Source organism: Colias philodice, chromosome 30, assembly GCF_061535455.1.
Source record: "Colias philodice isolate Cphi_HAF_F1 chromosome 30, ilColPhil1 Martin Lab GWU primary, whole genome shotgun sequence".
NCBI lineage: Eukaryota > Metazoa > Arthropoda > Insecta > Lepidoptera > Pieridae > Colias > Colias philodice.
In genome coordinates, this window is record NC_143115.1 from 5,625,764 (window position 1) to 5,697,500 (window position 71,737).

At 39.1% G+C, this 71,737-nt stretch overlaps 1 protein-coding gene across 1 annotated transcript; it reads right to left on the bottom strand.

Annotated features, from left to right (window-relative positions):
- Positions 1-6,529: 6,529 nt before the first annotated feature.
- Positions 6,530-41,138, bottom strand: LOC149475561 (choline/ethanolamine kinase). The gene is made up of 11 exons (XM_089713237.1): positions 41,014-41,138; positions 27,615-27,736; positions 15,972-16,131; positions 15,389-15,541; positions 12,960-13,145; positions 12,179-12,308; positions 11,556-11,641; positions 11,367-11,480; positions 9,351-9,431; positions 8,818-9,003; positions 6,530-8,436 (listed from the first exon to the last, which is right to left on the bottom strand). The coding sequence occupies exons 1-11, from the start codon at positions 41,020-41,022 to the stop codon at positions 8,326-8,328; spliced, it is 1,338 nt and encodes a 445-aa protein (XP_089569363.1). The 5' UTR covers positions 41,023-41,138; the 3' UTR covers positions 6,530-8,325.
- Positions 41,139-71,737: the final 30,599 nt, after the last annotated feature.

Here is a 71,737-nt window from a genome sequence, read left to right on the forward strand (position 1 = left end):
CTGCTACATAAAAATATGCTAGGGTTGCAACAAATGGGAAATAAAACAATTGTGATTATTACTATTATGACGTAATCATTTATTCATATTATGTACATTCAAAACAATTGCGATTATTAAATCTGATGTAATTATTTTTTCATAAATATATAATTATTATTAATTACATAATATATTGCACTGTGAAATATTTACGTATTACTTTATTCAGTCTTTTATAAAATTTAAGTGACGCATTCGCATTGGGATCAACAATCCGATAAGAAAAGAATGGAGACAACATATACATAGCTTTGATTTCAATTCTACAGATACAAAATATATTACAATCTATCTAAAATGATACAACGGATGTTTCCTGCGTTTTCTCGTCAAAATACCGAAACAACGTAATTATTGTATAGTGTTGGGCGTGAAAGTAAAAAAAAACAAATGAAAAGTGTTTTCCATATGATTATTTATTAAATTTACGCGATTAAGAATAATTTCAACGATACAATTTAGTAACCGAGAATTCAGAGAAGGTTTAAAGAAAATACCTGCCTGATCATTTTATCAAACTCTAAAAGAATTATGTTTATTTCGCATCACTCGGTTTATTAGTTTGGTAATAATTATTAAAGGTAGTTACAACCCTAGCCATTGAGTCGAACGGTAGGCAACACAATATCGACTTTGTGCGGGTACATATGGTACATTTCTTCTTGCTGTGAAGCGTAATTATTATTATTAAGATTTTTTAGGCTATTTATAGCGTAGTAATTTTCACTTTTGCATGGAAGTGATGTATCTGCTAGTATCTAATCTGTACTGAAAACATCTGGCAATAACCGTTAGAGTGGGAACCGAAAAGAGCCCTCTCAGGTATAAAACCTAGACTATTTGAATGCTAGTAACTATATAAAATAAAAATACTATAGGCTAGAGTGAGAATAATATTGATATATATGGAAAAAAATAGCTACAGAGATAGTACTGTATGCATAGATCTGACCATGTAGAAGCTAGTTTTTGTTGTCTGCTGAAGTCTGTACGCAATGAAAATGTCTGCCGTTTCGAAAATAAGTTTTTAAGACCCTAATAAATAAAATATATGAATGGCAGATCTGGTCAAATACTTTCAAAATTGTATTTTTTTCAGCACTTTCATAAGTGTCTGCCAGAATGTTATCCGCGTGATAATGGTCTGCCATTGTTATTTTCCGATAGTAATAATAATCTATTTTCAAATATCAAAATGGCAGACGTGGTCAAATGGTTTCAAAGTTCGCCAAAAATTTCCACCTGTCTTACCTGAGCGCGCGCCCCGTCCACCACTCTGGGCTTAGTGACTCCTCATCTCATGTATAGTAGGTATAGGGGAATCAACACACAAAAATCCAGGTCTGGTCAAATACATACAGGTAGCTTTGCGCTAGCTCTCTAGCTAACATGTTTGGTTTTATATTTTATATTCACTTTGGTATAACAACAATTATTTTCGATACGAAATCGCGAAAATAACAAAATAATTGTAATAAAGAGATATGAAAATATACCACATATCCCTCTAAATTTACTCTTTTATGCAATAAAGTCAAACTCATCCATATTTTTACGAAGGTTAATTTTAACCGACAAAACATATATTTAGTTTTATATTTGATTTAATTTTTATTGTGATCTATAATTTAAATAAAGCCATGCTGTTATATTATTATGTTACTGTTTGATCATACAGTGTAAAAACTAAAATATACAAAGTCGAAAGTAGGTATATAATTAATTTTAATATTAAAGCTGTGAGTGATTCATTGTACATAATAGACAATAAATATATTATGTATAAAATCTTTAATTTGGCGCTATATATAGCCCAAATTAAAGGTATACCTCCTATACAATCTTTGTGTTATTTTATGTTTAAAACTTTAAAAACAACATAATTTTAATATTCTCTTATTGAGTATTCTTTTATTTCTCATCACATTTATTTTTTGTTTAAAAATTATTAATTGTTGCCATTTTATATTTTTAACTCATTACAATGTGTAATTATTTTTATTTTATGGTTATTTTTATTGTACACCCATTGTTCATATTATAACATTAGTAGCCATTAATTTTGATGTTTCGATCTCTCTGTCTGTTTTTCTAAAAGCACTTAAAATATTCATCATTGACATTTAGTTTTATAGCATTCAAACCTGTGATTCAAACGCTTTAGAAATGTTTTGGGGTGTCCCTTATAAAACCGAATGAGTAAAATAAATCCAATTGCTCTGACACGTCAACACGTGTGCTCGGCACACGCCTTTTTTTATTGTTGTAACTTTAAATTTATGCTAACAATAATTTTCCTTTACGTGTGCTGACGTTACTTTTTAGCAAATTTCAAGCTATTTATTTATTTATCTTTGACTTCCATTTCATGAAATGCGACCATTTCGTGAAATGATCAATTATTTGTAATCATTTCATGAAATGAGCGAATCTAAGATATTATGGCCACGACAAATCCATTCCAACCATCCCCGTAAGGCCGTAACATACAAGGACAGATATAAGTAGGGATATATCCATACATCTTCCGGAAAAGGCATCTTGAAAATTTGCGTTGAATTTTCTCTAAATTAACGTGTAATTTTTTTCATGTGGGCTCCACACGATAGCATTATTCGAGCTTACTTACTACGTACAAATGCATAATAAAGGCTAAATAAATCCGAGAGCTTTATATGCATTCTGACGTATTTATCATTTATATGCTCATTACAACTTAAGAAGACTCTCTAGCTACAATCTTACCCGAAACTTTATATATCTATAAAGATGTGGGGATTTACTTACTCCTAGTAAAAGGTCATTACATTTTGCCTCATTAACATCTAAACGGTTAATTTACTCCATTCGCAGACGCTATTTATATCGTTTTGTAATGTAATACAATCCTCAATACTTCCTATAGCCATGTATAATTTTAGATCGTCGGCAAACATAAGACACTGGGAAGAACTAATAACATCTGGAAGATCGTTGATCATTACCAGAAATTGAGTAGGACCGAGGGTACTGCCTTGACTGATACCAGAATTGATTGCATATGGATCTGAACGATAACTACCTACCATGTTTTACAAATGTCCACGGGAAGTACTCTGTTGCTTTTAATTTCCTTGCTTATGTTGAAATTTGCGAAAATATACAGTAAATGGCTGTATCATTTGATTGCGTTGGTTTATAAGAGTGATTTTTTCACAGCTTTATAAGCAGCTATTAATGGGACTTGACTGACTGACGGACAACAAAGTGATACTATAAGGGTTCCGTTTTTTCCCTTTAGGGTTCGCAATCCTTAAAAGCTATTGTTTTTTTACAGGGAGTGTCAGGGTAATTCTGTCGTAGTATAGATGATAATATTATTATAAATGAAACATCATTAGGTAATTTAAAACAATTTATTATATTCCATAACTTATACAAAAGTCGCGTCTCACAAACTATCACAAACATAAGTACTCTGTACAGTCACTTCTCAACACTATTAGACTACAGGCCCGTGTTGAAAAAATTATGGGTCATTTGACCCACCAGGTGACCTATCTAGAACGATATAAGAGCATAAAATAATAAAATTCAGCACTATGACGTCACTTGTAAGCTGTCCACCTGAGTGCAGATGAGAATTCGAAGGTTCAGGTAGAGATTTTCTCCCCTTGTCTCCATGATTTTTGTACGGCGTTGCGGAATAATTGATAAAAAGTAGTATAGAAATAGTATGACACAGATGCCGTACAAAATCAAATGACCAAATTTACCCCGGCAACTGTCGAAAAATAAAAATAAATTCCGACTTTGTGGACCACCATTTTTGTACGGCATCTGTGTCATACTATTTCTATACTGCTTTTAAGCCATTATTCCGCAACGCCGTACAAAAATCATGGAGACAAGGGGAGAAAATCTCTACCTGAACTTTCGAATTCTCATCTGCACTCAGGTGGACAGCTTACGAGTGACGTCATAGTGCTGAATCTTATTATTTTATGCTCTTATATCATTCTAGATAGGTCAGGTGGTGGGTCAAAATATGACCCATAATTTTTTCAACATGGGCCTGTAGTCTATATATTTATTACTTCATCATGATTTACAAGTACATATTATATTATGTATAAATTATTGCATTAAAAGTAAAATTTCAAAATGTAGGTAGGTACGTATTCTTTACTAAATAAAATAAATAATAATTCATCCATCTAGTAACAAAATTAAGAGACAGACAATTATTATTTTAATAAAAATGTATAGATTGTCTAATCTAAAAATGAACGCCCCTCCACTGTGTTTACGCTCACATTCAAAGTACGTGTATAGACGCAATACACACAAATTGGTCTGCCTCATTGGTCGTTCAGTCCTCCAGTCCCATCCATGCCCGAACGACAGGACCAGTTGGCCAACTAGTGCATAAATGACGCGATGCACGACAGAACGGACGTGTCATTCCGTACATAGCGCGCTCTCCCCGCCATACAATGCTAGGCACCTGAACTGATCGCCCGATTAGTTGACAAATCAGTGCGCGAGTGTCAAAGTTTGCAGTAGAATCGACGCGCGCACACATATAAAGTGGTTCAATAATTATTTGTCCTCACACATTGAAACAATTAAGTTTAGTGGAGGGGCGTTCATTTTTAGATTAGACAATCTCTACTATGATTATGGTTGAAAAAATAATCTTAAGTAGGTATAAAATATTGCAGAATATCAAAACATACACGATTATATTGTTACAATTTTAACATATAGGTATATTTTATATTCAAAAATAATTCGCCATTTCAATAAGGGGTATTACTCAGAGATTGAGAAATAACCTTTTTTTAATTAAAAATACTATTAACTATTGGGACTACTATTAAGTATTGGGATTCTATAGTTATTATTACATTTTTCCACACACAAACGACAACTTTTGGAAACACATTCTCGACGAAAATTTACGAATAGAGTATTGTCACTAAACTTAAAAAATATTTAATTCATAATATAGGAAAACTCTAATTAGGTAATAATAATAATCTAACGTAGGGTTGACACACCAATTGGAACAAAAATCACTATAAATATAATGACATAATAATTTAATATAAAATACTATATTCTCGTACATTGTAAAATATGTAAACAAATATATTAAGCACAAATTGACAACCCTCTTTGGAAAACCAACACCATTCTTAAATAAATAGCTGCTTCTAAATAAGTACTAATGACTAAAATGCGGACGCAAATATAAACAAATTTAAGCCAAATAAAAAAAAAATATAACGCCTTTTTATAAGTCTAAATAATTTGATGTTCATTGAAACAAAATATGTTTTTAATTTGTCAAGTATTATTATTGTAGAGATATATTTTTCTTCTAATTAATGCGGTTATTTTTTAATATTATCGTAATATTGGGATGTTGGCGCCAATAATTTTAAAATGGCCGCACGACATGATGCGAGCGAGATAGCATGCGACCTACCGCCTACGTGCAAGCGAGACGAATGCAGGCCTCTGAATTTTAACGTTTTTGGCGCTAGTCTAGGTTTGTAATTGAAAATTTTCATTCGATTATAATAAATGCTGCTAATTGAAATTATGGCTAATCCGCAAAATATGTTTATCATATTGTACCGTAGCTTATATAATCTATTTTTCCAAGCAGGTTAGCTATTAAGGGATATTAAAAATTTGAACAAACTATTAAAAAAGCGAATAACTATATACCTATAATCATGGACGTATAAAAAAAGACAGACGGTATATCGCCTAAACATTGAGTGAAGCCTAGTAATGGCGGCGAAACATCCATGTGTGTGTGCCATGTTGCCATGGCAACAGCTGTCCTGTTGACAATGGCGGCTGTATTTTTTTCTATAAATTTTGCCGTAATAATTTTGTCATTAAAACATAAAAGAAATAACTTGCTTCCCTGTGGAATGTAATCCTTGTGTTTTTTTATTTAAAATTGTACTGTTGCGACACCATTTAACCACGCAAGACGGCATTTTAAATATTTTTTGTGAAACAGTGACGCAGTTAATCAGTCGGTAGTTCACGACGTAATGGCGGCCGACTAGCTTACTATGGTGAGAGTGTGTGCGTGTTTATTGTCTTTACACGATCGCTAGCTTACTATGGTGGCTTCACGTTGTTTGTTCGTAATACGGCGTCCGTCTTTTTTTATACGTCCATGCCTATAATATTACAATTACTATTTAGTTACCTAACTATCTTCACTCGACTTTTTGGCAAACATTTCATTTTCAATAAATAATCGAGATTACACAACAAATAGAATTTGCGGAAGCTATTCGAGGTCTAAATGTTTTTACGAGAAATCTATGGTTTATAAAATTGATGTCTTCAATAATTTCAAGGTATATTCCTTCATACAGAGTGAAATGTCGTAAGATATAAGTAGTGTGTATAGCGAGAGATAAAATAATAAGCAATAGACTATACTTCTGGACGCATAGATAAACTTGATCGTTGAACTTGGACAAAATAAATTGTCTATGGTCTTTACTTGCCTACATTATTGTATACTTTTTGTATGAAGTAAATATGCGTCCAGCGTAAAAAATGATTTGTAGATCAACCGTATTTAGTTCTACCTAACTACTTTACGTCATCTATTATTAATTCCACCCAAAGGCACTCATTTCTCTCCCGCGTATAAAGGTTAAAAACAGTCGTTCCAAAATCATGCCTTCCCGCTCTATCCAAGGCGCTTATACATAAGCGAGAGCGAGACAAATAGACAATCACAAGGAATGTTTGTGCGAATACTGAAGCAGTGAGATTTTAACACGAGTTCTCACACAAAACTCGATCGAGATATTTTTACATTTATTATTTTAACGTTACATATACGAGCTTAATTTCTTTCCCAGACTCTTCCATATTGGTCACTTACAACATTTTTTTTTAATAAAAAAAAAATTGTCGAAATCAGCTCCCTGAGTCAGAAATAACACACCAAAAAATATAAAGTCTACTAGAGAACCTACTTTTTTCCAAAGCTTTTAAAAATGTCCATTGATTTCGAAGTGACATTGCAAACACATTATACTGTCTGTCGAATAATTATGAATATTATGTACAAGGTGTTATATAACATAACAACTTACATATTTTACTATTTACAGTATATCTCTCTTATTGGAGATATAGCCGTCTCTGTCTAACTCCCAACGCTAGAGCGAGACGAATGTACAAAATTACGAAAAGCTCTGATGTGCCGTCCTTGTCTATCGTATGGAGTTAGACAGAGACAGCTGTAAGGCGATTGACTTGTTACAAATCTATTTGAACAAACAGCACAAGGAAGTTTTTATTTTTGTGATTTTTTTTGTATTTTATTTTTATACAGATGCGTGAGGAATTTACGTATTAAAATTTTAAAACGATAAATTTTTATAGTCCGTGAAATTTATTTACAAATAAATACAACCAGTAGTATTTTGTCTGTTTGGCAGTAATTGGAAAAAAAAGAGTGATAAAAAACTTTCAATAATCACTGATAAGTGATAACTAATTTTTGTCAAAAAATGACAAATGAAACACACTGTATATCGTGTGAGTACAGACAATATCCGACTCTCGTGACCAAAACATAATGCTCAAAATTATTGCTTGACTATAACATAATCTATTTTTTTTTATATTTTTTAAATGCGTCAAAAGCAGTTCACCAATTCACTGACTTCGAAAGAACACAAAATGATATAAATAATTTTAAATCACATTAAATAATTTTCAATAGTTCAATTAATACTGAAACCAACAAATTATGTTTATCATATATAGATAATATTTGGTTTTGTAATAATATTTTAGGTACATCGAGGAACAGACAGATTTCTATACATAGTTGAGACAAAAATACTTAACACAGTATACTATGTACACAGCACAGTACAGTGCACTATATACAGTATAGTATATTACACTATAGAGTTCAATACTACATAACAATGTAATCTACTACAGTGGCATATAGTGCAGCATACTACAGCACATTGAACTGCTCTGTTCATTATATTATAGCACAGTACAGTACAATATACAGTACAGTATCTCACACTATGCAAAGGTGCTTACCTTATACACCGCAGAACACCATACAGTACAGTAAGTAACACTAGAGTACGTCGCACTGCAGTACCTCCCACTATACAGAACATTACCCTATACATCGTAGTACAGTACATACACTACGCTGCAGTACACTACAGTACACTACACTATACAGTACAGTACACACCGCAGTGCTCAGTCGCTCGCGGCTCAAATGTCCACTTCGCAGATTTTCCTCTTCTGCGGGAAACCGTACTTGTCCTTCTTGATCAGCTCCTGTTTTAGACGCAAGTACGTTTCCAGGCGCGATAGACCGTATTCCTGGAAAAATTAACATGACGAGATTAATAAATAAACGGTCTTCTTTCGGTAAAACAAAGTCAAATAAACATAACTTAACCCATTGAGCCCCGAACGGCCCGATCGGTCCACGACACAATAGATTTTCTATTGTGTGTGGTTCCGGGGCCTGAGTTAATAAAGGGTATATCTAGTTGTTTGGGAAAGAAATTACAACACTCAACATAATAATAATGAATATGTATATGAATAAGAGGCAAATTCGCTTCAAAACACAAAAAAATGCAACATAAATTTTCGCAACATGACTGTTTCACGCCAGTTATTTATCTATGACAAAATACCCAAAATCTTTTTTATTATATTATTTTTTTAAATTATTTATTGATATGTATGGCTCACCCAATAACCGAAGGGTATCTGGCTCTTGCTGGCGTTGACGATGGACCACAGGCTCCAGAACAGATGGCTGGCGAGCGCAAACGCGTCGATCTCGTCTAACAGCCGGTTGATCTCGTCGATGCTGTCCGCGCCCGCGCCTTGCGCGTCGCCGACCACGTGCTTCAGGTACTCCTTGATGAAGATCTCCTGCGGTCGCCATGGCAACGCGTCAATATACATACGTCACAAACTAACCCACAGCCGCTCCTGGAGGTGCGCGGTCACCATGGCAACGCGAGTCAATGTACTAAATTATCAACACAATGCAAAGAGCCGTAATGAAGAGATTCTACGGTCACTCCAAAGTCATTTTGTGATAGAACCTACCAATTTAGTAACAAAGAAAAAAATTAATTTCACTTCGAGTTCACCTGCATATTTGTAACTTCAATATTATTTTTTAGTCTAATTTGACCGGACTATAACTATTAATTTATAACGTAATTACGTAAACATATCAATATCATTAACCAAATAAATTACGAAAAACTCACTTTTTGCTCGAGCGTGGGCGCGTTCTCGTAGTTCTCGTAGTAGAACGGGTGCTCCGGGTTCGTGTAGTCGTAGCACCACTCCTGCAAGCCATTCAGTGTTTATACATTATATCAAATATTATCTTGCTCATATATGGCTAGTTAGGTGTTAGGTTACAATATTTTTTCATATATTATACTGTCATTTTAAATCGCGTACAATATTTTTTTTTTACAAATTCATTAATTTGTCTTAATTTATATATATTTACAGCACACTGTGTGCACTGCACTACAGTATAGGTCTACCAGAATCTGATGGCATATTTATATTTAAAAAATTAAAGATTTTCATGTGGCAACTTTATTTGACAACTATCAAATTGGTTGTCAAATTATTTGTGTTGATGATTAATTTTTAGGATTTTGTCTTCAAAATCTTCGAAATGTCGATAAAACCGCTGCGATCACAAGCAAAAGGTGTTGTTGTGAAAAATATTCGATGAAGAAGGGTCAAACACATCACAATTTTCAATTTTAATGTGCGTGAAAGATTTTATTGCTAAGTTGGACTTACCCGTTTTGATACTTTAAATTAAAATTGTTATTTTTATTTTTTATAATATTGTTTGTTGATTATATTATAAAAATTATATAAAATATAATTTTATGAAAACTTATAACAGGAGTTTCCAATTTGGCTATTTGTCAAATCCAAGGTGTTCAAGTCAATTTTATAATGTGTTAATACTAACGAAAATAAACATGATTTTATTTTATTATTGTTTTATCTAATATATATTATAAAGGCGAAAGTTTGTAAGTATGTATGGATGTATGGATGTATGGATGTTTGTTACTCTTTCACGTAAAAACTACTAAACCGATTACAATGAAATTTAGCACACATATAGAGGGTAACTTGGATTAACACATAGGATAGTTTTTATCCCGGAAATCCCACGGGAACGGGAACTATGCGGGTTTTCCTTTGCAAACGCGGGCGAAGCCGCGGGCGGAAATCTAGTTTTATATAATTATAAACAATCGTTAAATAATTTAAATAAGTTTTTATCTGCATTATCATTACATCCATATTTTCACATGCCATAATGATATATATTCAAATATAGGTATGTGTAAATACATAATATTATGTACATATTACCTTTAGAAAAGTAATATACGTATATTATACACTAGATTTCCGCCCGCGGCTTCACCCGCGTTTTCAAAGGAAAACCCGCATAGTTCCCGTTCCCGTGGGATTTCCGGGATAAAACCTATCCTATGTGTTAATCCAAGTTACCCTCTATATGTGTGCTTAATTTCATTGTAATCGGTTCAGTAGTTTTTACGTGAAAGAGTAACAAACATCCATACATCCATACATCCTTACAAACTTTCGCCTTTATATTTTACTAGATTTCCGCCCGCGGCTTCGCCCGCGTTTTCTAAGGAAAACCCGCATAGTTCCCGTTCCCGTAGGATTTCCGGGATAAATCCTATCCTATGTGTTAATCCAAGTTACCCTCTACATGTGTGCTAAATTTCATTGTAATCGGTTCAGTAGTTTTTACGTGAAAGAGTAACAAACATCCATACATCCATACATCCATACAAACTTTCGCCTTTATAATAGTATATTAAGATGTAATAAGTACCTACATAATATTACGTGGATATCTCATTATTAAATACAGTATTATCCACTTATGTAATATAACTAATGATATTGAGGACAAAATAAAAAATACGCAGTATCAAGATCGTTCAGTCCATTTTCCCTAGGGTTGCACACTCAAAATTTTGATTTCCCTAATTGCCATCAGATTCTGGTTTACCTATACAATATACTACAGCTCACTACACTTAAAAAAATACGCTGTCATTGTGATACACTGCATAGAACAATTAATATGGATTAAGTTGATGTACTATCCGACTAAATTACCTAGACTCAATACAAAACTTATTAAATAACACAATTAATTAAAAATACAAATATTTATCAACAAATTCACGATTTCCACTAACCTGCAAGTGATTAGCAATATCGAAGGCCCTATAATTGTACGCGCAGTACTCAAAGTCGATGAGCACTAGTCTCGGCTCGCCCAGCTCAGCGGAGGACACCGAGGCCGAGTCCGCCTCCTTGTACGCGTACTCCCCCCCCACCCCCTCCCCGTCCTCTCCCTCCCCCTCCTCCCCGACCCCCGCGCCGACCCCCCCGACCCCCTCCACCCCGGAGCTCTCCACACCGGACCCCTCGCCGCCCGTTTCTACTTCGTCTTCAAAGATGAGGATGTTTCCTGGAATTGAATATAACATAATTAGGTAATGAAATATGATTTACATATTGAAAACTTGTAAGTAAAAATTGCTTTTTATATGCGAATGTAATAGAGACTATTCAAATGCGGAAATTGTAAAAACCTAATAGCAGAAATACAGTTAATAGCGCGCAATGACAACGACGCAATTGCAAATTGAATTTTAGAAATATTTACAATCTGTCGCGCGTTTGTGCGTTATATGCAAATGCGTGGTGTGTTTGTTTATGTTTTTATTAGCGCTTGTGCGCGTATGCGTGTCTATGTGTCATGTATTCGCATGTGTATCTGTGCGTACGTGCGTGTGGCGCATATTTGCCTTTTCAATGGGTATCTACATTTGTGCGTGTGTGTCCGCATGTGGATCTGTGTGCGTGTGTGTTATGTATCCGCATGTTATTTGCGTGTATGTGTGTGTATGTCTGTGCGTGCGAGTGTTATATGCGTATGTGTGAGTTGTGTCCGCATGTGTATCTATTGGCGTGCATGTGTACATGTGTGTGTGTCTGTGCGTACCCTCCTGCATGTCGTTGTGGCAGAAGACGACGGGCGAGGCGAGTGCAGCGGTGAGCCGCTTGAGCCACTCGATCTCCGCCTCCCACTGCACCGCGCGCAAGCGTTCCGCCACCTGACGCTCTTCGTCACGCTGCAAATAATAAATAAATAAATAATAAATAAATATTATAGGACATTATTACACAAATCGACCTAGTCCCACAGTAAGCTCAATTAAGGCTTGTGTTGTGGGTACTAGGCGACGATAAATATAATATTTAATAAATACATATATAGATAATAACACCCAAATCCAAGAACAAATATTTGTTCTTGGGTCTGGGTGGAAACAACACTTACAGCTTATATAAAGCTCTACGTCGAGTTCTAAACATAGCCCTAAACTTAATTCGATTTCACACCCGCCAAGTATTTAGTTTAACACGCAAGAATCTGTTAATTTCACACGCGTCAGTCAACTGGAATCACACACGTCAGTCAGTTAATTCTTCATGCGTTAGTAGCCGGCTTTCACAGGAGTCGCTTAGTTACTTATAAACGTCAGTCATTTAGTTTTGCACGCGTTTCATATGCATCAGTCACCCAGTTTTACATACGACATTCAAACCCGTGTCCATCAACTTGTTTCACACGCGTCAGTCAGCTAGTTTCACAAAATATAAATTTCACACACGCTAGTCATCCAATATCACACGCGACAGTCACCATGTATTACACACATCAGTCAACATGTTTTCCACCGTTAGCCATGTTGGTCAGGTTAGTCCCGTGAGTGACTCACCATGTCGTGGGGCAAGGCAGCCAGGCGCTCCTCCTTGACGGTGCGCAGCCACTTGGCCATGGTCTTCCACAGCCAGTTGGGCTCCTTGGACAGCGGCACGTCCATCGAGTGTATGGCGGCCATCTTCTCCGCGATCTTCATCGACATCGCCGGCTCCGACAGCTCCTTTGTGAGCAGCGGCCGCGCCTGGAGGTTTATACCGACTCATTTTATATGTAGATAAATAAGTTTTTTTTTTTGTAAATTTCTATTTATTACAGTCTGTTATTAATTGCTTACAATTTATATTTATGTAAAAGTATAAAAAAGCTACTTAAACAATTTATTCCAGTCAATGTTTCCCGAGCTAGGTTACTGGGTTACTAGGAAAGAGCTTGCCTCTACAATGAATTCACGATTGGCTTCTTAGCAAGCACGTAATTATAAATTAAAATTGGTCATTTATTTAAATGTATTATGCACGTAATATATGCGGACTAAGAGCGTATACGCACTATGCGGGTAGCCGCATTGCGGGTAGCCGTCCGGCGGACCGCAAGCACAATTATGTACGTAATATTCATTTCTATGCGCACTGTGCGGTCTGCGGTAGCCGCATCGCAGTGCGCATAGAAATGAATATTACGTACATAATTGTGCTTGCGGTCAGCCGGACGGCTACCCGCAATGCGGCTACCCGCATAGTGCGTATACGCTCTAAGGCTCGTAGATAGTGGTCCTTCGAGCCGGATCTGTAAGCGAACCTGTGATGTAGCAGTGTTACCGGTATGTACTGCTCGATGCGTCCGCCGGAGAACACGCCGTGCAGCTTGGGCCCGAGGCGCCGCTCCGACAGCAGCGTGAAGATCACCGACTCCGTCACGTGTGATGTAGCAGTGTTACCGGTATGTACTGCTCGATGCGTCCGCCGGAGAACACGCCGTGCAGCTTGGGCCCGAGGCGCCGCTCCGACAGCAGCGTGAAGATCACCGACTCCGTCACGTGTGATGTAGCAGTGTTACCGGTATGTACTGCTCGATGCGTCCGCCGGAGAACACGCCGTGCAGCTTGGGCCCGAGGCGCCGCTCCGACAGCAGCGTGAAGATCACCGACTCCGTCACGTGTGATGTAGCAGTGTTACCGGTATGTACTGCTCGATGCGTCCGCCGGAGAACACGCCGTGCAGCTTGGGCCCGAGGCGCCGCTCCGACAGCAGCGTGAAGATCACCGACTCCGTCACGTGTGATGTAGCAGTGTTACCGGTATGTACTGCTCGATGCGTCCGCCGGAGAACACGCCGTGCAGCTTGGGCCCGAGGCGCCGCTCCGACAGCAGCGTGAAGATCACCGACTCCGTCACGTGTGATGTAGCAGTGTTACCGGTATGTACTGCTCGATGCGTCCGCCGGAGAACACGCCGTGCAGCTTGGGCCCGAGGCGCCGCTCCGACAGCAGCGTGAAGATCACCGACTCCGTCACGTGTGATGTAGCAGTGTTACCGGTATGTACTGCTCGATGCGTCCGCCGGAGAACACGCCGTGCAGCTTGGGCCCGAGGCGCCGCTCCGACAGCAGCGTGAAGATCACCGACTCCGTCACGTGTGATGTAGCAGTGTTACCGGTATGTACTGCTCGATGCGTCCGCCGGAGAACACGCCGTGCAGCTTGGGCCCGAGGCGCCGCTCCGACAGCAGCGTGAAGATCACCGACTCCGTCACGTGTGATGTAGCAGTGTTACCGGTATGTACTGCTCGATGCGTCCGCCGGAGAACACGCCGTGCAGCTTGGGCCCGAGGCGCCGCTCCGACAGCAGCGTGAAGATCACCGACTCCGTCACGTGTGATGTAGCAGTGTTACCGGTATGTACTGCTCGATGCGTCCGCCGGAGAACACGCCGTGCAGCTTGGGCCCGAGGCGCCGCTCCGACAGCAGCGTGAAGATCACCGACTCCGTCACGTGTGATGTAGCAGTGTTACCGGTATGTACTGCTCGATGCGTCCGCCGGAGAACACGCCGTGCAGCTTGGGCCCGAGGCGCCGCTCCGACAGCAGCGTGAAGATCACCGACTCCGTCACGTGTGATGTAGCAGTGTTACCGGTATGTACTGCTCGATGCGTCCGCCGGAGAACACGCCGTGCAGCTTGGGCCCGAGGCGCCGCTCCGACAGCAGCGTGAAGATCACCGACTCCGTCACGTGTGATGTAGCAGTGTTACCGGTATGTACTGCTCGATGCGTCCGCCGGAGAACACGCCGTGCAGCTTGGGCCCGAGGCGCCGCTCCGACAGCAGCGTGAAGATCACCGACTCCGTCACGTGTGATGTAGCAGTGTTACCGGTATGTACTGCTCGATGCGTCCGCCGGAGAACACGCCGTGCAGCTTGGGCCCGAGGCGCCGCTCCGACAGCAGCGTGAAGATCACCGACTCCGTCACGTGTGATGTAGCAGTGTTACCGGTATGTACTGCTCGATGCGTCCGCCGGAGAACACGCCGTGCAGCTTGGGCCCGAGGCGCCGCTCCGACAGCAGCGTGAAGATCACCGACTCCGTCACGATGGCGTCCATCGCTCGCTCGCCGTGCACCTGCCCGTAGATGCGCAGTAAAACCTGCACATAAACATTCATCAAATTATACAAATTTAGAAATTCAAAAGCTCGCTCAACTAATCTTCTACTTATAAAAGTGAATCCCCATTTCACTTGGTCACGACATCACGCGTGAACGACTGGACGGATTTCGATAATTCTTATTTTGATGTGTTCGTTATTGTCAGGAGAAGGATCTTATGAAAGAGAATATCAAGAAATTTGTGCCAAAAACTTAAGAAAATGCGCAAACATAGCGGCCATATAAATTTCAAGCGTTCCACAATTTGCGCGAAGACAGGACAGCGTCAGTCGGGTCGGCTAGTATAGTATAATAAAACTCATTAAAGTTTATTCTATTTTATTCTCCTTTGCCAACCCTATTAAAATAGTTAAGTTAGAAGCTTAGTCTCTGTTCGTTCCCATATTAGAGTTTCCTCTTATAGCATACCTTCTTGGGCTCATCTAGTGAGAAGGAGTGCGCGCTGAGCATCTGCTTCTTGAGCTTGTGGTCCTGCTCGGCGTCCGGCGAGCTCTCGCGCCGGAAGCCGCCCAGCTTGGCCGGGTCCGACGGCAGCGCCACGTAGTACAGGAAGTTGGAGAGCCCACCGCTGGAGTACGACCAAATAGTGTGTTAGTAGGAATGTGCACAAAATGAAAAGTTCAGGAGTGAAAGTTCGCAAATTCCGTGTATGACATAGTGATTTTGAAGCTAAACAAGTATGATATTTTTGCTTAATTGTTACACGTAAAATATTTAGTTTTTAAATTACAAATAGGGTGTAGGACACATCGAAATTCGAATGCAATAATATTTTCCTACATTGACTGGGACAACAAACATACGAAATGAACCTTTCTATTTACCACAAAAATTCTGCTCTGCATTTAATTATAACCAGAGTAAAACCGTTTCATCATAATATGGACATCTAAAATTTGAAGATTTATTTCAGTCGTTTTCCAGACAATTTTACAGTAGTTAAGTTCTAAGTGATAACTATTTTCCTTAAATTGTGAGCCCAAACTATGCGTGCGAGTGGCAAAATAATTGCCACCTACAAAAAAGAACTTGACTGCTACGGATTGCTGCCTCCAGCTTTTAAGTGTTCAATCACGAGTAAATCTCATACATTCTATTGTATCTACTTACAATCACAAAAAGCAAGATCGATTTTGTATAGAAATGCTCAACAAAGTAGTAAAAAACCGGCCAAGTGCGAGTCGGACTCGCGCACCGAGGGTTCCGTACAAATAAGTTTAAAATTATTAAAAAAAAATATAATATTATGTGATGTAACTAAAAATTTATGGTTTTCGTAATTTTTCTTTATCTATGCTATAAGACGTTGCTTCGTACCAAATTTCAAGATTCTGAGTTCACGGGAAGCACCCTGTAGGTTTTGATTCCCTTGCAAGTGTCGAAAATTTGCGGCATAAACGGCTGTATCTTTTGATTGCGTTGGCTTAGAAGTTTGATTTTTTCACAGCTTCAAGGGACAGTAGACCTGAGCAATTGATATAAATTTCAGCTTCATACCTCCACGCGTTCCTGAGAAAAAGGGTCTTGACAGACGGACGGACAGACGGACAACAAAGTGATCCTATAAGGGTTCCGTTTTTTCCTTTTGAGGTACGGAACCCTAAAAATGAAGTAATCCTTAAAAAAGTACCTTCGCGTGTTCCATAAGGACACGAAGAGACAAAAACTAAGCAATTGTGTGAAAAGTAAAAAACTCAGCAAGGTGATGTGACGTCATCGCGTCGCAAATAAGGCCATTACTATGCGGTGGCTCTGAATGGAAATCTATATTATTCTATTAAAATTAATTATGTTTCATAATCTATTTTTAGCGCTAAGCAAAGGAAAAATATGAACAAAGTATTAACTATTATATTAGTTTGTGGCGTTTTGTATTATGTAACATAATTGTATTTATTTCCCGTAGTTCGCATCCATTCAGTAATTTTTCCTTAGCATCGAGTTCTTATGTCTATAATTAATTAAATGACGCATAAAAAACTAAACACAATCATCGGATTATAATTCAGCCGTGGTATACTTATGTTATTATTTATATATTAATCCATAATTATAATATTGTAATTAATGCGAATGTTTGTTTTTCTTTATTTCACGTGGAAACAGCGCTATTTTATGGTATGATTTTTATTACTGGCAAAGTACGGGAGACGGAAAGATAGTTTAATTTATAAGTGACAGATAGTAATTAACCCATGGATAGATATAGTTGACTATAATGTCTATAATCAAAGACAATTTTAATGAAATGTAAATAAATACAATAGTTGATTGTAGCGAGCCACATTATTCATTATGCTCACACAGAATAAAGGAAATCTTTACATTGTTATGCCTTTATGAGTTAATAAAGATAACCATAAAACTTGGTGATGTATTGACAGCGGTTAGAGTTGCCAATCAGTTTGGAAATAAATAAATACAATGTATATAAAGTCGAGTCAAATTAAGGCAAACTATCGAAATGAGAACACAAATAGAAAACATAAATATATATTCTTCCTCAAAATGCGCATATATAATGCTCTAAAATCTGGATTAACCCAATAGGTGGCAAGAAAATATAATAATAAATATTAAGTACAATGGCAAAGTATTGGTACCTAAATATATTTGGAGAATAAATTCTCACAAAAAATGTATATTAAAAATAACAGAAAAATTGTAATACAAATTTGATTGATAATCCATAATTATCATTGCATCGGCGATGAAGTTCGCTTAAAAAAGGAAATACTTCCTAATTCTATTACATAATATATGTATTACCTACTTGGTTATTATTTGAGTTATTTGAATTATTTGAGCCTAAATCGAATAGATCATGAATAAACCAAAGGAATTTTCCTTAAAGCATATTTGTGCTGTTTTTGTGCTGAAAAACCAACAAATCATAACTTTATCAATCGCTAAGCTCCGGCCATTCACGTATTTGTTTTGTTTCTTATCACAAGCGATTCCATTGAACAGCCACAATCAAACGAATGTAGGCCATCGGAAAACTACGCTCGATAAGTGTACTCCAATACCTTTACTGTTTGACCTTTGATAATCGAGTCAATACGCAGCAACATTCTTTTGGAGGTAGTCGAACAAGATCCCATATAATATAGACATACATACTGAAATGGGGTAGTGATAAAATCCAGGGGGTAACCATGATGTAATCTTTAAGCAGTATTCATTCCAGGGTGGAAAAATGACAGCGACATCACCTTCTCAAACTGGAAATATGTATTACTGCTTTATGACATCATGGTAATGCCCCTGAATGCTTACAATTTAAAAAGTAAATGCGGGTAGTTTAGTTTACATTAAGCTAACTATTTAGTGGGCTTATTTTATCAACGAAAATGATAATAATAGCAATTTATGAAAAAGAGCTGTTAAAAAATAAAAATAATACAGTCGAGTTGAGTACCTCTTTCTTTTAAAGTCGGTTGAATATTCGTACATTCTGGTCATAGAAATAAATAAAAGCTTCTTTACCAGCATCTTTATAAATTTAATGATAAGTCAATATATTATCAACGTTTTTATATCTCGTTACAATAAAATCCTCTTCATTCCTGTAAACGCAACCGGCGATAGACATTGAAGACAGACCCTCAAAGCGACCCTCGCAAATACACAGAACATTTCACAATAACGAGGGAAAAATCAATAATTCCCCCTACAGACTTTATCGAATAATTGCAGAAGAAAAGAAAACCCCGTTTACGAGAATACATATTTATAAAAAATCTGCAATTTGAAAAAATTAGACCAAATTTTAATAGGACCAATCGGGAGACGCTGCGCAAGTTTTCAAATAAAAATATAAAAAAAGAGCTAATCAAAATCGGTGAACCCAATCGAAAGTTCTAGGGTAACAAACACAAAAAAAAAACTAAGAAAAAAACGGTTGCATTGAAAACCTCCTTTTTTGAAGTTTGAAAATGTAAAATATCTTTAAATTTGCAAATATTTTGATATATTATGTAACCTATTTTGTAAATGTGTATTATTTAGTAATCTGTGGAATTATGTACAAAAAAATAACAAATACTAAATGTCTATTTCTATTCTTTATAAATTTATATTTATAAAGCATTTGAATGCCATAAAACCAAAAATATAAATTCAACAAAAAAAGTTCGTGAAACTGAAAAGTGCTTCATATTGGTTGAAATGGTTGTTAATCATCTCAATAGATGGCGCGCGGTGTGTCCCTTCAGACACATAAAACTGAAAGAATAGAATAAATTCGATGGCTCTGGCGGGTCACGAGTGGCTGAGTTGGTCAGGCATCCGCCCCGGAATGGCGCGAAAGGATGCGGGTTCGAGTCCCGCCTCGTGATCGATTTTTTCTATTCTTTATAAATTTACTAGCAATGCCCTGCGGTTTCACCCGCATAGATAGCGATATCGTTACAGTGAAAAGTCTACTAATAGGTCGGACTATAAGTTTAATTTTTAAATTGTAATCACATGAAAATCACCTTTACCCCGTCCCGCACTACGGCCTTTTTTTTTTTTAGTGGGGAAATCTTTCATAGATACCCACGGCCTCCGGGGGAGGGGCCGTGGGTTATGTCGGATTCCTACCGACCAAAACCCCACTGTGTTCCGTCAAGACGCATATTGGTAGAATTCCTCCGTGACCCCCGCACTACGGCCTGCTCGAACAGTATACCTACCTACTATTTTCTGTAGATTGACACTTTTAAAAATTCGTTATATCTTTTGAATGGAATATCCAATTCTTTTCATTTAAAAAGTATTTTGCTGGTATTGAAACAGTCTATAATAAAACATCATAATGGGATAAGGATTAATATATATGTGTATGGATAACATGGTTTGATTACTGTCGGCACTTCTATTTACTTTGAAAACGTAATAAAGTTGTTGTAGTAACATAACTACTGAAGATGGACATATGGTATCGCGGACTTTCTTGTAGATATTGATCCATTCTATAATACCGTAGAACATTTTTTTGTTCTATCTTCAATAGATTCCGCAGCGCACGCGATGACAGAAGTTTTATTGAGGATTTTTTTACACCTTGGGTTACATTATTGCATTTTTGGTAAGGATCTCTATTTTTTTTGTAAATGCAATATAGCCTATGTTGCTCAGTAAAGATGCAGCTTTCTAATGGTGAAAGAATTTTTGAAATCGGTCCAGTAGTTTATGCGTGAAAACCATACATACATACATACATACCTACATACATACTTACAAACTTTTCCTCTTTATAATATTATAGTATAGATAAAAATAACAAATAAACAACCTTGACGACGCGACGTCGGTCAGACATAAAAACCAGAAAACATCGGAAATGGAAATGAACTGAAACTGCGTAATCCATTAAATTCGACGCACATCAAACTTGTTTATAAACAAAAACAACATTATTTCGGTTCTCGCGAATCGTAATTATAATAATGTGCGTCATTTAAATTATATTTAAGCGATGTTTTGCGCCCATCGCACAAAAACCTGTTTGTCAACAGAGATTCAAAAATATTTTATTTTTAAATTTATCTTTCCATTCGAAAGCTATATACATTTTATCTGACTAACATTTAATTTTTCGCAAGGCTGAAGGCAAAGAAATTCCAATTCCACAGGGCATGCACATACATAGAATTTTCGTATCGACTGAACTGTTTAGTCGATGAAGGTGCGTATACAATCGATTTCAGTCTACATATTTATATCCCGAACAAATCTAACAGTCTTCTGTAGGCTTGTGCTTTACATACGGTTTAAAAGAATAGCAAAATTCGAATCCAAAGCTAAAGCAAGACTGAACGGTCGCGGATCAACTGTTTAGTCGATTTTATGCGCACTTCAATACGTTGCAAGTTGCAATACACAATGAGCGCGTGATCGATTATTGTCCAAATATTTTAATCAAAAGCGAATCGATACAGCTCTTTGACTTTTTTATCGATCAACTATCGAGTTGATAGTATGCACTTGGTCATATATTGCTAAAGTCCGGTCGCGGAGCAGGAAGAATTTCGTACATTAACCTGTTATTACCCGTCACTGTCACTCCCTTGTAAAAATAATGTGTCTTGCTCGCACAGGTGCAATGACCGCCGTCCTTAGGGATTGTAAACCTTTAACCTGAGAGCGTAAGGTTTTTGTTTGCTTGATTGGTGTCAGGTGTTCAATTATGATTTTGTGAATTCAAAATTTATAAGAATAAACCTTAAACTCTTTATGTCCAATCGAAATCCGCCTAAGTCGAAATCGCGTGTTAGACTAACGTATTTCTGTAATATTGTACATAATATGTATGTAGTAAATTATTTTTTGAAAAATAAGGTCATAAAGAAGTTTCACTTCTTATGTGTGTACACGCACACTTTTTTTATATAATATATCGTTGTTATTGAAAAAGTTAAGATGTAACTAGCTAATAAGTATTGTAAATGAATAAAGGACATTTATTTAATAAATTAGTAAAAAACATTTTCTCCTCCAAATATTTCATGTAAACTGCACTTTATTCAAAAATGTTTGTGACCACTGTCAGTAGGTAAAGAGGTCATTGTACGAAATTCTTTCTGCTCCGCGACCGGACTTTATATACTTACGAGACCCAACAAAATAGTTGTTCAACTAAAAGTTGTATATATGCGCTAAACCAAGATGATTACACGTATTCCACAATAATCTTATTTAGTGCAGAATAAAACTTAAAACAAATATCAAGCAATAAATATAAATATGTAGAGCCTATTCAAATAAGTCATACATTCTTGGTAGCCAATTTTACATTATACATTCAGCTAAAATTAATTAAAAAATTCTAAAAACACATATCACTAAGCAGGAAGCGTGAATCTTTTAAACTATAATTCTTCTTTTCTCATAAGTTCATAACGTATACATATTCAAATGCATAGTTACATAAGTTATGTATTAAAAAAATACACGAGTAATATAATGATCGTTCTTAAAGTTTACAAAAGTTCTTTTTGAATGACAAATACGCGATAATTAGCGAAGATATTAAAGCACAAAAGAAACATTATTTTTGCAAGAAAAGAGAATTTTAGCAAAAATTATTTTTAACAAACATCTACTGTCTTACCACAAAAAAACTTTAGACAGGGTTTAACTTTAAGCGCGGGGTCTATTTAATCTGGTTTTTTCGTATTCACATTTATATCGTATTTAACTATTAAAGTGACAGATCCCTGGTTTAAAGTTGTGTTCAAAATTGTTTTCTGGTAAGTCTAAATAAAACCGCATTCTATAGGTCAGAACTTGTAAAAGTTAAATAGCACCACAAATAGCACCAACCGGGAGGCAATAGCTTTCAAATGAAAAAAAAAATCATCAAATTCGGTTCACCCATACAAAACAACTGAGGTGACAAACTCAAAAAAAAATACAGTCAAATCAAGAACCTCCTCTTTTAAGTCGGTTAAAAAGGCACTTAAAGCACCCATTCTCCTATCTCGAGAGAATGTATCCAGTAAGGAAAAGAGCAAAAAGCAGTATAAAAATGCAACAATAGAGATGTTTTTACATTCGTATTATCCGCTTACTGTGGCCATAAAAAACGTAAACACCCTGTGTCCTTGACGGCCGGCCGGAGTGGCATGCGGCGCAACTGATAGCCATAGTTTATTTACTTCGAGTTTCTAGAAAAATGGGTAAGTGTGGCGGATTATGGTACAAAATCAATACATATAATAAAATTCTAGAAAAGTGGTGTCTGTACAATGAAAATATGTAAAAAAAAATTAGCAGGGGTTATTACTAAATCGATCCCAAACCCAAAACTGTTGTTAAAAAAATTTTTGTCTGTTTGTCTGTTTGTCTGTATGTTTGAACACGCTAATCTCAGAAACGGCTTATCCGATTTAGATGCGGTTTTCACTAATATATTGTGGTAAGCTTCATTTAACATTTAGTGTTTATTTCATGCCAATCGGTTCATAAATAAAAAAGTTATGACCATTTGAGTAATCACAGCGAACATTTGCTAAGGCATTCTATACATGAATTACTTTATTACGTAAATTATACGCTAAAGTTATTCCTTGACATGTCCAGATGATCATATCGAAAGTCCCCAAGCGTGGGGGGGTGGGTGGTTATGCTGAGGGGGTAGTAGGGGGGGTCAAAGGACCTTTATTTAGATTTTTGCTCATAAGTCTAAAACCTGCACAAATAGCATTATGGTTACTTCTAGGTAAATTTTCTATATAAAAGGTCTTTGAAATTATGTCGTAGGTATTATATTTTTAACCCCCGACGCAAAAAGAGGGGTGTTATGACCGCTATGTGTGTATTGCGTGTCTGTCTGTGCCACCGTAGCTCGCTAACGGGTAATACGAATTAGATGCGTTTTTTTGTTACATTAGTTGTTTATTATATTATATAGGGGTGAAAAAAACGCATGTTAGTTGTTAATGTAGGTTGTTAATGTAGGTTATACCCAAGTGATATATCAAATGAAATTAGACGACATGTTAACAATTAGTCAAATTTTATCAAAATCGGTTCATCCATTTATTTGATATAGGGGTAAAAGTGGGAATAAATAAATGAATTTTATCAAATATACTCAAGTGACGTATCTAATGAAAGACATGACGTGTAAAGTACAATAAGACATATTTTATCAAAATTGGTTCATCCATTTATTGGATAAAAGTGGCAATAAAAGTTGTCAAATATAGGTATATCACTTAGGTAAGTGGCATATCAAATGAAAGGGCATGACCTGACGTGAGAAGTATAATGAGGCATAGGTATTTAATCAAAATCGGTTCATCCATTTATTATATAGAGGGGTAAAAGTGGGAATGAAAAAAACGAATGTTGTCTGTTATACCCAAGTGATATATCAAATGAAAAAAGACGACCTGTCAGAAACAACAAGTCAAATTATATCAAAATTGGTTCATCAATTTATTTGATATAGGGGTTAAAGTGGGAATAAATAAATAAATTTTATCAAATATACTCAAGTGACGTATCTAATGAAAGACATGACTTGTAAAGTACAATAAGACATAATATTTTATCAAAATTGGTTCATCCATTTATTGGATATAATATGTAGGTATAAAAGTGGGAATAAAAGTTGTCGAATATACCCAAGTGGCATATCAAATGAAAGGGCATGACCTGACGTGAGAAGTATAATGAGGCATATTTAATCAAAATCGGTTCATCCAATAATTATATGTAGGGCAAAAGTGGGAATGAGAAAAACGAATGCTGTCTGTTATACCCAAGTGATATATCAAATGAAAAAAGACGACCTGTCAGAAACAATTAAGTAGTCCAATGTTATCAAAATCGGTTCATCCATTTATTTGATATAGGGGTAAAAGTGGGAATAAATAAATAAATTTTATCAAATATACTCAAGTGACATATCTAATGAAAGACATGACGTGTAAAGTACAATAAGACATATTTTATCAAAATTGGTTCATCCATTTATTGGATATAGGTATAAAAGTGGGAATAAAAGTTGTCAAATAATATACCCAAGTGGCATATCAAATGAAAGGGCATGACCTGACGTGAGAAGTATGATGAGGCATATTTAATCAAAATCGGTTCATCCATTTATTGATTTATAGCGGTAAAAGTGGGAATGAATAATCGAATGTGGTCAAATAATATAATCAAGCGGCATATCAAATGACGTGTGAATTACAATTAGTCATGTTTTATCAAAATTGGTTAATCTGTTTATTACATATAGGGCACCTTAGGGGTGATAGTGGGGATAAATAATCCAAATGGAGTACCAAACGAAAGGATATGCCATGTACATAATATATATAGGTATGATTAGACATGGTTTAGATCAAAATCGGTTCTGCCATTTACTAGGGGTGAAAGGGAAAAGTTGAAAGTCTGTGAAAGTAGAAGGAATATGGGAGCGGGAGAATAGCCACATCCTGGAAATTTTGAACTCTTCTGTACCTAAGTTCTATAGCTCAGTTTAGTAATAAATTTTACTAACAGTTCTTTTGTGTTATTATTTATTTTATTTCTTAACTTTATAATAATGTGTAAGTACTTATAATTTAGTTGTATATGATAGTACATGTTTCAAGACGTGTTTACTCAATAATTGTGTGTTAAGTAGTAACTACTATGCAGTCACTATTCCACGCGGACGAAGTCGCGGGCACAGCTAGTATTTAATAATTCAAGTACCTACCACTAAAATCAACAATACAAATCTGTTTTTATTAGAGGTACATAATACAATATAATATACTCTGCAAAAAAAAACAAGCCTATATTAATTAATACATATTATGTTTCACAAGATACAGCTCTGCAATTAATAGAAATGCCGTCGCATTTTTGTAAGTTTTTACTTATAACTTAACATGTGACAAATGCCCACCATCCATTCTCTTCATCTTCATCTTTTCTCTTTTTTGTATTTAATGAATTTCTATCTACATATCTACATAATAAATACATAAGTATTTTATTTATAAAAAGGTCGCAGAAAACCATATCGCAACTAATCAAAGCATTAATGCTATGCTTACAATTTAAATATAACTAACTATAGGGCTGATTTTTCAATCATTGGTTGAAATTTATCCGTCCAATAAAGTATTACACGAACATTTTAAAATAGCACCTGTACACTGTCAAATACGGACAATTAGAATTTTTGAAATGGTAGTTTAATATGTTATTCGATGAATTTATAAGTTTTAACCAACGATTGAAAAATCAGCCCTTAATAAAATAGAATCACGTATTTCGGAACAGCGTAGTAATAGAATCCGATCTAATTTACAAACAAAAAAGGGGAACAATAACATTAATTAAAGTTCTATTCATGAAATTCACTCATTACATTATCTATCCGTAACGTCACGACTCACGACCTAATGAAACCGATCACCGTAAAAGATAATCGCATTTCACAAAAACCAATCGACTTTTTGACGAAAACACTTGCTATTGTTCATTTCACAAAAACTTGTGGTTTTGCCGAGTTTCGTATTTATATAGTTTACGTGTTTTTTGGATCTACAAGTCTCGAGTCCTTTGCACACTTTTTACTTATCTCGACATGGACCAGTAGGTAATTGTCACAAAATATGTATTGTATAACTTACAGAAGGTGTAATACGTAATATATATCTAGAGGACATAAAACTTCAATTTTTAATGAAACAATTTAATTTTAATTCAACATTGAAACCAAAATTATTAATTAAATGAGCAATAGACAGCAGTCTAAAGAAAAATTATTTTATGCATTGACAATGGTCCCTGGAAGTTCACCAAAATAATATAAACGACATTGGAACGCATAAAAACATGTTATGAAATCACGCGATCCGATCTGAACTGATCCAACAAGGAAAACATTATCGATGTTACAATTCAACTAACTTTATATAATTTGTTGTGATGTTGAGGTCGCGAGGTCTACAGGGTCGCACGACATTTTATGCATCATCCCTGTATCCAAGCGCTAGTGTTAAATATATTATTCATCTTATTTTATCTATCTTTCCTAAAAAAGTATTTATGGCATGGTACCACTGATTTGTAAATAGTTACTAATGGTACTCTACAATATAAATAACCATTTATTTGCAGTTCATCCAAAACGGTCTGCTATAGGTAACTAAATACTGTTATTCCTTTGTTTATCAATAAAACTAGTTATTGACAAACACTAGAATCAAACAAAAACAACGCACATGAGAAATTAAGATAAACATAATATACTTGAAAACAATACCGACAGATTTGTTTACTATATTTTCTCTTTACAATGTTAATTATATTGACAGAATCGTATATCAACTACCCTCCTACATCCTAAATAAGTCGGTTAAACGATGATATAGGTAAAAAGGTATAACTAGATCAGATACTAGTGCTCCAGGAGATGTGACTAATTAGCCACAATTTACTTCAGTTGCCTCTTTTCGCTTACGATAATTGAACCTTGCCATCTCACTGTGACGTCTAATCGTGTGTGCGTTAGTGTGCCGTTTTCGAAGATCGACTGTTGTGGTATCTCACCTGATCCTCTTGAAGTCCAGATCTCTTGGGTCTGTGGTCTTCCATGCTCCATGGAGGTAGTTCCTGCAGATACGGCCCGCCACTTCTCGCATCTCCTCCTCCGTGCCGCACATCTGGAGCTTCTGTAACGGAGATACATGTCTCTCAGTATTCAGTTCTTTCATAAGTCAATTATAGTTTAGTTATTGCATATGACGTTGTTCGACCGCTTTGGAGTAGCTTGAACAATGGATGCGGATAGGTATCGTTATTCTTAAGTTTAACGTAACATATGCATATAGTCACCTACAGTATATTTATTGAATGGTGAAATAATTATTAAATACTTCTGAACTGCGCTAGTAGATTAAGGTCGACTAAATACGAGTACCTAAATAGAAGAATAAACGCAATTAGAAAGTTGAATGCGCAGATTTAAACACAATTAGAGAGTGACATGTTAGATCAAATAAGTTTTTTAAATGCGGCACGGGAAAAAGGGTATAATAAAATAAAATTATTATTTCGCAATAGTAACCCTTTCCGTATCACTCAAATAAAAATAAAGTTAATGCAAACAGTAGAGCCATAAGCATTAAGCACCCTCTCGTCAACTTCGCTCAAGTTTCAAGATATGTTTTCAAATGACTTGTTCTAGATAAACTTACGCAACCGCAAACTTCCGAATTTGCCCTAATTTTTATCTTGCCATATAAATTGACACAGAAACCGCTAGAATATACTTCCTCATATTATAATGAAGACTTAAAAGTTACCTAAGAATATAAACCGTAATTAAGTTAGGCGTATAATTAGGCTAAAATTTGATAATCTAGAGCTTAACTTATGACGTAATTGTATCGACTACATATGATCTACATATGGTAGCCGGTAGACCCGACCATGACCCAGCGTTTGACTGTCTATAGTCTATACAATCCACTAATTAAAGTTCCTATATAGACTAGTATTCAGTACGAATATTTATCAGTATCAGAAGTACGGAGAAGATAAACTAATAGGATTTGAAGTACAAGTTAAACAGGCCTGCTTATCTTTTAGATCTAATGTATGTATCTGATAGCAGATAGTGTTTGTATTTCGCTTTGATTCATATGTTCAACTATTGTATGAGAAATATTCCAAACATTTCACAAGGTGCTCTCGTCTTTTACTGAGCAAATATCAACACTGATATCTAGATAATTGATATAAATACATTCATATCATATTATGTATTTGAATATCTACTACGTAATAAAAACGTCGTTAACAGAATACATTTCCAAAGTGTGTAACATCAAACTGCGACGCAACCCAATGACTAACTACAACACCGATCGAATTCCAAAGTAAAGTCTATTATTAGTCAAAGATTCTACTTTACAATCCTCTGGTAGCTACCAAAATCGAGAGTTTCGTACATGAAATTATTGGGCATCTCATCAAAATAAAGCTACTCACGAAAAATTTGCTTGATAGTAATCACTTGCAAAAATGTGCCATGGATCCCGGACTATCTTGTTTTATAGAGTACTGTTTTTATGAACCTTCATCACCTGATATGTGGAAAATGGCCCATTGACCAAGCTAGCGGGTAGGCGTACGCGGTACGATGGTAGCACATACTAACACTACCCAATCGTCCACATTTCATCCGTCAGAAAATAGGTGAGGTCTGGCGGCCCTGGGATCTTGTACTATTTCATTTGTATGTAAAGTTTGATAGATGTGACACAAACACTATAGTCCTTTTCACCTAGGATGATTCCTGTGACACTTCATCGTGTTCCGAATTACATATTTTATGTTTAAAAAGTCAAAATAATTTTAGTGCATAATACTTTTATTTTATGGCGGCATTATTACCAAAAATATAAAAATGAAACATCGTAAGCTTATAAATAAAAAACAGTATTGTTTAGTTTAATATAATCTTATATATAAAAATGAATCGCAAAATGTGTTGGTAAGCGCATAACTCGAGAACGGGTGGACCGATTTCGATAATTCTTTTGCACGCCTCATAAGCGAAGCGTTGAGGTGGGTACTACTGTCACTTCGCGCAAAACATCTGATTTTTCAAACTTAAAATGTCTTTATGTATCATACATTGCACTTGTAAGATAATACATACACACACATATTAAGAAAAAACACTATTTTTAACGTTCATGATATTTTTGATGTCATTTTTGTTATTTAAACTAGTTAAAAAACAGTTTAAAAAAGTTCTGTCTTGGACGTCCGTGTGTCTGTATGTGCGGATCCTTTTTCTTGTTAACACGATAGCGACCGAAATACTTTACTAATCGAGTCTTTTTTTTTCTCTTACGCTTGAGTATGCTCAGGAATAGAACCCTTTCATTTTTCAGGGTCTGATTCGATGTGGTTTAATTGTTATTAAATAAACAAAAATAATAATTAATAAATATTTATTAAAAAAAAATTATGAGGCGTGCACTTTTGGATTTTCCAAATTATTTTTATTATATTCCTTGAAGTACCAGGATTGTTCTTATGTAGAGAAAACATAAATATGTACCACGGGCGAAGCCGGGGCGGACCGCTAGTGAAAAATAAAATAAAATAACACAAAAATATAATACCTACGCAATTCGTGTACATGAAATGGATCGTTGAAAAATCATAGAGTTGGAAAATCATATAATCGGCGCCCATCTTGTGATCGTTTGTCAATCGAGTCAATCGTCTGTACGAGTGCGTCAGCCTTGTATACAAGTTGCATTTTTATATTAATACTTTACGTGGTATTCTGTTATTGTTACTAATTGTTATGTTGACTTTTTGTTGCTGTTGTTTGCTAAGTTTCCTTAGTTAATTATTGTTGGCAAAATGCGGAAAAAACTAATTTTGGTTCTTTATTCAAATCGATTTCATTTCCATATAGAATATTATCGATTATCGGAAACAATTGATACGGTTTCAGTAACCGACATCTCTATTCGTGTCAAAAATCGATGTGTCACAGAAATCATCTTAGGTGGAAAGGACTATAATAGGGAAAGTAATGCATTGCCTCCATGGCATTTCATTATTTTATGTACTGAAACAAATAACATGTCTTTCTTTGGACAATAGTAAAACGTAGATTAGATTTCACATGCTATCCATGGCTACATTAAATGATTTGTTTAAAGAATACCAAACAATTAAGATAAAACTTATTACAGTGTTTCATATCTGTAATAATTCCTCTTAATTGGCACATTAAAACGATACCATATCTGGTCTCAAATTGATATTTAATTAAATATTCGGGAAATGTATGAGGCCGAGTTATATTGGGCAGATTCCATAAATAGATATTTTATCGAACTGTTTTGACTGAAGAGCTCTAAAGCCCTTTGCTTTGCTAATACGCCTGTATTTTCTGCTTTGGTTATTTTTATTTGATAACTCCGTGGGTTTTCAGAGGATTGACGTGATCCTTTTTGTGTCTGTGTCGGTGACCTTTTTGTGTCTGTGTCGGTGACCTTTTTGTGTCTGTGTCGGTGACCTTTTTTGTAGAAAAGATTACTATTCCCATTGGATGTACTTATCTACATAATATTATATTCTCTTCTTAAACAACAGTCCCATTTATGTGATAGAAAACTGAAGACTTTGTTGTTTGTTTATTATGACAGATTCTCAATAACAAACTGTATTATCATTTCTGTGTGGGTGTATGAACAATCAGCTGGATTCTAGCCCAACTATTGCGCTGAATCTATAAGCATACCTATACTTTACTCGATTCATAAAATTACATATAAGGTAATGAACCCTGCTTTGGTGCAATCGGTGCAATAAGCAGATAATGGTTCTAAATTATAATTGAGATGTTACGAGTTCAATGTTTCTTTGAATTTCAGGTTAACAACATTTGCGTATAGTAAGTACTTCACAAACTTATTATAAATAGAAATAGTTAATTTCGTTTCAAAATTTTACACAATATGGAGTAGTAGGCCGTGGGGAGTATTAGCCGGCCTAAAGTTGGCATTACAGTCATCTTGCTCATTAAAGTAGTTATTATTACTGTAGTATACGAGATATTTTACGTTGCACGCATCCACTCGCGCCTACCACCGACTGGTCAATTTTTTTGAGATACCTACACCTGATGAAACCCTAAATAAAGATCCATGGGAGTTAACGTGACGTCTTATAGCATGATTATTACCAGTGTGTCAAAATGACAGAGCGCCATCGCCATCATCTAGCGGCATCACTTTCCTGCTGTGGAAATAATACTGCTTAAAGATATCATGGTAACCCCCCTCTATTCGCCTAGTTATATTCTTTTGAACAGCCGCAACTCCTACCAAGTGATATGATACTACAGACCTTTAGCACAGTACAGAGTGTTTACAACTGCTTGCACTCGACCGATAGCGCTATCTGGTACGTGATGAGTGGTGACTCTCCTGCGTTATCTCTTTCCGTTGATGACGACGTTCTCTTGTTGCTTTATATTATGTGCATACAAGACACGTCATTTGACATTAACATACAGGAATATCTATAGACCTTATTATTTTGTATTCATCCATGCTACAAATGCAAATGTGTGTAGGTATGTCTCGATGAGTCTGTTTTTATTATTTTTTTCGATTTTACACTGGTTCTCTACTGCATCAGTAAGTAGTATAAAAACTGGTCGCTTTCCGCCTAATGTGTGTGTCTGTATGCTTAGATCTTTAAAACTACGCAACGGATTTTGATGCGGTTTTTTTTAATCGATAGAGTAGTTCTCGAGGAAGGTTTTAGGTTTTATAGACGCCGGCGGTGAATTAGTATTTCATAATTTGAAGGTAGCTGTTAAAAACAACGGGTTCTGAATTACCATTAGAAACAAATTTCTTACAGTAATTAACATTGATTTTATGACGTATGCCGTAGCTGCACGAAATATTCGATACTCGCGTAGCTCTTTTAAACTCAAATAACCTAGGTTTCACTAATGGATTACTTCAACAGAATAACCTTGGTAGCTTGTACTGGAGTTAACGCTAAGGTTGTACACATACACACACATATATTAATAGAGTATAACTTTTAAAGTCTCTGGGTGAACACAATACCTAGCTAATGAAGATTATAATTTAGCCAACTGCGGCAAATTAGGGGAGGGTTATATGCCCTAATAACTTCAAACTACAGCCTACAGGGTAACTTGTCATGGAAATATCTAATGTCTGAAAAGGCAATATATAAAGGCAATATGTAATGAATAAAGCACATTTTGAAAAGCCATAAACATCGCTTATTACATCAAATGGAACTGCAATGGTCGATTATCATTAAAACGAACCTACCATTAGAACCAATTTTTAAACAAATTACATTCCAAAGTGCCATGCCACATTAATAATATTGTGAACATGAAGCGAAAATTATCAATGTATATGTACATAACTATACATTCTTCATATAGGTATAATTCTCGTGTCACAGTGTTTGTAAACAAGCAGTGAATAAATCAAATCAAATATAATATGTATTTCTATTATTATACAAAAAAACAATCAGATGTAAAATATGTTCTAAAGAACTAGTACTATTTAGTATTCTATGCTAGGGTGATGTGTGATGGCAGAACATGCTTTGCCGGATGAGCTAAAAATATTCTAATTTTTCATTATTTTCCTAATTTTATGGCATTATTAGAACACTAGCAATGCCCTGCGGTTTCACCCGCATAGATAGCGATATCGTTACAGTGAAAAGTCTACTATAGGTCGGACTATAGATTTAATTTTTATTCACATGAAAATCACCTTTACCCCGTCCCGCACTACGGCCTTTTTTTTATTTTTTTTTGTTTTAGTGGGGAAATCTTTCATAGATACCCACGGCCTCCGGGGGAGGGGCCGTGAGTTATGTCGGATTCCTACCGACCAAAACCCCACTATGTTCCGTCAAGACGCATATTGGTAGAATTCCTCCGTGACCCCCGCACTACGGCCTGCTCGAACAGTATACCTACTATTTTCTGTAGATTGACACTTTTAAAAATTCGTTATATCTTTTGAATGGAATATCCAATTCTTTTCATTTAAAAAGTATTTTGCTGGTATTGAAACAGTCTATAATAAAACATCATTTAATGGGATAAGGATTAATATATGTGTATGGATAACATGGTTTGATTACTGACGGCACTTCTATTTACTTTGAAAACGTAAAAAAATTGTTGTAGTAACATAACTACCGAAGATGGACATATGGTATCGCGGACTTTCTTGTAGATATTGATCCATTCTATAATACCGTAGAACATTTTTTTGTTCTATCTTCAATAGATTCCGCAGCGCACGCGATGACAGAAGTTTTATTGAGGATTTTTTTACACCTTGGGTTACATTATTGCATTTTTGGTAAGGATCTCTAATTTTTTTGAAAATGCAATATAGCCTATGTTGCTCAGTAAAGATGCAGCTTTCTAATGGTGAAAGAATTTTTGAAATCGGTCCAGTAGTTTATGCGTGAAAACCATACATACATACATACATACATACATACATACTTACAAACTTTTCCTCTTTATAATATTAGTATAGATGATTGTTTGTTGGAACATGATTCATCGTCCTTCAATATTATTATTTTATATTTTACAACACAATACATTATCGAAGGCTTATAACATACTATCAGTGTTTCTGTGGCATTTTCCAACGAGCCTAAATCTTAGATACGCTATTGCTAGGCATTTATCTGCTTGCGGCACGTGCCGGGCTCGTAATCCTCACGATAAGGACTCATTACTTATGTACAATTGATGTATTTCAGGGCTTACATCTTATTATTGTTTTATCACTCCTTGATAAGAGCGGCATTGTTCTTTAGTGGCGAGCGACGACAATAATTACTCCTACAAGGTAATATGTTACGAGTAAGAAGACATTACCAAAAGGTAGAAGATGCCTGGGGATGATGTTAAACTAAATGCAAAAAAGAACTAGAGCCCATACAACTTTGCAATAAATTCTCTAGAAATTTACCTTTGTTATTTTAATCATCATCAGCAAGTTTGGTCTTCCAGAAAAACAGGTCTCATAAGAGTTTCAGGTTATATCATTCACTAAGTATCATTCACTAAGTATGGTTTGACAGATGAACAGACTAGAAAAATTGCAGAAACGTTTTACGAGAAAAAAGATACTGAATTTGGCTTTAGTATATTCTGGTTTGAGTAATCGTATTTCATTATTATTAATATTATTTATGTATATATACATATATGTATTTAATCAATAGTATGTTTGTGATTAAAAATTGTCTTATCACTACATAGTATAAAACAAAGTCGCTTTCCCTGTCCCTATGTCCCTTTGTACGCTTAAATCTTTGAAACTACGCAACGGATTTTGATGCGGTTTTTTTTTTAATAGATAGAGTGATTCAAGAGGAAGGTTTATATGTATAACAACATCCATTAAATAGTGGAGAAGTACTGTTATTTTTGAGGTTTCTAATGTGATGTCGTAAAAAATTACATTTTTTCCGCTTACATTGCAAACGCAGGCTGAACCCTACGAGTTTTATCAAAATAATGTACTAAGTATTATACACATTGAAAAGGTCTACAGAAAAGTCCGCGATGGTATATGTCTATCTCTTATGGATAACCCACAATAACTTTTTTTTGTCATTTACTTTTTACGACAAATAATGGCTAATTTTCGATGCGATTTTAACCAATACAGCATTAATCCTTAACCAATAAAATACCTTGAATACATTGTTCATTTAATATAGATCTATATGGCCCTCACCGTATGATTTAAGACTTAAGTGAATATTTTCGAAGATAGTTATTACAGATTTAAAAATTGCGCGACGTAGCGTTTGCGGCGGTACCGGCGCGGCTGGTCGGCAGCGGGCCGCTATGTTTTTTTATACAACGTTCACAGTTTTTCTGTAGGTAGTGTATTTAGTATCAGCACAGTATTACCATCCTAATAATATTGTAATACTGTGGTATCAGCATTGCACCCGTGCGAAGCCGGGGCGGGTCGCTAGTAATCTATATTTCTGTTGTAAATTCTGAAATACAGTGAGAAAATAAAATATCTAAGAAATGTTAATATGCTTTACACAATCTTACTGGTGAAGGATTTTCTAACTTTTTTATTCTTATTTAAGTAAATATTATTAAGAACATTTTTTATTCCGTAACGGTTGAATTTAATTCAATTATGAAAATTCAGTACATAATGATAAATAATGGGTATCATTTAAGCTATCACCAATTTAATTAGTTTTGTGTTTCTTAAATAATAGGGTTTGTCCTCAAAATAGTAGATCTGTCACCAAAATGTAGTCACCAAACAATGCAAAATCAGTTCCACAATAAATCACCTAAAATCCTGAGATATAAGGTCTAGTACCAAATAAATGTTTTTGTATGTATTATAATAAAAAATAAAAAAAAGTGAAGTCCCGTGTCCCCTAGTAGGGTAAGGGGCAGATGCATTATTCATACATCTGTTTCACTGATCGATTTTCTTTAGGGATAAGTAGGTGATCAGCCTTCTGTGTCCTGCCAGACTGAGACATTTTTTTTTCTTCGTCTCCACCGGGAATCGAACCCAGGACCCCTCGGTTCTACGCTCACGCGTCAACCACTGTACCAAGGATGCGGTCAAGTCAATGGTCAATGTATTATAATAGGTGTGTCCTAATAAGTATTTAAGTAAACTAATTTAAAGAGATCAGCAATAAATCATATTATTATCTATACTAATATTATAAAGCTGAAGAGTTTGTTTGTTTGTTTGAACGCGCTATTCTCGGGAACTACTGGTCCGATTTGAAAAATTCTTTCGGTGTTAGATAGCCCATTTATCGAGGAAGGTTATAGGCTATATATCATCACGCTACGACCAACAGGAGTGGAGCCACGGGGGTGAAACCGCGCGGAGCAGCTACTTTGTTTATATACAGTATGTATTAATATTGCGTATATTTCAGATTTACAAAAAATCCTGCTTTAAGGCTAAGGTGGATTGAATGCTGTGGGAGAAAATCAGAATGGACACCTCGGTACAGAAATAATAAAAATTTCTGGACCGATATTTATTTTATTGAATATATTTATTTATTTATTTATTTTATTCATAACAAGTAATTGACAGGTTTTACCCCAAAGCATTACATGTTTAGTTTTACACAAAATATTAAAAATAGGATACAGTTTTCATTAACTATCGACTTAAGAATTTAAAAACATTGGATTTATATGTATTTATAGACGTATTAAATAAATCTGTCTCGGGTAGCAGAGCGAGCAAGTCGTTTACTAATTTTACCGAACGCACCAAGGGGGCGTTACGGCCAGAAACAGTTCTTACACCTTGCTGCACAGCAAGGAAATCACGACCCCGACGTAGTCCCAACCCAGAAGGAGCCGCTACACTATAAATAAACTTCGGAGGAATTTTAAAAGAAATTCGTTCAAGACTAAATGGGTTATCTATACCACCATTTAGCACCTGATAAACGTGTACTAGTAAAATGTATTTGCGCCTTGATTCAAGACTGAAAAAACCTGTCATACCATATACATAAAGAGACGGGTACATATATGGATAGTATCCATACATCTGCCTAAATGCAAACCTACAGAACTTTTTTTGAATTTTCTCTAACATAAGAATAGTTATATTTTTTTTCATGCGGATCCCAGATAATACAATTATATTCCATACTACTTCGGACGTATGCCTGGTAAAGAGAAATAGTACATTTTATGTCAGAAAAATTATTACCAGTTCGAATAATAAAACCGAGAATTTTTAAAGACTTATTGCATATATTCACGATATGGTCCTTAAAATTTAATCGAGAAGTAAAAGTAACTCCTAGATCTTTAATTGTGGTAACGCGCTGGATACACTGTCCACCTAAATAATATGTGTAATCGATTGGCGTTCGAGACCGCGAGTAGCTCATAATTTTGCATTTACCAATATTAAAATACAAACGGTTTTTTACACCCCATTCCATAACGGACTCAATGTCATGCTGCAAAGCCTGGTATTGGGTATGATTTTGTACTCCCATATAAATTTTGAGGTCATCCGCGAACATTAAACACTGAGCGCTTTTGACAACATTCGGTAAATCATTAATTAAGATTAAAAACTGGGTCGGTCCTAGGGTCGATCCCTGACTTATTCCTGATTTAGTGAAATATATATTTGACTTATGATTACCAATTTGAACATATTGCAAACGATCCCTTAAATAATTCGCAAAAAATTGCAAAAGTTTAGGACAGAACCCGAATGAGGCAAGTTTGTTTAAAAGGATATCGTTATCTATTTTGTCGAAAGCTTTTTGAAAATCAAAATAAGCGACGTCTACCTGCTGGTTTTCGTCTAGGCATATTATGTGATGTGTTGAATAAATACATATTCAAATACAAATAAAATGGCGTTTTATTGTTTTTTCGTATGCATATAATAATGATGAAAACGTAACAAATGACCTGTGTAGTATTTTTTATGAATATAATATTAATGTTATTTCTAATTTCAACAAAATTATTATTTTTGTAATATCGATATGGTTACATCCCTTTAGAGCGATTGTATTATTACGTATATGTACAGAGATTTTTCTGTGTAATCGATTATGTGTGCAAAAACATGCTAGTGTTACTAGAAAATTGCATTAAGTTCAAATAAAAAATTAGGGTTGTCATCATCGTTTCAACCAAAATATTCTGCTACTTAACTAGACTCCCAAGGTTCTAAATTTCCACTGGTAGTATAAATTATATTTAAATAAAATTTTTAGCAGATTATTAGATAAAACACTTACTTAATTAAAGTTAAAATAATCAATATTTATTCTTAAAAATAATAACCACTGAATAATCAGCTTGTCGCGCCAATTTGTCTCCGTCCCTTTGATCATTTTTCCATTAAAATTATAAATTGATGTATTAAATTGGTAACAAATACTATTAATTTAATATCTGAACGAAATAAAATGTTACTACTGTATTGGTGACAAAATATCAATTAAAAAGGAGTCGCAGTCAGGGATCGATAATCGATTTATTTGGTGACAGATCTACCATTCTGAGCAAAGAGCTATTATTTAAGTAACAAAACTGTTATTATAAGAACGAAGTTTATATTCATGTAATGCAATATAATTTTATTGGTTATCGATCTCTTATTTTACACATATATTAACATTAATTTGATAATTCATACCTGGGAACAATTTTTGTTTATCTGAGAACGAAAATATTTCGTGGTGATAGATCTATTTATTAGGTGATACAACTTGATGACAAATATAAACTTTGGTGATAGAAAACATAGTTCCCATAAATAATTATAATCTGAATCATCTAAGTTACAAATGACCGCTGATTCCAGACAATTCCATAAGATAATGAACAACAACAGTGCAATATCAATCAGACGTGAGACAACATCAATTAGCCAATTTACTGCACTCAACTCTGATTTAGTTGCCACATTCATTTGTGACAATTAATTCCTATGACGCCATGTTCATTCACCGGGAATTTTCCTGAGCATTTTATTAATTAATATCACAATGCACAGTAATCTAAATGTGACAATTGGTCGCCTCTTTAGTACAGTGGTTAACGCGTGAGCGTTGAATCAAAGTATCCCGGAACCGATTCTTGGGTATTTGGACATTGATATGTAGCCTCCTCGATAGATGGACTATCTAACAGTGAAATTACTTTACAAATCAGACCTGTGGTTCAGCTTTATTATTATATTAGCTTACGGCCCGCAGCTTCGCCTGCTTTGACAAAACCTGACATTAAGGACTAACATTACATGTTACTTATTGATCTCAAATACAAATATATATTAATTCAGCTAGACTTCCCTCAGAAACACTTTTCAAGTATCACATAATTTCAACTAGCACTCTGTAATATAAATATCACCGATTGAAAAAGCAGCTTCTATTTTTTACAGACTAATATCACACTAATATTATTTACAATAGTTTTATCAATATAATGCCTACTTGCACAGAGTTTGGGAAATTGATCTATAATTATTACTCAAGAATTGCATAAACATATTATAAAATAATGCCAGTCTAGAATGAAAAATTTGCTCTTAAATAATTGCATCAGAAAAATCCAGATGAAATGGTTTTAGTAAATAATTTATTCAAATATTATGCAAGTAAATACAGTGTCAATGCAATCACTGATTACTGACTGATTAGCCATGAAATAAACAAGTCAGAGTAATCAGAATCAGTCAGTTTTATTTAGAAAACACAATATTAGCGCAAGGATGGATTCAACTATCTCGTTTGCATTAGAGAGGAATATATTTATACGAATGCAATTTATATTAACTCGTTGTGACGTCATTCATACTGTAATCTAACCTTTTACAACCACGATAAGTGTAACAATTATGTTACTTATTAAAGTATAAATGAAAAACTATTCTGCAAAAATTATCCATGTACAACTTGTTGTACCTATTTGAATTAAAACACTGATGATATGATTCGTTGCTAAGAGCGTGCGTATGAATTTGATATCAAAAAGTGCGAACAGAAAATAGTAAACGATAAACCGTGTTAAACTAATTAGGTAAAGGAAACATACCCAATAACTGCTGCGATTCATCTCTACACAACGCCGGTAACGAGATCGCACACGAACTAACACGTTTTTGATTGAAGAAAACATTGATATTTCGTTTATAAACCACAAAGTGCACCACACATATAACACTGCATTTATTTACTATTTTGAATTTTGACATTTAACTTATTTTATACGTCCGCTCATCACTTTCGCCCCCAGTTGCTATTGATTTTTTGACATTGACAATCGATATGTTGCCCTAAATATACCAAATAAATTCCCGAAATCAACCTTAAATATTAATTGCTGTAATAATGTTAATGCTAATACTAATAAGATTATTTGATTCATAGTCTACTTTAACCGTTAGTCGTGATTTACTGCAAAAATATTTTATTTTATTTTAAGTTTCCATCTCGAACCAAACGATATCGATACATTTAAATATGTATTTTATTATGTATTAAATAAAATATCCAATAACAATTATTATTAACATCCGTGAGTGTTATCAGTCTAAAAAGTAAATGAGAATGTTAGTACGAAGTATTCTTAGCTAGAAACTTGTAGAAGTAATTTCTATTAATGATAAAACATTACAGCCTATATTATTATTTAACATGTACTTACTGGACTCCATTGTAAAAATTTTCATAAATTAAAGATCTTCATGATTAAAGTTTCGTATCTCAAATACATACGTCACAGGGTGGTATGATGTTCGATGCAAAAATGTTTCTTTTTGAAAACAATGTAAAATAAAATATGAAATATTACCGGAACTAAACTGTTTACCTTCGCCATTGTTCTTTTTATTGTCTTCTTTTAAAATAGTCGTATAAATCAGTTTTTTTAATTCAATTACAAAAATACACCGTGGTTACTTTACATTAATCACGTCCTTACTCCGCAAGCTAAAAATACAAACTAGGGATGCTCGATGAACATCGATGTTCGATGATCATCGATGTTGAAAGCAAAAACATCGCTGTTTTAACATCGATATTGCTATACGAAAAATATCGTAACATCGATGTTAACGGCATCTGTCATCGATGTTAACTCACGGCCTCACGCACGACAGGACCAATGCAACTTACGAAGTTACGAAACAAAATATGTCTTTTATGAACGCATCCACAACACAAATCAAGTTTATTTTGAACTTTGAACGCGTATTCATTCATTCAGGGCGCACCGGTCGTTCCTTTTATCAACAAAGAAATAGATTAAAAGGTTCTTCTTTATCAAAATTACTCTTCCTGCAGTCAATTGATAAAAAATATTGGAATATGTAATCATTTGATCTCTTTCTTAATAAATTCCGAACTTTTACACTGTGTTTTATTTTTTTGTCAGTTATTATTGCATAAATCATCGATGATATCCAACATCGATGATCAGTTTTCGATAAATATCGAATATCGATGTCGGGCTTTCGATTATGACATCGATGTCAACATCGATGTTTTTCGAATATCGATCATCCCTAATACAAACTGACATTTCATATGACAGGTATTATGTCGACAGAAGTGAGAGAGAGAGGTCCGCACTGGAAATTCAATAGCTCTCTTGGCATGATTTGTACGAGAAAGAAAGAGACAGACTATTTTATATTTACACGAAACTTTGCGAATATTGACGATGTGCATTTTTTGTTGTCCAACGTGTCTACAACGTCATTATAATACTACCAAAATTGAAAGCAGATATTCCCCTTGCAAAGATTAACAGAAAACATGTAATTTAATTTATCCAAGTTGTGGCATATTATTTTATCCAAATAAAATGTTTATCTCAGTTACCTTACTGTTTTATTTGCACAATGACATCTTTTATGGTACCTAAATTATTATTGCATTAGAAACGAACGATAGTAGGTATCTACTTAGCTTATTAACTCTATCTAAGTAGTGCCTACAGTGTAAACACTAATCAACTAGGTACCTATCTTCTTTAATTAAATTATGTTTTACCTTAGAGTAATAATGTATTAGCGTTTTACCTAATGCGTAGTATTTTTGTTTTCGTAGCATTATTGTAATACGTAGGTTCTACTACCTGTAAGTATTACTCATAGAGATTTTATCTATATAAATAAGAAGAAAATGATAATTATTAATATTATGTTTAAACTTTAAAGATAATTTTAATGAAACATCTTAATAGTCACTTTAATATAAGTAGATACCTATACTGTGGTAATATACCTAACTTAATTTACTTAGGTATTCAAACACATATATTTTCTAAAGAAAAATGTTTAAAACATGGTACCTAATCTATTTCAACGTAGGTAGGTACCTAGCCTACGAAGTAAAATAAAGTATGTCTTTAAATTTTCAGCTTATTAATATTTTAGGTAGGTAAGTACCTAACAATTAATATTTTTGTTAATCATTAGTTAGACAATTAGAAAATTACCAAATGGAAAATTCCTTGATTGTACATTAACACTTTAATTCTTATCAGTGTTAGTTTATAGTCAACATTCCGTCTTTATCACAGAAAGCGAAAAGTATCGTTTGTATTTGTATACCAACAATTACTACAGACTACTATAATAATAATATATCAATGAACAGAATACGTAATACGTATCTGACTCAATTTTAGGTAGGCCGTAGGTATCACTTTTAATAATAAAGTAGGTAGTTGTGCCCCGCGGTTTACCCGCAGGTCGCTTTGATCCGCTCCTATTGGTCAGCGTGATAATATATAGGTAAATCCTACTAATATTATATGTACTAGCACAGTATTACAATAATTATTATAGATATTGTAGTTAATACTGTGGTACTAGTATTATAATATTATCTGTGCTAATATCATAAATACGATTCAAGTTTGTGAGGATGGATGCTTGTTACTCTATCACGCAAATATGTAGTATGTACTTACTAGGTACTGAATTGATTACAATGAAATTTGGTTTATATGGAAGCTAAAGAAGCCCAGAATAAGACAGGCTATCCCGGAAATCCCACAGGAATCCTCGCTAAATTTAGCATTTATAATATTCTATTAGTATTATCTTACACGGTAACAACTTGTAGGTATTGGTGAAGATGTAGCTTTATTTTTCTACTAGGTGTAGGTAATTAGGTATAATACATACCTAATGCTTGACATCGGCGCGGCGAGTAGTTTTTGTTGTTGTAACAAGCGAAATATTAGGTACCTATTATGCTTTTGTCGGTTCTTTCCAGCCGATTCAGTACTTAACGAATTAATAAAAAAAAAAGACGGGATTGATATTTTGGAATGGTATCCGTCTTAACGCATGGAATACCTATAAGGGCTAAAAAAAAATACATCCGTCTTACGCTTTTTCGATCAGGTCACGTGTCCTGACGCGAGTTTGATTTTATACCCAACGCCGCTAAAGAAGTTTTCACTTCAAAAAACTAAAAGTTCGCGCCACAAGGTTTTTCTTATAACGATTAGGTACCTACCTAGATTACATAGTAATTAAAATGAATTCTACTTTATTACCTTTGCGTCTTGTTTCATCTTATGTGACAATCTCTGATTTTTCTGTATGATGGCAGAGTAATTTTTCTCAGTCTGTCAAACAAAGATAAATATAAATTAAACAGATGCAAATTATTTTGAAATTGTATTCATATATTTGAAAAAATATATATTCCAAAATTTCATCTGATTCGTTGCAATGGTTTAGACGTGCAAGCGAAATAGATAAATAGACACACTAGGATCAGATCAGCACAACCAATAACCATCCTCGCCGCGTTACTATTACTGGTGGAAAAGCAGCCGAGTAGGATTGAAGAGCTCACCGTCTGCACCTGCCGCTGCTCGAGGCTCTGCAGGCGGCGCTCCATGAAGCTCACTCGCTTTTGGAAGTCCTCCGCGATGCAGCGGCACAGCCCCACCGACTCGCCGAACACGCGCGCCTTGCACTGCAGCTGCTCGAAGTCCGAGCGAAACCTAATGTACAAACATGTATTGGTAAAACTGTACATTATAGGGCGTGGAATTTGGGGGTAGTGGGGGGTGGAGAGAGGGGGGGTGGGTACTAGGAACTTCCCCTGTAAAGGGGGGGGCGCGAAAATTAATAGTTTTCGAGATATTTACAAATTAAGTTTTGGTCCGCCTAAAGCAAAGGGGGCGCAAAGTAAGGACTTAGAAAATTTTTGATCTAAAGTGAAAATTGTATAGGAATCATAAAATACATAATTTTTATTCAAAACGCTAAAATAAGCATGTTTTATAAAAAAAACTTTTTCTCTAAAATAAAAAATGGCCGAGATATTCGCCCTCAAAGATTGATGATAAAACCTAACCTAACCCTTTCCCTATCTCCTCATGTCTTTTTTTATATTGTCTCAGACACTGCCTTAGCTCCGGCGCTACGGGAAGTGCAGCCCTTCCGCCCTTGCGTGACAAAGCACGGTCGCCCGTACTCCACTTCGCAGCTTCAGCTTATTGGTCGCCTTCGGCGACCAGCCTCAGCCGCTCCGCTCCGCACGGCTCCCGAGCTTTGTCACGGCGGGCGAGGGCTGCTCTCCCTCCGCGCCTCCGGCTTTTTACATACACTCTAGGGGTAGGGCAGACAAGACCACGTGGAATTCGGGGTTGACAGCTTCGGTTCTGTGGCAAGTCTTGATAATGCAATGCTTATTTTAGCGTAACGTTTTTTAGCTAGATTCGGACTTTCGCAGCTTAATATTGAATACATAATATTCCATCATTGAAAAAATTTACATTTTACAATCCGTCATGTATCTTGGTAATTATCAAGTTTAGAGAAAAGTTGCCCCAACAAAACATGCTTTTATTAGCGTAATCTTTACGATAAAACAATAATAAATAGGTGTTATAATGATACCAACTCCATCAAAAATTTTCTAAGTCCTGCGCCCCCTTTGCTTTAGGTATTTTTTTCCAGTTCCACATTGATCTGAAGCAATTAATATTAATTATTACTTTACAATAATAGTTTTCAATACTAGTAATATTGCATTAGCTCTTTGATTTGAAATATGACAGATTTAATGTAATAGACATTAGTATGACCTGTAGTTTTTTTTTGTTTGAGTGGGAATCGCCCTAAAGTCGCTTCTGGCACTCGCCGGCCGCTGCCGCGGCACCTTCGCTTCGCTCCTCGCTACCTATTTGTATGCTAAAAGTAAAAGTTTAATAGTTTTGTACAGTTTTAGGGCTTAACAGGAGTACGCACGAAACGATCTCGACTGAAAGGCAGCAAACGAACGGTAACTGAAAATGACGTCGTTATTGTTTTGTTCCACGGTACAAAGCGTACAATTAATATTGGACAGCGCTAGTCGTCCGCTAAACGGATGAATAAAATAAATTAGTCGTCCGATTACCGGATGAATAAAATAATTTAATCGTCCGATAACATCTATTTATCTATATAGTTAGGTTATCGGGGTTTCTTTAGAGAACTGCCGCACGTATTATAGGTTTTTTGTGGGGGGAGGAGGGCACACGTAGGTATTTGATTTTTTTTTGCGCGTCGACGGAGCCCCGCTTCGCGGGGCTCCTATTTCTGTGTAGTTTTTTTTTTAAAGAAACCTAACCTAACCTAACCTAACGGCTAACCTAACCTAAACTAGATTTTTTTTTGCGCGTCGACGGAGCCCCGCTTCGCGGGGCTCCTATTTCTGTGTAGTTTTTTTTTTTTTAAGAAACCTAACCTAACCTAACCTAACGGCTAACCTAACCTAACTTGATTTTTTTTTGCGCGTCGACGGAGCCCCGCTTCGCGGGGCTCCTATTTCTGTGTAGTTTTTTTTTAAGAAACCTAACCTAACCTAACCTAACCTAAAGGCTAACCTAACCTAAACCTAACCTAACGAATTGAGGGTGAATATCTCCGCCATTTTTGATTTTAGAGAAAAGTTGTTCCTATAAAACATGCTTATATTAGCGTTATCTTTACGATAAAACAATAATAAATAGGTGTTAAAATGACACCAACTCCATCAAAAGTCCTGCGCCCCCTTTGCTTTAGTCCAACCCAACTAGCTTTAGTGTTAAAAGCAGGGATGTTAAGGATATGAAGTTTCGGATACGGATTGGATACGGATATAGGAATGATTATTATACTGGATACGGTTACGGATACGGATATGAAATTATTTCGGATTATCCGTTAGTTTCGGATAATTTCGGTTACGGATATTAAAATTTTAAGGAATTTCAAAAGTAAAATACAAATAGCTAATATAATGGTTTTATTTATATGTTACCATTTGGTAGAAATTACAATCAGTCTGTGAGTTTTGAATTACAATCAGTGTGTATTTAAAAAAATTATTATAAATAAACATTGAGTGTTATCTTATGTACCTGTCGTGGCCATATATGCTCATTGCATGAAATGATCGATCATTTCGTGAAATGGTCGCATTTCATGAAATGGTTGAATGTTTATTGGCCACATCATGATGTGGTTTGAGCAGATCAATGATAAGAAATCGTTTCTCGATCTGGCCAACTAAACGCGCGATTTTTTCATGAAATGATCAAAATTATTTGATCATATCGTAAAATAGTTACATTAATTATTGGTAGAGGCGCTGCAATGTGCGCTGCAAGCGCTGTGTTTATGTGATAAGGTGGCGGCCGCTGGCGAAAATTTAATTATTCGCAGTTAAAAACTTCATAATTCGTTTACTTACAATATGAAGAAATTCATAGCAAAGAATTTACGACGAAGAGGTTCGAGTACTATGGAAAATGCGGATATCTTATATTGAAGAAAAAATGCGTATAAAATCCTATAGGTACATAACTATATTTATATATCCTACTATATTATTATAATTGTTTCTTTTTTAAAAAGCGATTCCCTTCTGGCATTCGCCGGCCGCTGCCACGTTGTTTATTAAAGCCAAATTAACCTAACCAAACTGTTTTCTATTGCAAAAACCATTTGCTTCTGGCATTCGCCGGCCGCTGCCGCGGCACTAACTTAAATAACAATAAACAAGTTCTTAAAATATTCAGAATTTTAATAATATTTTATGGACTCTATATTTTATACGATCTGGCCAAATGTGGATGACCAAATCGTGAAACATTGACGATTTAACGATCTGATCAAACTATGTTGGCCATTTCTGAAATGATCAATTATTTCATGAAATGAGCAAATCTACGATATAGCCACGACATACCTAAAATAAAACTGTAATGCGCGCGGCTTGTGTGTCGGCTGCTCCCGGCCGACAATCAAAACAACAAGTCATAACGTGTCTCAATTAAGCTCCGCCCCTATCCGATATTATCCGAAACTTTTATTTCGGATTCGGTTACGGTTACGGATATTTTTTTATATCGGATATCCGATAGTTTCGGTTACGGTTACGGAGCTCCCTAACATCCCTGGTTAAAAGGTTATCTAGTAATCCGAATAATCGGACGATTAAATTATTTTATTCATCCGGTAATCGGACGACTAATTTATTTTATTCATCCGTTTAGCGGACGACTAGACACTTCGATTAATATTTTTGTTAAATTATAAATTGCGAATATTAATAATTTTATTTTATTTAATCTATTTTACAAAAACTATACTTAATAATAATTATTTTTAATGTTGTTGTTAAAAAATATACAAATTTCATAAATAAAATTTAAATTATAATATTTTTTTTGTTAGATAGAAATGTTTTACCTGAAATGAAACGCGTTTGACAATCGCTGTAGGTCAATTTGACACTGTCATAACAGTAAGTTCGCGTTTCAAAGATAAAATGGAGTAAAATTTTCCGATTTTCAAAAATTCGTGACTCAAAAACAAAAAGTTTTCGCGCTGTGAAATTTCAGATTTAGGTTCCATAGGACAATAGCTAACCACAAAAAAAATTACGACTCTCAACTCCACGCCCTATAATGTACAGTTTAGCCCATGTATTTAACATGAACATTAACTCTTCGAAAGCGTAGATGTATGCAAAAATGTGAATTTTTTCGAAATTCTGTATATGTACGGTTCTATTTTATTAAAATATCATAATATTTAATAAGTCAATTTTTTTCCTCCGTCCCTTCATGCCGTACTCCAAGAACTCTCTCTTTATCGAAGAGAAATTGTTTTTACTAAGTCTTCTAAAAACAAGTTACATATATTATTAAAGCGGAGCATCAAAGATAAAATATGAAAAAAAAAACATATTGCATGAAATTCACTTGTGTCCGTACGGCCGTACCTATGTATCGAAGAAGTGAGCGAGGCCTTGGAAGGGCTGGTGCGGGCGTCCGCCGAGCTGGTGGAGGCGCTGGCGTCGGGGCGCAGGCGCGGCGCCGGCCCCGCTTCGCTGCTCGACGACGAGCCCTCCGCCAGGTGCCGTATGCCGCGACGCATCCTCTTTCCCAGTTACATCATTTAAACCGAATAAATAGCGAAAATATTCAAAACTTCGTTGCTTACACTCCACTCATCAATTTTGACATCTACCGACAGCTGTATGCACGTCCGACATTCCAGGCATTTCTAGTTATGGCAAAAAGGTGACATATCTATACTAATATTATAAAGAGGAAAAGTTTGTATGTATGTATGTATGTATGTATGTATGGTTTTCACGCATAAACTACTGGACCGATTTCAAAAATTCTTTCACCATTAGAAAGCTGCATCTTTACTGAGCAACATAGGCTATATTGCATTTTCAAAAAAATTAGAGATCCTTACCAAAAATGCAATAATGTAACCCAAGGTGTAAAAAATTCCTCAATAAAACTTCTGTCATCGCGTGCGCTGCGGAATCTATTGAAGATAGAACAAAAAAATGTTCTACAGTATTATAGAATGGATCAATATCTACAAGAAAGTCCGCGATACCATATGTCCATCTTCAGTAGTTATGTTACTACAACAACTTTTTTACGTTTTCAAAGTAAATAGAAGTGCCGACAGTAATCAAACCATATTATCCATACACATATATTAATCCTTATCCCATTAAATTATGTTTTATTATAGACTGTTTCAATACCAGCAAAATACTTTTTAAATGAAAAGAATTGGATATTCCATTCAAAAGATATAACGAATTTTTAAAAGTGTCAATCTACAGAAAATAGTAGGTATACTGTTCGAGCAGGCCGTAGTGCGGGGGTCACGGAGGAATTCTACCAATATGCGTCTTGACGGAACACAGTGGGGTTTTGGTCGGTAGGAATCCAACATAATCCACGGCCCCTCCCCCGGAGGCCGTGGGTATCTATGAAAGATTTCCCCACTAAAACAAAAAAAAAAGGCGGTAGTGCGGGACGGGGTAAAGGTGATTTTCATGTGATTAAAAATTAAACCTATAGTCCGACCTATAGTAGACTTTTCACTGTAACGATATCGCTATCTATGCGGGTGAAACCGCAGGGCATTGCTAGTATATAATAATATACCAGTCCAGTCAATAAATGTCTTGTCGCTTTCGAATTGGGTTTCGATGAACGTAATACAATGATATGAAATAAATACTAATACATAATAAATATAGATAAATTAAATATAAGTATCTTATTATGATGAATAATAAATACATACGAATTATTACGACGAATCTAAATCTCTGAACGTGTGTCCCAAAAAGTAGTGATATACTGAAGCTAAGATGTAGAGGACCTAGAGGGCTATCCGAATCACCCCATCTATGTTATGCGATTTTTCGTATTTTCGGAGTTATAAGTTTTTTTTTCAATTTTTCACCTATCGCCGAGTACGATGCGATTTTTACTCATGGTGATGTGACTTATTGCGTAGATGCTTGATTTTTTTTTGTGTGCTTAGTGCTAAGCTGAAAAATAACCAGTTCAGTATGGTAACGTTAATTACTATATCGTTAGATCGTTTAATGGAATAAAAAAAAATTAAATGCCAAGAAAGATAAAGTTACCCAGTATGTTCACAACTTCAAGGGACCGTAAAAAAATAAAATCACATTAAAAGAATTCCGTTTGGCTTTTAAAAACTTGCTCTATCTATTAGGTAGCTACTCTGAAAATTTCATTTTATTATTCACTAGTGGTCTGCCCCGGCTTCGCCCGTGGTACATATTTCGCAATAAAAAGTAGCCTTATGTTCTTTCTCATGGTCTTAAGATTATCTGTACCAAATTTCATTAAAATCGGTCAAGTAGTTTATGCGTGAAAACCATACATACATACATACATACAAACCTTTCCTCTTTATAATATTAGTATAGATAGGGCTTTAATCGAAAAATTAAAATCTAAATGTGGTACCTAAGTGCAAAATTTTAATTTACTGATGATTAATAAAAACAACGTAAAACCAATAAAAAGGTTTTTAATTACAAGAAATGTTTACTGTTCATGATACATAGGCAAGGTTTATTCATATTATAATGCATCATGTCATATTTAAGTACCTACTTGAGTCAAATTATTTATTTATTTATTTATTTAGCATCAAAAATTCGGATATCGTAGATCCATTTGTTAGTAAAAAAATAAACCTAAGTATTAATGCTTTATTAATGTTAGTAAAATTACATCTAAAAAAACTAAAAACTAAGTCCACCACAGGACACTCTACGCGTAGACATGTCGCTTTGACGCAACAAGTGTGCGCACAAAGTGTCCCATGATTGGCGCACTTACATCCTCCGCGATGGTCCTTATAATACTGTTGGAACTGCCCCGCACTCTCATTAAAAGAGAAGCTGTTTTTTTGCGAATGACGGCCCAGAAATCCGATGTGTGTGCTTGAGCGAACATCCCGGAGGCGCTGCAGAAGCGTGGCAGTTTCAACAGCATTCGGAAGGCATTATTATACAGGACACGAAGATCATTTAGCGATCGATCCGCATAGTTGGCCCATAGACTGCTCGTGTAGAGATTCTGACAGAACGCCTTAAAAAGCATTATTTTTACGTCTTTGCTACAACGAGCAAATCTACGAGCCAACATATTGGCTCTAGCCGCCAACGCCCGTCGCTCCCGCTCAATATCTATGTATTTACGTATTATTATAATTTATATTTATGTATTTACTCACACACATATCAATTACCTTCGTCGACGCCATCTTGGATTTAAGTTTTGACCTCATATTGATTAATAGCTACCCCAAAAACCATTAAAATGACATCCGTGAAGAAAAGATGTAAAATTTTCGTCGGCGCCATCTTGAATTTAAATTTTGTCCTCATATTGATTAATAGCTTCCTCAAAAACCATGAAAATGACATCCGTGACGAAAAGATTTAAAATTTTCGTCGGCGCCATCTTGGATTTTAGTTTGACCTCATATTGGGTAATAGCTACCCCAAAAAATATGGAAATGACACCAATGACGAAAATTTGTTAATTTTTCGTCAGCGCCATCTTGAATTTTAGTTTTGACCTCATATTGGTTAATAGCTACCCCAATAACCATGAAAATGACACCCATGACGAAAAGATGTAAAATTTTCGTCTGCGCCATTTTGGATTTTAGTTTTGACCCCATATTTGTCATACTCATACAGATCGACTAACATCAATAGTCTTCCTACTAGTCTACTTCAAAACTTTGCCGCTTTTCCTACCCATCCAAATCCTAATCTTACTAAGAACTGCTTTACCCCACCAATCTATTCAACATCCCATAAAAAAGAGGATCTCAGGCAAGGTAATTTTTAAAACATTAATCAATATTTCATTTTATAGCGGACGCATCACGCAATCCTAAGTTCGCCGCCCCATATACGAGGTTGCATCCTCTTTTTTCGAGTCATCTTGTAAGCTCCGATGCTATATATACAATATTATCTTCTTCTTCTTCTTCTTCTTATATATAAAAATGAATCGCAAAATGTGTTGGTAAGCGCATAACTCGAGAACGGCTGAACCGATTTCGATAATTCTTTTTTTATTATATTCCTTGAAGTACGAGGATGGTTTTTATGTAGAGAAAACGTAAATATGTACCACGGGCGAAGCCGGGGCGGACCGCTAGTATTTAATAAATAATTCCATAGTTTACGGCCATTACGGCAAAGGCACAGTCACAGAACTTTAAAATTTGTTTATACTGTTCTGTTTTTTTTACGGTTTAAGACATTTATTTCTCAAAAAGATTACATTTGAATCACTTACAGAGAAATAATAATATAAATTATAAACATTTTTGCTCGCTTAACGTTGTACGTAGTAACTAGTAAGTAGTTTGTTAACACAAATAGAATACATCCAACAATAATAACAAAAAAATGGGCGGTAATTTTTATAAACATAATTTCAGACTACCCCAACGACATTCTAAAGATATAAGGCTTGTGTTCTAGGTAAAGATATGCTATTTTCATGAGATATAAAATTAGTTTAATTTTTGTTAACACTTTGTTTTTACTAAATATATAATATGTATGTTAATAGTAAAAGTATAATTTATAGGTTTTATTTATGTTTATTTTTTATATTTATTTATATATTTTTTTTATTATAATTATTTAGTCTAAAAGATGTTTCTTTAGCAATTTCTTGAAATTAGTTATCGATTTGGCTTCTTTAATATTTTTAGGCAATTTATTATACAATTGAACTCCTTCGAATAAGATACTCTTTTTCCCGTAACTTGTCCTGGTACAGGGCAGGGATATATTGTTTGCGCGCCGAGTCATACGGTTTGTGTGTTGTATATTGGTAGAAAAATTAATTAGAGAATGAACATTTTTAGTCAAGATTTTTTTTATTAACAGACATATATTAAATTGATAAGTTTGAGCCAGATTCATGAGCCGAGTTTTTTTGTATATGAGTGACGTGGGTGTTCGAGATTTATATTGAAATAAAGTTTTTATAATTTTATTTTGTGTTATTTGCAATTTTTTCAAATTTGTTGCTGATCCTGAACCCCAAACCTCGATTAGATAGTCAATATGTGACTTGACTAGGCTATTATAAATTGAATACCGCACTTTTTGTGGTAGACAACGAGCAATAGGTCGTAGCACGCCTATCAACGAAGTAAGTTTTTTACGTACTTTTTCGATGTGGGCTTTCCACGTGAGTTGTTTATCGAGAAGGAGACCGAGATATTTTTCTTCGTTTACTTTTTTTATCGTTACTCCGTTTATGGACAATGGATTGTAGGAGCCTATTTTCTTATTTTTTGCGGTAAACATGATGTAATTGGTTTTGGAGGCGTTTATCGTAAGTAAATTTGATTGAAACCATCTGTTTAATATGTTAAGATCTTTTTGGGCTTGATTTACTACAATATCAATAGAATTACCATAATAGAACAAGCATGTGTCATCAGCATATAAAGTAATATCTCCGGTTAATCCTATTTCGTGAACGTTATTAATATAGATAAGGAAAAATAGGGGGCCCAAAAGGGAGCCTTGAGGAACGCCACAGCTAATAGGTCTTTTTTTGCTATATTGATCATTAATTTTTACGACTTGATACCGATTTTTAAGGTATGATCGAAATATGTCATAAGCTACTCCGGTTATTCCCGCATTTCTTAATTTCAGTAGTAAAATTTCGTGGCTTACGGTATCGAAAGCTTTCTTAAGATCGACGAATACTCCAAGAGCTACCTTTCTACGGTCTATGTTGAGTCTGACATTAGTGATAAGATCCACCGTTGCTGCAATAGTATTAGATTTTTCTCTGAATCCGTATTGTTTATTAAAGAAAAATTTATTAGACGTGAGAAAACCGTTTAAACGGGAGTGCAAAATTTTTTCAAATATTTTTGACAAAGCTGGTAGAACTGATATTGGACGGTAATTACTGGGATCTAGTTTAGAGCCAGATTTATGAATGGGAATTACTGAGGCTACTTTGAGGGAGTCCGGAAAATAACCTTCTCTTAGGCATTTATTTATTATTTTCACCAAGTTATTCACTAATAAATCTTTTATATTTTTTATTACCCGAATGCTTATTCCATCCACACCTATAGCAGTATTTTTACGGAGACTATTTATTATTTTTAAAACTTCATTTTCAGTTGTTGGTTCTAATTTAGACAAGTTATTTGCAGAATTTGAGGGGCTTTTAAGTATTATTTTAATGTTTCTATGAAATTCTTTAGGAATGTCGTTGGCTAGTTGAACGCCTACGGTGGAAAAATAATCGTTAAAATATTCACAAATTTCATTGACGTTAGTTATTTGCCCAGAGTTAGTTGTAAGTTTCGTAATCACCGGATCTTTAGCCTTATTATTACATAATTTATAAATCAACTGCCACATTTTTGCAGGATCACTCTGACAATTGCTAAAACTTTTAATATAGAATTGACGTTTCGCCGATTGAATTTTGCTGAATACGAGATTTCTTTGTTTAACAAAAACTTCTTTCAGTCGTTCGTTACCAGGAGTTTGTTTCAGGTTGTACCACAGTTGGTTTCTGTGATTTATACTCTCAATCAGATCTTTATTTATCCAGTCTTTACTTGGTGGGTTTAAAAATTTTGTTCTTGTTATTTTATTATTGTTGATAGCGGCTGTCAGAGTCGTTTCAAATTGCTTGTAATCAAGGAATTCTTCTTTCGAAAATATGTTTTTGATAGTTTCATATAAGCTTGTGTAATTGATTGATTGGTATTGAACTCGTTTTAAAGCCTCTCGTTTGTGTCTATTCAACTCCAAATATATTTGTTTATGGTCAGAAAGTGAAGATTCAATAATAGAAAGCTGAAAGGTGTCATTGTGTAGATTAGTAAGAACATGATCCAGGATGGACTTTGAAGATGACATATCTCGCGTACAGTATTCAATACTAATTTTATTTAGTATTTTCATATTATTTTCTTTTAATATTAGTTTATATTCTTTTATTGATTGGTCGTTGCTCAGTAAATTTAGGTTAAAATCACCAAATACAAATACACGTTTTCTTTTCGTTAGGTGTTGACTAAAATTTTCAAGAAATTTTTGCGTATTTGCTGCTGGCTGTTTGTATATAACTCCAATATCTAGGGAAAGTGAGTTCAGATGTACCCATAGAAAATGATTACCATCTTCAAACTGTTCCTCAAGAAATTCATGTTTTAGGCTATCATGGACATAAATAGAGACTCCTCCTCCTCTCAGTTTAGTTCTGTAATTATAGTAGTGCGTATATCCGGGTAATTGTAATCTTTTCGCCTGGTCTTCATCCTTAATCCATGTCTCCGTCAGCACTATCAAATGAACAACAGCTTGGAAAGATTCGACAATACATCTTAATTCATCTATTTTACCTATTTTTACTATACTTCTGACATTGGCGTAAAGAAACTTTATGGATTTGGTGTGAACTATAATGTCGTCGTAATTTTGACAGAGTTTGTATGTGATATTATTATTTTTAACCTCGGAATTTGCTGGATTTTCATTCGTATTTAGTTTTTTGGAAAGTTTTTTAAAATTGTGGGTATTCCTTTAATGTATTTGATGGTTAGATTTTTTTCTCCGTTTTCTGTACGCAATCGCAGTTCTTCTTGCACATTTATCATATATTGTTTCTGGATTGGTGTCTGGTCCCAATAGATTTTAACTTTACCATCTTTAATTATTGATTTTTTTATCAGTATAGATTTTGCAATCTCTTGTGAAGAAAAACAGACTTTTATAGGACGTAGTTTATTTTCATCAAATTTTCCAAGGCGAAAGATTTTTACTGGTTCAGGACACTGTGGATTTATTTGAGATATAATTTTCATCACTTCGCATCTATCAAGCTCTCTCTTCTTCTGCAAATCTTCCATCTTTGATTCCGTAATTCCAACAATTATTATGTTTTTACTGCGTTCCAGTCTGTCTTGTACTTCATTTATAATGTTAGTCGAAGAACCCATTAAATTTGAACCTTCTGTATTTATGGATGACGATTGAAAATTTTGTAGAAGACGAACGTCATTTTCCAATTTAGTTACTTTCTGTTGGGTATCACCCACATTACTCGTTAAATTCTCTATTTGGATTTTCAGGTATTGGTTTTCAAGAGCTAGTCCGTCTGTTGTCGTTTTGATATCTGCAAGTTGATCTTTAATTGATGAAATATCATTTTTAATTGACTGAATACTATCTGTTTGCAATTTGCCAAAGTTATTCAATATATCAAGCATTTCCATTTTAAAATCTTTAAATTGCGATGCAAATTCATCTTCAGGCATTTTTCTCTTTCGTATTGATACATTTTTTTGTTCATATTCTGCTTCTTTAAAAGAAGATAAATTTGGCTGAGAGCTGCTACCCGCGATACTCAATGTACTTTTTGGTGAACGTAAAATACTCATTTTCGTAGAATTCAGCAAACTTAGTAATAAGATAACGCAAAAAATATAGCACACAATATTTATCGCTTCGCTCTTGCGGTATGCGCTAAGCTTTACTGCGGTGATGTATCGCACGGAGACAGCAGGACAAAGAAAGATGCAGTTTACGCAGTCCGTCTTGCTCACTACACTTATATTTTTGTTCACAGTTTGTTGACGGAAATTACACCATATTCTATTTGATTAAGATTTTAAATGGCTTGACACTTTTTTTATTAAATTATAAGATTCACGTAAACACGTCTGTACTCAACGCGAGTCAGCGAGCGAAAAAAAAAAAAAAAAAAAAAAAAAAAAAAAAAAAAAAAAAAAAAAAAAAAAAAAAAAAAAAAAAAAAAAAAAATAAAATGGAAACATAACTTTGCGATGGACGCTATTTTATTTTAGTTTTAGCATGGGTTTTAGTCTAAAATACTAAATGGCGTCTGTGTTCTAGGATGCTCGGTCTAAACTCTAAAGTCTAAACTCAATAATTTAGACCGAGCATCCAAATTCCAAAAACAAGTAACAACTCAATACTTAACCGAACAACCGAACAACCGAACAACCGAACGACCGAACGACCCAACAACCGATTACCGAACGACCGAACGACCCAACAACCGAACAACCGAACAACCATAGAACCAACCCATGAAGGGTAATTTTAGTTATACTGACCCTACAATATATGGACTCGAGAAAAAATAATTATAGTGCGATACAGAAATAATAAAAATAAATTACCGCCATCTATTATCACCTTACTCAAGTAATATTAATTATATCGAACGATCTGTCGTGAACACTCCATTAAGCCATTTTTAGGACGGTACTATAGAAATGATGATTAAAGAAATTCTACATTAAATTAATTTTTATCTATTTATGCGTATTATTATGATTACCGATAGATATATAATGAAAATGTTTATATTTGGAAACAAGGCCATCTATGCGACAGATGAAAAACTTTAATAAACGCAGCAGCACTCTGTGATTATAGCCCACCCAAAAGGTCCGAGGTTCGAGCCCGGGTGGGCATGCTAATTATTATTTTTTAGTTTATCTGCGAATTATCGACATCAGATGATATTATAATTTATATACCCTATTTAGATGTATTGGGTGGATTCGTAGTGTTTTTTTATCTTTAAGATACACTTAAGACATATTATAATATTTAAAAATTAATTATTATTATTCTTTATTCTTGTAAATGACTGCTTGTGGAGGATAGTAGTTATAAAAGGTAGTTAAAAATTATTATTTTAACATTTCTTTATTATAATATAATACATTTAACTACATAATATAACAAATTTAAAACAGCATTATTTTATTTTATTATATTTGTGTACGTTAAGTTTTTGTTGTTTTTACCCAAAATACTTCAAAGACGGTGTTAGACAGGGTGTCTAAAATTAAAATAAAATTAAATAACAAAAAAACTACAAAATAATTATTGTTCAACCGAGTTTTGTAGTGCGGATTAGCGTTAAAATCTTATCTCGTATATTTTATTAACCGTTTGTTCAATTTCATTAAATTTGGTATGTATAGATGCGCATCAATAAGAACTTTTATTTGAAACTAATATTGTGAAAATTTATCAACCCGCTGAGGAGTAGTAGGGGAAAATCACTTCCAAAAGCGCTAAATCTCTCCCTCGAATAATTAATCAACCAGTAAATAAATATTATCGATTTTGGTGTCTACGGATGCGCAATAACGAGATCTATCGTTTCATAACAATTTCAGGAGGATTTGCTTACCTCTTTAGGAGAAAACGAGGAAAATCATATTGGGAGCCACCTCTCATATCTATTGAACTGGGCTATGTACCCCATTCAATTTGGTGTCCAGGGATGCGGCCTAAAAAGACTTTTCATTTGATACCAAATTTGTAAAAATCGGCTCACCGGTTTAGGAGAAATCGGCGAAAAACGAAACGCAGCGCCCACCCACCCTCCCAGTCCACATCTCTTAGGCACATCAACTCGGTTTGCACAATTTTATACCTATTTTTTTTTAATTTTTTTTTGAATAGACAAATGATAACCGAAGACGATTATTTGAAAATTTTTTAATTTGGACTTCTACAAAAGGCTACAGAAATATTTTAAGTTCCTGTTTTTTTTTTTTTTTTTTTTTTTTTTAATGTTGTTATAGAGAAACCTACCCAAGCCAGAAACCTAACCTAACTTTGACATCAACCTAACCTAAACTAACCTAACTTTGACATTAACCTAACCAAAACTAACCTAACTTTGACATTAACCTAACCTACACTTACCTAATTTTGACATTAACTTAACCTAAACTAAGCTAACTTTGACATTAACCTAACCTACACTAACCTAACTTTGACATTAACCTAACCTAAACTAACCTAACTTTGACATTTAGGTTAGGTTAGGTTAGGTTAGGTTAGGTTAGGTTAGGTTAGGTTAGGTTAGGTTAGGTTAGGTTAGGTTAGGTTAGGTTAGGTTAGGTTAGGTTAGGTTAGGTTAGGTTAGGTTAGGTTAGGTTAGGTTAGGTTAGGTTAGGTTAGGTTAGGTTAGGTTAGGTTCCCGTGTGGAGTTTCTGGTCTCCCATCGGGCGCGTCCTCAGGTGGCGGATAGGGGGAGGCCTCCCAGATATGGGGGGTACCGGTGGTCTTGCCGGCGCGGACCAAAATCAGCGTGGAGGAACTCGAGGGCTACCACGTCCTCGTTGCAATCTCTGCTTTGCAGAGAAATTGCTGGGTTTGTTTTCGAACAGTGCTGCTTTTGCGGCGAGGTATGGCGACCAGTGGTTGCGGACGATTTAGTCCTACTGGACGACGGGCTGCTTTGTAGCGATGGATGGCGGTTGTATCAATCGCGGCGCGGCGGGCTGGGCGGCAGGTTTTTCTGTCGCCTGGTTAGAGGCTTCGGCCTCCCGTCGGGCAACCTGTTATCCGTCGTAGTGTTGTTGTCACGTCTAGCAGCTACGACGGACCAGGAGGCTTGCCTTAATCGGTTGGCCTGAGAGGAAGGACACCTCATCAAAAACCCTCAAATCCGCGTTGTAGTCCAGCGGCGTGGATTTCCTGTCCTTCTTGGACAGTTTGGCTCGGGAGAGCGTGAGCTTTTAGCTGTGTACACCCATGGATACCGCCCGACCTCCATGGTGTAAAAGGGTTATCCGGGTGCAGGGGGCACCGCCCGGATGGACGTTTTATATCCCCCATACTCGTGGGAACAAAAATGTCCTTTAACTCCGAACCGATCAACGACGACTTTAGCAAAAACACAATCATGGACTCCGAAAACTTTTATGATATCGAAGATACTGACGGGAGTATGTCTCCGGCACGTGTCAAAACAAGGCGGGGCAGGGCTGTGCTGCTTTCGAGCTCCAGTTCTGTCAACAGCATTATTGAAATGGACGGAAAAGACAGGCTGTGGCGGAAGCGGACGCTGGACACCAGTGGTTCTGGTTCCGACACAGAAGATGGCACAGGGGTTTTTACATCCCCATTTATTAAGACCACCTCAAAAAGAGGGAAGGGCCGCCCATCGGGTTCAAGCGCCACTCGGCGCGAGGCCACATTCGATATGACGAGGTTGCGTAAGAGGGAGTTGGAGGCGCAGGCCGAGAAGGAGGTTGCTGAGTGCGCCGAGCGCATTGAAGTGGCGCAAGCTAGCGCTCCTCTCCCTCCCATTCCAGCAAAGACAAACACGTCCGAGGCTCTCAGTCGCCGCATTGCCGATGACCTGGCTGCAATCGCGAAGGTGATGACCAAGTCATCAAATCTCAAGGGCACTTTCAAAAAGGCCTTGAAATTGGCCCACGATGACATTGAGCAGTCGGTAGCTCTATTAGAGAAACACACTGTCTCTGAGGAGACGAGATTGCTGCAGGCAGCCAATTCCCGCCTACAGGCGGAGCTCGACTCCCTGAAAAGGGAACTCCAAGAGGTGAAGGCCTCTCAGGGCTCGTCGCTGCCTGCTCAGCCCCAAGATTCGGATATCTTGCGCCAGGTCGGAGCAATGATTAACGCGAGATTTGAGGCTCTAGAGGAGCGTCTGCTGCCGGAAAAGCGCATAAGACCTCCGCTGGCGGCAGATAGCAGGAAAGCGGCAAAGGCGGCTGAACAAGCGATGGCCGATGACCTCGCACCGCCCCCTCCATCAAAGGCGAGGACATATGCAGGTGTTGCGGCTTCACCACAACCGGGTAGATCGGTGTCTGGGCCCGCAATTAAGAAAACCGCGAAGCAGACGGCGGTCCCAGCTTTGGAGATCGAGGCAACCTCGAAGAAGAGGAAAAAGAAATTGGCGAAGGGGAAGGAAAGGGTCCCCGTGCAGCCTGATCCGGCGGGCTCAAAGCCCCCCAGAAAAGATACGCTGGCCACGTCATCCGGCCCCCCGCAGCAGCCGTCAAAGGACGGAGAGTGGACTGTGGTCGGAAAGCGAGGAAAAGAAAATAAGGGGAAAGGGAAGAAGCCTGCGGCTAAGTCCCGCAAGAAGAAGTCGCGAAAGCTCCACGCTCCGAATTCCTCGGCTGTCGTCCTTACCCTGCAGCCGAGTGCGAAGGAGCGTGGCGTAACCTACGCCGGTGTTTTGACGGAGGCGCGGCGTGGAATAGACCTCGCCGAAATTGGCATCAGTGCAATGCGTTTTAAGCGCGCTGTCACTGGTGCCAGGATACTAGAGATCCCCGGTGCTTCCAGCACCAAGGAAGCGGACTCCCTTGCCGCCAAATTGCGGGAGGTCCTCGGTGAGGATAACGTTAAGGTGTCCAGGCCGGTCAAGTGCGCAGACTTGCGAATCACTGGCCTGGATGACTCGGCCACAGTCGAGGACATTGCGGCTGCGGTATCGCGCGCAGGGGAGTGTACCGCGGAGCATGTGAAGTGTGGTGGCCTGCGCACGGGCCCCCGAGGTGCTGTATCAGCCTGGGTTAGTTGCCCGGTGACTGCGGCGAAGAAGCTGGCGCAGGCGGGGCGCGTAATGGTTGGGTGGGCTTCGGCGAAAGTCTCTCTCACCGAGCAGAAGCCCCTGCGCTGTTACCGCTGCCTGGAGGTGGGCCATGTCAGCGCCACGTGCTCCTCGCCGACGGACAGGAGTGCCACTTGCTTCCGCTGCAGTGAAACAGGCCATAAAGCTGGTGGATGCGATGCCGCCTCCGCTCGCTGCGCCCTATGCACGGAGGCAAAGCTACCGGCAGAGCATCGGCTTGGAAGCGCAGCCTGTAAGGCCCCGAAGCCTAAAAGAGGTGGAATGCGGAAGCAAGATGGCGCTCCAACGCCATCATGCTCTGCTCCGGTGCCTGATGAGGTACCGCAAACGGAGGCAGCCATGGAAACGCAGTAATGGCCCCACTGCGTTTCCTACAGGCCAACATCAACCACTGTGCCAGGGCCCAGGACCTTTTACATCAGAGTCTGGCAGAGTGGGAGATTGACGTGGCGGTAGTGTCTGAGCCATACAATCTGCCCCCCCGGGATAACTGGGTGGGCGATCTGGACGGCTTGGTGGCGCTGGTTGCTCAAGGCGACACACAGCTTGAGCAAATCATAAGGCGACGGGGATGCGTCTCGGCGGTTGTCAATGGCTTCACCGTTGTGGGGGCGTACTTCTCGCCGAACCGCTGCCTCGCCGATTTCGAGCAGTTCTTGGTTGAGCTGAGGGATCTGCTAGACTTCGCACAACCTCAATCTGTGCTTCTGGCCGGGGACCTGAACGCCAAGTCGGTGTCTTGGGGCTGCGTGGCAAGTGATATACGTGGCTCGACACTCGCTGACTGGGCAGTTGCGTCGGGACTGACGGTTGTTAACCGTGGAGCAGAATTAACGTGTGTTCGGCAGAGGGGTGGATCCATTGTAGATGTCACGTTTGCGAGCCCCCCTCTCGCTCGTCGTATACAAGACTGGAGGGTTCTTTTGGACGTGGAGACGCTCTCGGATCACCGTTATATCCGGTTTAGCGTCTCCACGCCCTCGACGGCTCCCAGTCAATTCCCCCCTGGCGATTGTCGTCCGCGCTGGGCACTTGGTAGCCTCGATAGGGAGCTCCTCATTGAGGCTGCCTTAGTGCAGGCTTGGCTCCCGTCGCAGCAGAATGGCGGCGAAAACGTAGAGGAGGAGGCCACTTGGCTTGCCGAAGCTATGTCTCAGGTGTGCGACGCGAGCATGCGGAGGGTGCGGTCGGTTCCACGTAGGCGCCAAATGTACTGGTGGTCCGCCGATGTTGCCCAGCTGCGTGCTTCATGCGTGGCTGCGAGGCGGGCGTACACCAGGCACAGGCGCCGTAGGCGGCGTGACGAAGAGGAGGAAGCGCGGTTATACGCCGTCTATAGGGACTGCATTGTGTCTCTGCAGCACGCCATCAGCAGCGCTAAGACCCGTGCATGGGAAGAGATGCTCGAGAGTTTGAACCGCGAACCTTGGGGTCGGCCGTATAAGAGGGTGAGGCAAAAGCTTCGCCCTTGGGCCCCGCCCTTGTCTCAAAGTCTCGAGCCACGATTTCTGGAGCAAGTGGTGACGTCCTTGTTTCCAAGTCGGGGAAGACATTCTCCCCCACCGATGGCATCCACGATGACTGCGCAGGAGGAGCTCAACAACGAAAATGTCCCTCCAGTCACTCGCAACGAGCTCGCTGTGGCAGTAGAGCGCCTTAAGGCGAAGAATGCCGCCCCCGGCCCTGACGGTGTTCCCGGGCGGGCCTGGGTGCTGGCGCTAGAATCTCTTGGACCCAGGGTGGAACAGCTGTTCACAAAATGCCTCCAACAGGGCCAATTTCCCCGTAGGTGGAAGACCGGGAACTTGGTCCTGTTGCAGAAGGAGGGACGCCCGCGCGACTCGCCCTCGGCTTATAGGCCGATCGTGCTGCTCGATGAGGTGAGCAAGCTCTTTGAGCGCGTCTTCGCAGCTCGCCTCATCGACCATCTGGAGGGAGTGGGGCCGGACCTAAGCGAGAACCAATTTGGATTTCGCCGGGGAAGGTCCACTATCGATGCGATTGCTGAATTGCGGAACCTCGCTGATCATGCAGATAATGAAGGCGGAGTGCTTTTGGCGGTGTCCCTTGACATCGCCAACGCATTCAACACTCTGCCGTGGAGTTGCGTGATCGAAGCGCTCCGCTACCACAACGTGCCCGGGTATATGGTGCGCTTGTTGCAGTCCTACTTATCGGAGAGGGCTGTGGCGTACCCCGCGCGTCGTGGGTGGCAAGAAAAGGAAGTGACGTGCGGTGTTCCACAGGGCTCGGTTCTTGGGCCCCTTCTGTGGAACATCGGCTACGACTGGGTCCTGCGTGCCACTTATCTACCGGGTGTCAGCGTGCTTTGCTACGCGGATGACACCCTGGTAACTGCACGCGGGGCCTCGTACAGGGAGGCAGCCCTCATTGCGACCGCTGGTGTGGCGGATGTTGTGCGCCGAATCAGACGACTTGGCTTAGAGGTCGCTCTGAACAAGTCAGAGGCAATTTTGTTTCGCGGCCGTCGAAGGGCGCAGGCTGCTGGTTCAGCTATCCAGGTGGGTGGCACGTCCATCGGCGTCGGTTCCACTTTGCGCTACCTGGGCATCGTGCTGGACAGCCGGTGGACATTTGTGGAGCACTTTCGTCGCCTCGCCCCCCGCCTTGTTGGGGTGGCCGGGGCACTTGGAAGTCTGCTCCCGAATCTAAGAGGGGCTGGGGGTGCGTGTCGTCGTCTATACACCGGCGTCATTCGCTCCATGGCCCTCTATGGTGCGCCCATTTGGGCCGACTCTTTGAGCGTCCGTACCAGACCATACTTGCGTAGACCGCAGCGGGTCATGGCGCTCAGAGTCGTGAGGGCATATCGCACAGTGTCCTTCGAGGCCGCGTGTGTCATGGCTGGGACGCCCCCGTGGGACCTGGATGCCGAGATGCTGGCGGACGTTTATCGCCGCGTCACCGCGTCCAGATCGCATGGAATTAATCCATATCTGGAGCAAGTCCAGCAATGGAGGGCTGATGCTCTCGAGCGGCGGTTCAGGGAGTGGGAACGCCGGCTCGAGAGGCCCAGCGCAGGAGCGAGGACGGTCGAAGCTATCCGACCGGTCCTACGCGAGTGGTGCGACAGGCGGCATGGGGCAATTACCTTCCGCCTGACACAGGTGCTGTCCGGACACGGCTGTTTCGGGTGGTACTTGTGCAAAGTCGCCAGGCGGGAGCCGCAAATGGCTTGCCATTGGTGTGACAGTCCGGAGGACACGGCAGACCACACTCTCGCCGTGTGCCCCGCGTGGTCCGAGCCCCGTGCTCACCTAGTCGCAGTCGTCGGCCCTGATCTCTCCCTGCCTTCCATAGCTCGCGCAATGGTTGGCAGCGACAGATCGTGGCGCGCGGCTATCACATTCTGTGAAGATGTGATGTCGCAGAAGGAGGAAGCAGAGCGGGTCCGCGAGGGAGATCCCAACGCGGATCCTATTCGGCGGCGACGTCTTATTGGGCGCAGTCGCCGAGTCGCGACCGCTGTACACGGTCGCGACTTGCTTCCCTAATGTTGGGTGCCGGACGGTGGAACGGGGACATAATCCATCGTCCGGTGCGGTGAGGCGGCGTGAGACGTGTTCCGTTCACGCCACCCCCCAGGAAGGAGAAACTGGCGAACACTAGCCAGGTCTTAATCGCGATGGGCCTATATAAAAAATAGGCTGCCGCTGACGGGGTTACGGAAGCGGTTACACCAAATACCCGCGACCCTGCCAATATAGCGGAGCGACGGAACACAGTGGAGTTTAGTCGGTAGTCGCCGCATTCTGCGGTGTGAGTCCGACATAACCCAGGGCCCTTTCCCCGAGCGCTCTGGGTATGCCTAAATGCATTCTCCACTATAAAAAAAAAAAAAAAAAAAAAAAGGTTAGGTTAGGTTAGGTTAGGTTAGGTTAGGTTAGGTTAGGTTAGGTTAGGTTAGGTTAGGTTAGGTTAGGTTAGGTTAGGTTAGGTTAGGTTAGGTTAGGTTAGGTTAGGTTAGGTTAGGTTAGGTTAGGTTAGGTTAGGTTAGGTTAGGTTAGGTTAGGTTAGGTTAGGTTAGGTTAGGTTAGGTTAGGTTAGGTTAGGTTAGGTTAGGTTAGGTTAGGTTAGGTTAGGTTAGGTTAGGTTAGGTTAGGTTAGGTTAGGTTAGGTTAGGTTAGGTTCCCGTGTGGAGTTTCTGGTCTCCCATCGGGCGCGTCCTCAGGTGGCGGATAGGGGAAGGCCTCCCAGATATGGGGGGTACCGGTGGTCTTGCCGGCGCGGACCAAAATCAGCGTGGAGGAACTCGAGGGCTACCACGTCCTCGTTGCAATCTCTGCTTTGCAGAGAAATTGCTGGGTTTGTTTTCGAACAGTGCTGCTTTTGCGGCGAGGTATGGCGACCAGTGGTTGCGGACGATTTAGTCCTACTGGACGACGGGCTGCTTTGCAGCGATGGATGGCGGTTATATCAATCGCGGCGCGGCGGGCTGGGCGGCAGGTTTTTCTGTCGCCTGGTTAGAGGCTTCGGCCTCCCGTCGGGCAACCTGTTATCCGTTGTAGTGTTGTTGTCACGTCTAGCAGCTATGACGGACCAGGAGGCTTGCCTTAATCGGCTGGCCTGAGAGGAAGGACACCTCATCAAAAACCCTCAAATCCGCGTTGTAGTCCAGCGGCGTGGATTTCCTGTCCTTCTTGGACAGTTTGGCTCGGGAGAGCGTGAGCTTTTAGCTGTGTACACCCATGGATACCGCCCGACCTCCATGGTGTAAAAGGGTTATCCGGGTGCAGGGGGCACCGCCCGGATGGACGTTTTATATCCCCCATACTCGTGGGAACAAAAATGTCCTTTAACTCTGAACCGATCAACGACGACCCTAGCAAACACACAATTATGGACACTGAAAACTTCTATGATTTGGAAGACACTGACGGAAGTATGTCTCCGGCGCGTGTCGAGACAAGGCGGGGCAGGGCTGTGCTGCGTTCAAGCTCCAGCTCTGCCAACAGCATCATAGAAATGGATGGAAAAGACAGGCTGTGGCGGAAGCGGACGCTGGACACCAGCTGTTCTGGTTCCGACGAAGAAGATGGCACAGGGGTTTTTACATCCCCATTTATTAAGACCACCTCAAAAAGAGGGAAGGGCCGCCCATCGGGTTCAAGCGCCACTCGGCGCGAGGCCACATTCGATATGACGAGGTTGCGTAAGAGGGAGTTGGAGGCGCAGGCCGAGAAGGAGGTTGCTGAGTGCGCCGAGCGCATTGAAGTGGCGCAAGCTAGCGCTCCTCTCCCTCCCATTCCAGCAAAGACAAACACGTCCGAGGCTCTCAGTCGCCGCATTGCCGATGACCTGGCTGCAATCGTGAAGGTGATGACCAAGTCATCAAATCTCAAGGGCACTTTTAAAAAGGCCTTGAAATTGGCCCACGATGACATTGAGCAGTCAGTAGCTCTATTAGAGAAACACACTGTCTCTGAGGAGACGAGATTGCTGCAGGCAGCCAATTCCCGCCTACAGGCGGAGCTCGACTCCCTGAAAAGGGAACTCCAAGAGGTGAAGGCCTCTCAGGGCTCGTCGCTGCCTGCTCAGCCCCAAGATTCGGATATCTTGCGCCAGGTCGGAGCAATGATTAACGCGAGATTTGAGGCTCTAGAGGAGCGTCTGCTGCCGGAAAAGCGCATAAGACCTCCGCTGGCGGCAGATAGCAGGAAAGCGGCAAAGGCGGCTGAACAAGCGATGGCCGATGACCTCGCACCGCCCCCTCCATCAAAGGCGAGGACATATGCAGGTGTTGCGGCTTCATCGCAACCGGGTAGATCGGTGTCTGGGCCCGCAATTAAGAAAACCGCGAAGCAGACGGCGGTCCCAGCTTTGGAGATCGAGGCAACCTCGAAGAAGAGGAAAAAGAAATTAGCGAAAGGGAAGGAAAGGGTCCCCGTGCAGCCTGATCCGGCGGGTTCAAAGCCCCCCAGAAAAGATACGCTGGCCACGTCATCCGGCCCCCCGCAGCAGCCGTCAAAGGACGGAGAGTGGACTGTGGTCGGAAAGCGAGGAAAAGAAAATAAGGGGAAAGGGAAGAAGCCTGCGGCTAAGTCCCGCAAGAAGAAGTCGCGAAAGCTCCACGCTCCGAATTCCTCGGCTGTCGTCCTTACCCTGCAGCCGAGTGCGAAGGAGCGTGGCGTAACCTACGCAGGTGTTTTGACGGAGGCGCGGCGTGGAATAGACCTCGCCGAAATTGGCATCAGTGCAATGCGTTTTAAGCGCGCTGTCACTGGTGCCAGGATACTAGAGATCCCCGGTGCTTCCAGCACCAAAGAAGCGGACTCCCTTGCCGCCAAATTGCGGGAGGTGCTCGGTGAGGATAACGTTAAGGTGTCCAGGCCGGTCAAGTGCGCAGACTTGCGAATCACTGGCCTGGATGACTCGGCCACAGTCGAGGACATTGCGGCTGCGGTATCGCGCGCAGGGGAGTGTACCGCGGAGCATGTGAAGTGTGGTGGCCTGCGCACGGGCCCCCGAGGTGCTGTATCAGCCTGGGTTAGTTGCCCGGTGACTGCGGCGAAGAAGCTGGCGCAGGCGGGGCGCGTAATGGTTGGGTGGGCTTCGGCGAAAGTCTCTCTCACCGAGCAGAAGCCCCTGCGCTGTTACCGCTGCCTGGAGGTGGGCCATGTCAGCGCCACGTGCTCCTCGCCGACGGACAGGAGTGCCACTTGCTTCCGCTGCAGTGAAACAGGCCATAAAGCTGGTGGATGCGATGCCGCCTCCGCTCGCTGCGCCCTATGCACGGAGGCAAAGCTACCGGCAGAGCATCGGCTTGGAAGCGCAGCCTGTAAGGCCCCGAAGCCTAAAAGAGGTGGAATGCGGAAGCAAGATGGCGCTCCAACGCCATCACGCTCTGCTCCGGTGCCTGATGAGGTACCGCAAACGGAGGCAGCCATGGAAACGCAGTAATGGCCCCACTGCGTTTCCTACAGGCCAACATCAACCACTGTGCCAGGGCCCAGGACCTTTTACATCAGAGTCTGGCAGAGTGGGAGATTGACGTGGCGGTAGTGTCTGAGCCATACAATCTGCCCCCCCGGGATAACTGGGTGGGCGATCTGGACGGCTTGGTGGCGCTGGTTGCTCAAGGCGACACACAGCTTGAGCAAATCATAAGGCGACGGGGATGCGTCTCGGCGGTTGTCAATGGCTTCACCGTTGTGGGGGCGTACTTCTCGCCGAACCGCTGCCTCGCCGATTTCGAGCAGTTCTTGGTTGAGCTGAGGGATCTGCTAGACTTCGCACAACCTCAATCTGTGCTTCTGGCCGGGGACCTGAACGCCAAGTCGGTGTCTTGGGGCTGCGTGGCAAGTGATATACGTGGCTCGACACTCGCTGACTGGGCAGTTGCGTCGGGACTGACGGTTGTTAACCGTGGAGCAGAATTAACGTGTGTTCGGCAGAGGGGTGGATCCATTGTAGATGTCACGTTTGCGAGCCCCCCTCTCGCTCGTCGTATACAAGACTGGAGGGTTCTTTTGGACGTGGAGACGCTCTCGGATCACCGTTATATCCGGTTTAGCGTCTCCACGCCCTCGACGGCTCCCAGTCAATTCCCCCCTGGCGATTGTCGTCCGCGCTGGGCACTTGGTAGCCTCGATAGGGAGCTCCTCATTGAGGCTGCCTTAGTGCAGGCTTGGCTCCCGTCGCAGCAGAATGACGGCGAAAACGTAGAGGAGGAGGCCACTTGGCTTGCCGAAGCTATGTCTCAGGTGTGCGACGCGAGCATGCGGAGGGTGCGGTCGGTTCCACGTAGGCGCCAAATGTACTGGTGGTCCGCCGATGTTGCCCAGCTGCGTGCTTCATGCGTGGCTGCGAGGCGGGCGTACACCAGGCACAGGCGCCGTAGGCGGCGTGACGAAGAGGAGGAAGCGCGGTTATACGCCGTCTATAGGGACTGCATTGTGTCTCTGCAGCACGCCATCAGCAGCGCTAAGACCCGTGCATGGGAGGAGATGCTCGAGAGTTTGAACCGCGAACCTTGGGGTCGGCCGTATAAGAGGGTGAGGCAAAAGCTTCGCCCTTGGGCCCCGCCCTTGTCTCAAAGTCTCGAGCCACGATTTCTGGAGCAAGTGGTGACGTCCTTGTTTCCAAGTCGGGGAAGACATTCTCCCCCACCGATGGCACCCACGATGACTGCGCAGGAGGAGCTCAACAACGAAAATGTCCCTCCAGTCACTCGCAACGAGCTCGCTGTGGCAGTAGAGCGCCTTAAGGCGAAGAATGCCGCCCCCGGCCCCGACGGTGTTCCCGGGCGGGCCTGGGTGCTGGCGCTAGAATCTCTTGGACCCAGGGTGGAACAGCTGTTCACAAAATGCCTCCAACAGGGCCAATTTCCCCGTAGGTGGAAGACCGGGAACTTGGTCCTGTTGCAGAAGGAGGGACGCCCGCGCGACTCGCCCTCGGCTTATAGGCCGATCGTGCTGCTCGATGAGGTGAGCAAGCTCTTTGAGCGCGTCTTCGCAGCTCGCCTCATCGACCATCTGGAGGGAGTGGGGCCGGACCTAAGCGAGAACCAATTTGGATTTCGCCGGGGAAGGTCCACTATCGATGCGATTGCTGAATTGCGGAACCTCGCTGATCATGCAGATAATGAAGGCGGAGTTCTTTTGGCGGTGTCCCTTGACATCGCCAACGCATTCAACACTCTGCCGTGGAGTTGCGTGATCGAAGCGCTCCGCTACCACAACGTGCCCGGGTATATGGTGCGCTTGTTGCAGTCCTACTTATCGGAGAGGGCTGTGGCGTACCCCGCGCGTCGTGGGTGGCAAGAAAAGGAAGTGACGTGCGGTGTTCCACAGGGCTCGGTTCTTGGGCCCCTTCTGTGGAACATCGGCTACGACTGGGTCCTGCGTGCCACTTATCTACCGGGTGTCAGCGTGCTTTGCTACGCGGATGACACCCTGGTAACTGCACGCGGGGCCTCGTACAGGGAGGCAGCCCTCATTGCGACCGCTGGTGTGGCGGATGTTGTGCGCCGAATCAGACGACTTGGCTTAGAGGTCGCTCTGAACAAGTCGGAGGCAATTTTGTTTCGCGGCCGTCGAAGGGCGCAGGCTGCTGGTTCAGCTATCCAGGTGGGTGGCACGTCCATCGGCGTCGGTTCCACTTTGCGCTACCTGGGCATCATGCTGGACAGCCGGTGGACATTTGTGGAGCACTTTCGTCACCTCGCCCCCCGTCTTGTTGGGGTGGCCGGGGCACTTGGAAGTCTGCTCCCGAATCTAAGAGGGGCTGGGGGTGCGTGTCGTCGTCTATACACCGGCGTCATTCGCTCCATGGCCCTCTATGGTGCGCCCATTTGGGCCGACTCTTTGAGCGTCCGTACCAGACCATACTTGCGTAGACCGCAGCGGGTCATGGCGCTCAGAGTCGTGAGGGCATATCGCACAGTGTCCTTCGAGGCCGCGTGTGTCATGGCTGGGACGCCCCCGTGGGACCTGGATGCCGAGATGCTGGCGGACGTTTATCGCCGCGTCACCGCGACCAGATCGCATGGAATTAATCCATATCTGGAGCAAGTCCAGCAATGGAGGGCTGATGCTCTCGAGCGGCGGTTCAGGGAGTGGGAACGCCGGCTCGAGAGGCCCAGCGCAGGAGCGAGGACGGTCGAAGCTATCCGACCGGTCCTACGCGAGTGGTGCGACAGGCGGCATGGGGCAATTACCTTCCGCCTGACACAGGTGCTGTCCGGACACGGCTGTTTCGGGTGGTACTTGTGCAAAGTCGCCAGGCGGGAGCCGCAAATGGCTTGCCATTGGTGTGACAGTCCGGAGGACACGGCAGACCACACTCTCGCCGTGTGCCCCGCGTGGTCCGAGCCCCGTGCTCACCTAGTCGCAGTCGTCGGCCCTGATCTCTCCCTGCCTTCCATAGCTCGCGCAATGGTTGGCAGCGACAGATCGTGGCGCGCGGCTATCACATTCTGTGAAGATGTGATGTCGCAGAAGGAGGAAGCAGAGCGGGTCCGCGAGGGAGATCCCAACGCGGATCCTATTCGGCGGCGACGTCTTATTGGGCGCCGTCGCCGAGTCGCGACCGCTGTACACGGTCGCGACTTGCTTCCCTAATGTTGGGTGCCGGACGGTGGAACGGGGACATAATCCATCGTCCGGTGCGGTGAGGCGGCGTGAGACGTGTTCCGTTCACGCCGCCCCCCAGGAAGGAGGAACTGGCGAACACTAGCCAGGTCTTAATCGCGATGGGCCTATATAAAAAATAGGCTGCCGCTGACGGGGTTACGGATGCGGTTACA

Coding starts and splice junctions, on each gene's coding strand:
- LOC149475561 (XM_089713237.1), bottom strand. Junction 16,132..27,614: donor CTGGACTTCAAGAGGATCAG/GTGAGATACCAC, acceptor GTCGTACTCCAG/CGGTGGGCTCTCCAACTTCC. Junction 13,146..15,388: donor GCATCGAGCAGTACATACCG/GTAACACTGCTA, acceptor ATAAACCTCCAG/GCGCGGCCGCTGCTCACAAA.